This window comes from Pseudophryne corroboree, chromosome 10 (genome assembly GCF_028390025.1).
Source record: "Pseudophryne corroboree isolate aPseCor3 chromosome 10, aPseCor3.hap2, whole genome shotgun sequence".
Lineage (NCBI taxonomy): Eukaryota > Metazoa > Chordata > Amphibia > Anura > Myobatrachidae > Pseudophryne > Pseudophryne corroboree.
The window spans coordinates 243,346,569-243,418,657 of record NC_086453.1 but is presented as its reverse complement, the minus strand read 5'-3'; positions in this window follow the sequence as shown (position 1 = coordinate 243,418,657).

The window sequence follows — 72,089 nt, the reverse complement described above, 5'->3', positions numbered from 1 at the left end:
CCACTGCCAGCTTGTCTCTACTGTACCCAGAACCGGAGATATAAGCCTTCAAGCAGCTGGTCCCTGCTCCAGCTCCACACATCTGGTTTGCAGTTTTATATTTTCACTGTTGGATTGCTCTGGCTCCTGAACTCTGATCCCCAAATCTCCAGTACCTCCTGAATGGTGTCCCCAGTACCTCCTGAAAGATGGGAGTCTCTAGTTTTTTTTTTTTTATCACATTCAAAGCTAAGAAATCTATTTCGAGGAACTGGAGATATCTGAAATCAAACAAGCTTCCCTCCCACTGGAAAATTATGAATATTAAGCCCACTCCACTATCCACCCCTCCCCTGCATATTACACACACCCTACCACCCTGGAAGTCATGTATCGGGGCCCCTTCATTCATCCGAATGCCTCTTCTACAGTTTATTTTTCTCCCTCCCTCCAGGTCCTACATGCTGAGCAGAAGATAGAACACACCCTATCACCCATGGGACATCAAATCTGCTGCTGATAGCACCCCCAACCCTACCGATGGAGGATAGGTAGGGGGCCCAGTGCATTGCTGTGCCCAGGGGACTTCACTGCTGTTAAGATGGCCCTGCACCACACAGCTGCTGCTGTACATGCAGATGCCCCTTCAGGGCTTGGAGCCCAGAGGAAGGAGACCATTGCCTCTGGGATTTATGCCCCTATGTTAGACACATGCTCTCAAAAGGAGTTAGCGGTCTGCAACAGACCAATCACACTGTTCATTTTTACTTGAGTGTCTTATGACACTTTGCAGAAATCAAGCAGCATTTTCTTAAATGCATTTTAGTATCAGAATTGATCCTTTGCATACAGTATATAAAAAATTCCATCTCTGTGTACAAATGTAGGTCTGTATTCAAAACTACTGTCAGAATTCGCAATGAATTTGGTTTGAAATAGAAATGTTAACTACTGTAACTTCAATATACAGTAAGTTACTAGAAGAGTAAGAGAATAATCAGGTCATAGCCAATTCTACTAAAATATTGCCTCCTTAGACTAGCACTGTAAATTAGTGATGAGTGAATGAGTGTGAGTGAGCGAATGAGTGAGGGCTTTCACATTTGTGTAGTTTATTAAATTGTACACACTGGAGGTGCAATTCAAATTTTGAACTGATTGCCTGTTTGGGCAATATCGTTCATGCAACGCAAGCTACGCATCGGTAATGACGTCATTATGTCAAACCCCTTTTCATCCCCCTAGGGGAGGATTATTAAAATTCTAATTACGTTGTTCTCCTATTTCCAGCGTGAAGAATACCTACAGTACAGTATGTTACATTTAGCTTCATAACATATTGAGAAGTAAGAGAATTAGTGATGAGTCAGTGAGTCAGTGAGTGAGGGCTTTTGCATTTACATATATATATATATATATATATATATATATATATATATGGATGGTGGTCATTAGGTCGACTTGAGATAGGTCAACATACATTGGGTCGACCACGTTTGGTCAACATGATCACTAGGTCGACATGATCATTAGGTCGACATTCACTAGGTCGACATGGAAAAAGATCAACATGAGTTTTTCACAATTTTTTGACCTTTTTCATACTTAAGGATCCACGTGGACTAAAATTGGGAATGGTAACCTGTGCCAAGTGCAGCAGTAGCGAAGCGAGGCACCGTGCCCGAAGCATGGCGAGTGAATCGAGCCATGCGAAGGCTCACAGTGCACTAACTGGGGTTCACCGTCACTTTTCGAAGAAAATGACACAAAAAAGTAAAAAAATCCCATGTTGACCTAGTGATCATGTTGACCTAATGCGTGTCGACCAAACATTGACGACCCAATGATTGTCGACCTTACTCTTGTCGACCTAATGAACCACACATATATATATATATATATATATGTGTGTGTGAGTGTTATGCAGAGATCGGCACTCACAACTTCTTATATAAAATATAATACCTGGTGCCCTCCAAAACAATAACATATAGAACCAGCAACTGGCGGCACTCACGGACTCACAGCAGAAACAATCTACTTCAACGTTTCGATTTTACTTCAGAAAAACGTCATCAGGAATAACAAAGATTAAAACAGCTTTACCTTAAATACCTTCACCACTGTGCCACACGTGCTGAATGCTGCCGGTTCCCGGCCCCCACTTATGTCATCAGTCCCCGCCCACTGTGACTCGAATAGTCAGCGTCAGCATTTTCCAGTGTTATCATCACCAAGGCAACCTAACATAACAGAGCCCTGCTATTTGTCTCTAAGGGATACATTTACTAAGCAGTGATAAGAGCAGAGACGTGAGCCAGTGGAGAAGTTGCCCATGGCAACCAATCAGCACTGACGTAACATCTATAATTTGCATACTATAAAATGATACAGAGCTGCTGATTGGTTGATGGGGAAATATCTCCACTGGCTCACGTCTCCGCTCTTATCACTGCTTAGTAAATGTCCCCCTAAATGTCATACATTAACAACATTGTAACATATACATAACCAATAAGAATACTTGATACTTATAGAGCTAGTGTTAGCAGTAATACAATATTAATCTCATTATAAAAATACCTTATAGAAAACAACTATAGGAAAGATACTCATAGAGTCCGTGCGGCTGCATGGTATTTAGCTCACAGATCCACTTTGCCTCCTTTTGCAGTAATATTTTATTACGATCACCTCCCCTCCTTAATTCAGGCACCTGATCTATAATTTTATATCGCAATTGTGTTAAATTATGACCACACTGTTTGAAGTGCCTGGCTACAGGCTGATCTATTGTTTTACCTGCTAATGCCTGATGTATCGCACTTCTATGCTGAGCCATTCGTTCCTTAAAGGAACAAATAGACTTGCCAATATAATAACTACCGCTGGGACATCTAATATAGTAAATGGTATACTTACTGGAGCAAGTTAATACCTGCCTAATCGGGATCACTTTACCGGTGTGCGGATGAGCAAAAGAGTCACCGGTTTCCATGTACGAACACGTCGGACATCCCAGGCTTTTATATACTCCAGGTTTACGTGTTAAGAAATTTGTCACCTTTGGTTGTTGTTTTAATTTGGCAATGTCCGTACATACTAAGAGGTCCCTTAGGCTCATCCCCTTTCTATAGCAAGGTAAGAGTTTTTTATTTGCAATGGATGATAGTTGTGCATCTTGTTGTACAATTAGCCATAAACGTTTAGCCTCACGTGTTATGAGGGTACTGGATTTGGTGTAATCATTTACCCAAATAATAGAGTCAGATTTTTTGTCCACCTCCACCTTCTGTATCGGTATTTTAGGAGCTTCCAAAGCTTTCTGCATTGCTCTATCTAAATTACAGCTCCTGTAACCTCTTTGCAGAAACTTATCCCTCATAATTTTTAGATGTTTATTCTCATCAGCCATCTCACTGCAAATCCTATGGACCCTGAGGAATTGCGAATATGGCAGTCCTCTTTTTAAAGCTAAAGAATGGAAACTATTTGCTTCTAGCATGGTATTACTATCAGTGGTTTTTATATTTCTGGTCTTGTCTTACTGTTTGTATATCATCTGTCTTTTAAATCTGCAGTGGATCTCATTGGTTTCCACATATAGGGCCTAATTCAGGGTTGATCGTAAAAGCAGAATCTTTCTGTAATGGGCAAAACTATGTGCACTGCAGGTGGGGCAAATATAATGTGCAGAGAGAGTTAGATTTGGGTGGGTTATTTTGTTTCTGTGCAGGGTAAATACTGTCTGCTTTATTTTTACACTGCAATTTAAATTTCAGTTTGAACACACCCCACCCAAATCTAACTCTCTCTGCACATGTTATATCTGCCCCACCTGGAGTGTGCATGGTTTTTCCATTAGAGAAAGATTTTGCTTTTGGAATCAACCCTGAATTAGGCCCATTATTTGATTATATCTGTCTCGATGAATATACATTTTAGAAACATTCTCTGGTTATTGACAATACCTATTTTATATCAACATAGACATTACAATATTCCAAATAAACATAGAACCGACTTTCAGGTCACTTAGCACTCCAGTGACTGAGCACAGTACAAATATCCGTTAACCATTTGTTATATGTAGGTAGGGTCACCTACAAGTACGGCAGCTCGTCAACAACCCCATTTAACTTACTGACTCAATTATTTATTGATACATGAAACAGATCCAACATTTTCTCCTTAACTTTTCAGATTAACTTTCCTTTTTAGAAATATAATTGTGAAACTCCTTCTTTTGTAACCAGAGCAAAGACATACAGTACCCTGAGCTGGACTGTCCTCCTCCTTATCTCTCCCTCACAGTGTCCTCGACTTTAGATTGATTTTAAGTACATAGTGGGCATCAATAAATCTGATTTTCCACATACATCTGGCAGAGAAAATTAGATTGTCATTTACCCACGCCACTGCCCAGCTTGCAAATCCATATTTAAAAATTTTACCAAGTGAGTGTTTGTTTTGTGCTCTCTGCCAAATATTGTTTAGGAATTTTACCACTTAAATTAAAAAAAATTTGCCACAAAATCTATCAGAAATTGAATTTTTTTAAATTAATTAATGAAGTTTAAAAAGTATTTTTAATAAACTCTTGAGTGAAGGGAAACCGCTGGACGCTGTGGGAAAATACACCCAGCCCAGTCCCCGGCCTCCTCTCCTCGTGCCAGCAGTGGCCGCCAGGAGAGGAAGTGTGATGTGATCTCATTACGTCACCGTTGCGCTCCCTGTAACCCTGACAAAGTGGGAGGAGCCGTCATGCTGCAGAACACCATGGTCTTGTTGCTCGGCAGCGCATTATAATTGTGGTAATGGCAGTCACAGGTGCAAAGTGTGCAGTGGGTTGTACTGCGTACCTGCTACCAAGTTCTTAAGTCTCCGTACCCGATTGTACTCGCATACTTATCCCACTGCATATACCCCCTTAGTAGTAACAAAAAAAAAAAGATATAAATCACCCGCTCCCATTAAAGCCCATTTTCTGTAAGCCCCACCTCCCCAATACCCTGTGACCAGGGTATTTTTTATTATTATTTTACTCCACCAGCATATTTTAAATATTTGTCAATATGTGTCATATCTGATGATCATTCCCCCCTGCTGCTGCTGATCTATGCACTAACAGATCAGCTAAATTGTGCAGGAAGGGAATCATGCGCTCCAGAATGCGGGCCGCACAGCATTCTGGGGTACGATTCCGGCAGTGATTTCAGTGGTCACAGAGGAGGCAGCAGATGCTGGGGGGAAGTGGATGCCAGGGGCAGTAGACAGCAGGGGCAGAAGATCGCACGTGATGTGACCAAGCCTGGTAATGGACTCCCAGCTTCGGTCGCATTACATGGGGTTAATAAATGTCTTTTTTTTTTAACAAACACTCTTAAAACATCAGAGCTGTAACTAGACTTTTTGGTGGCCTGTGCCTGAAAGAGAATTGGTGACCTTCCCCCCACCCATTTTTCCAATAGAGACATAAGGCGCATGCCCTCGTGGGAAAGGGTCATGGCAAAATTTGGACACAAATCCTCTTTATACCACATTCATATACTTAACTTAAGAGCTTGTTGTTATTCAGTTTCAATACCCTGAATTAAATAACACATTTCAATATACTGCCACTCAAACCCATAACCTGTTGCATATGTGAAGCTACTTGTAAATAATAATCAACATTGCAATAGAGCAAATCTATGTAGCATACAGTCACACATCCTTTGCAGCCACACACCACATAGATTTGCTCAGCTGCAATACCCAGGGGTGGATTGGCCATGGGGCTCCCCAGGAAGATTCCCAGTAGGCTGACGTGTCAGTGGGGCCTTGTGGTCATGTGGCCCCACCCCCACATGACAGGCAGCCCACTGCACTCAGTACATTGCATTGTCCCTGTTCATTCTGTTACTCCATTTCCCCATTACAGTAACTCTGCCATCCAGTGATGCTGCCATGGCTACATGATATGTTATAACTCTTGTTCTGCCAATGTTGGGCCACTCCCATAAAATTTTCCAGGGCCACTTTTAGTTCTCAATCTGCCCCTGGTCTGCAGCAAAAGAAGCAAGGAAGGCCGCAACTGCATACAATCAGTCCCTATGAGGAGGCATCCCACCCCCCTCAGCAGACCCCACCCCCTTATCAGACCGCACCCCTATTAAGGCTGCTTCCATAAATTTCCCAGGCTGGTTTTCCATCCCGATCTGCCCCTGGCAATGATGATCATTTTTTCACAAAGTACAAGGTGAGCTTCACATTTTCTAGCTTAGAATTCTCTAGCTTTCTATGTAAGGACAGATAACTCAATGAATAGATTGTCTGACTGCAATGCCACAGGCAATGGTTTTGAATCCTGGGAATGTCAGCATCTTGATATGTAATAAAAGACAGTGTGACTGAACAACAAAGAGCTCTCAAGTTAAATTCATGAATGATGTATAGATATGAATAAAGGAAGGGGTGGGGAAAGGAGACGGAGGGGGGGGGGGGCAGGAGATGCTGGGATTCAAAGAGGGGGGAAGCGACAAGTGAAAGTAATTAAACCAAATAATTGACAAGTGCTGCCAACAGCGCCCCTTATCCTGCAGGTAGCATATTCTGCACATACCTAGTTACGGCCCTGTAAAAAAAATTAAAAAGAGTAGTTCATTTGTACAATAAGGTTTAGTTCCTATGACAGCTGGGTTACATGATCTGTAATCTAGTGTGGTTTATGTTTCCCCATGAGCTGTGGTGGCTCAGAATGTATATATAGATGGATGATCACAGTGTCTGCAGCCTTCCATCACTTGTACCTCTTGTAATTACTGGATCTATCTATCTATTTCTACGCTTGATATTTCTTTTAGAAAGCACAGCATGAGACTGTACACCCTCCCTTGAAAGAAAATGTGTAATAGATACTGCTTAACTCCATGGATGTCTGTGGGCATAGCAGTGTTATATTGGTTACAGAGAAGAAACTTTTCTTAAGATGTCATTGTTTAGATCCTGACAAATCAGTTGTGCTGAAAGAATTCCAGAATTCAGAACAAAATTATACATTTTAAATGTCTTCTAAAATGTTCATTTATTTAAAACTATTTTTGTACAAAGTAAAAATAACCACATGTTAAATAAATAGACACTATAAATAATTGTGTATATAGCTGATTGTCCCATGTGAGTTTTACTCACCTGTAGACATGAAAATTGTGGCAGGTGTGTGAGCAGGAGGACCAATAAGAAACTACAATTATAAACATTGCAGTTCTCATTGGTCCTTCCACTTACTACCACATTCTACAGTAGACATTTGTACAGTATGTTAGGCTTCACATGGGAAAAATCTGCCTCCCGCATGGACTGCTTAGCAGTGGCAGTAACTTCCCAAAGGTAGTGCTCACTACAAGAAGCCTCCCTGGGACTGCCAGCCCATCTGCATTAGCAGAGAGAGGACGTCCCATGGGAAGCCACTCCCCTGCTATAACATTAGCCCTATCTAGCTTCTAAGGGCGGCAGCTAATGCAGTCTTTAGAAGCCAGCATATTTAGCAGTGCTGGAGTTAAGCCCCACCCCTTCTGCCACAAACCTATGCCCCTTCTCGCAGTGACATCAGTCAACAATCATTAAGAGAGCAGGGAGGAGAGGGTTGCAGACCCCCCGACCAGACAGGTACCGGTATAACCACTGGTGCTATACCATTTCTTTTCCTCCTTTGTAAATCTGTTGTTTACACAATTTCTGCTAACAAGGGGAACAAATATCCCAGCTCCATGTCCATGACACACAAAAGCAAAGCCCAGAAGGCTAAATAGGTTAATGTAAATGGTGAAGAATACTTATAGCTGCCAGCAGTTGAATGTATTAATATTTCTACAGTGATTAGTTCATCTTTTATGTCTCTATACCAGGCTCTTTTCATTCCATCTGTGCCCACATAGGCAATCTAACCTCTTGCCTAAAGCCCTGCAGATGCTGAGAAGTCCAGATTATCTGGGAAGGGAAGTGAGTACAATCCAGTATGATTCCTAGAGCTCTATTGGGTCTTAGGGCAGGATGCATTAAGCATCATATTTTGAATGCAATGCATCCTGCCACTCATCGACGTGGCAGGATGCATTGCATTGCGACTTGGCATCGATCCTGCCACTCATATGACGTTTATTACTGCCATATGCATGAATGTTTAAGCAAAAGACAAGAGCTGTCTGATAAGAGCTGTCCTTTGCAGTGTGAGGACGTCCAAATAGATCCCTCTCAGTGCAAACTGAGAAATGAAGCACATAGGCTTCTATTGGGTATTGCACCACCAGGTTCAAGCTCCAAAATGTATCACATTCTGGCGCTTGGTGCATATACAAAATCCAGCCAAACCTCAGAAAATGGCATTAAGCTTTGATGCATCCCTGCCCTTAATCTTGCTTTGATACCACACCACTAGTAGCAGCACAGAAATAGAATTCTATTTTATGTTCTAATGTGTAATTCAATAAACGTTTGATGAGAATGTTATTGGAATGTTTTCTGAATACAAAGGCAGGAAATATTATTACATTTCTCAGTATATTTAAAAATGTACATAACCCTTACTTTTGTAAGAAAATGTCATTATGTGTGATACACGCTGGAGTAACCTTTTATTCTGAGGTCTGCATTTGAAATGAGGAACTACACATAATATAGTCTGGTATGTTTTCTTATGCTGTGTTTGATTTATATGCTTTCATTTTCTGTAGAGGGTTGGGGGTTGATGGCCGGTAAATGTTTATCATGCAGTTTGCTTAAAGGGATATTACCTGCAGAATAAGTAAGTGATATTGTTAATTATTAATTAACATGTGATAAGGATGTTGGCTATTCAGACCTTACCCTATTGATTTATCAGGCTCTCCTCACGTGTTCACTAGTACTGGTGATTGCTTATCCTGACCCTTAGTGCATTCTTGTTATTAACCAGATAACTTTTTGGATTAAAGATGCAATCATGTACAAATCTAAACCATGCCTTGTATATGATTGCCCCTTTAAAAAAAGGTCAGAGTTTTTTCCGGCATCCCACACGGTTATTCTACAACTCTGTAGTTATGTTATTTCAACATTGTTAAAAATACACTATATTACTGGTTATATTTACTATGCGGGAGCTTTTCTACCCTCCAATTGTCAACAGCTCTGCCTGTGGGTTTAAAATGTCAGTAATATTAAGTACAAAACACACTAATCATCAAAAAATGCTGTTTAGAAATGATTCCCACATGTCTCATTCTCCCCTGTATTATAGTTGTGTTCCTGTTCTCGAACATATTTTTATCATACTTCCCTACTGTGCCAAAACATCTGTGGACTCACAAGTTTTGGGGAGTTCCTTGCACTCCCGGAATATCATGTTACCCTTTCTCTCTGCCTACTTGTTGGTGAAAAAATTGTCAAGTAGGATTTTTGTCCCTCCATGATCTCTGTATGAAATTGATTCTCCATCCCAGTAACACCCCAAACATCTATAGTAATATTGTCTCACATTAAATTACCCTCACCACAATTCTATAACTCTTTCCACTACCATCCCTGTAGTAACTCATCCTTGCTCCTCATCCTCCCCTCTTTATTAATGGGTGTACTACGAATTGCCGGCTGTCGGGATCCCAACGCCCAGCATACCGGCGCCGGGATCCCGACAGCAGGAATGCCGGCATCGGGGTTAGCGCAAAAGAACCCCTTGCGGGCTCGCTGTGCTCACCATGCTGCGGGCATGGTGGCGCGTGTTATTCTCCCTCCAGGGCTGTCGTGGACACCCCAAGAGGGAGAAAAGTTGTCGGTATACCAGTGGTTGGGATCCCGGCGCCGGTATGCTGACCGTCGGGATCCCAACAGCTGGCATAACAAATGCCACCCATAGTAATACAGTCCTGATTGTCATCTCATTGATTGACGCTCCTCATTCTAAGAATACCCTTGTCTAAAATGATAATCCTAGAGTATTTAATGATGGATTATTTTCATCAATAAATTAATAAAATGTATATCCTTTTGTGAGTTTTATTATTTATTTGGTTCTCTTTATTTGTAGGATCTGAACACATTTAAAGTCACATTTAGGAAAAATTCTGAAAATTTTAAATGGTTTTCTAGCATAACAGTTGACAGGACACACGATCTGCTTTGGAAATGTGGGGCACCTCAATTTGATCAAATGTGCTAATCTTTTAAATTAAATTCTGTTTGCTTATTTGTCTGATAAACTACGAAACCACTGAACCGATTGTGATGCGCTTTTCTCAATTGTGCAGATACTTATCCAAGGCAGGTTTTAGGCTAAGGGGTGTATTCAATAACTGTCGGAAGCTGCAATCTTGTCGGAAAGACGGCAGATTCCGTCAGAAATAGGTTGGAAGGGGTTCCGACCTATTCAATAGGGGCTGATTTTTTTGCGACAAGGTGGGAATTCCCGACTTGTCAGAAAACACGTGGATCGGCGGAATAGCCGCCGATCCGCGTGCTTCTGTCGGAAATGGGGCCAAATTCGACACGTTTTGGCCCCCTTTCTGACAAAATCAACCCGACTTCAAAACGCGCTGACAGCAGCGGCAGCACAGGACCCTGTGTACGCCCAAATCCGACAGTTGGATATGGCCGTCTATTGAATAGGGGTTGTCGGATCCATTCCAACAACTGCATGTTGGAATGGATCTGACTCTTATTGAATATACCCCTAAGTATCATTACAATTGGGCACAGACTATATATATGGTGTGTTATAATGACAGAAAGCTCACTAACATAGTTGGACACATTAGATCATATGACCATGCATTTTTTTCCAATGATTTCACAACTAAACTTTTCTATTTCCAACTGTCACCAAACCCCCATTACAGAGCCACAGCTGTAAACACTAGTATCATTCACAGAGACACTACTCACAGACAAGAAGCACCTCCCTGCCTCACTGACAGCAGCACATCCCTGTCTCACTGACAGCAGCACATTACTGCACTACTGACAGCAACACATCCCAGCCTCACTGACTACAGCACATCCCTGCCTCCCTGACAGCGGCACATCCCTGCTTCCCTGACAGCGGCACATCCCTGCCTTCACAGACAGTGGCACATCCCTAGCTCACTGACAGCAGCACATCCCTGCCTCACTGACAGCAGCACATCACTGCCTCACTGTCAGCAGCACATCCCTGCCTCACTAACAGCAGCACACCTCTGCCTCATAACAGCAGCACATCCCTGCCTCACTGTAAGCGACCCAAGTGGCCGACACAAACACCTGGCCCATCTAGGAGTGGCACTGCAGTGTCAGACAGGATGGCACTTCCAAAAATAGTTCCCAAACAGCACATGATGCAAAGAAAAATGAAAGAAAAAAGAGGTGCAAGATGGAATTGTCCTTGGGCCCTCCCACCCACCCTTATGTTGTATAAACAGGACATGCACACTTTAACAAACCCATTATTTCAGCGACAGGGTCTGCCACACAACTGTGACTGAAATGACTGGTTGGTTTGGGCCCCCACCAAAAAAGAAGCAATCTCTCCTTGCACAAACTGGCTCTACAGAGGCAAGATGTCCACCACCTCCTCCTCATCGGCCGATTCCTCACCCCTTTCACTGTGTACATCCCCCTCCTCACAGATTATTAATTCGTCCCCACTAGAATCCACCATCTCAGGTCCCTGTGTACTTTCTGTAGGCAATTGCTGGTGAATGTCTCCACGGAGGAATTGATTGTAATTCATTTTGATGAACATCATCTTCTCCACATTTTCTGGAAGTAACCTCGTACGCCGATTGCTGACAAGGTGAGCGGCTGCACTAAACACTCTTTTGGAGTACACACTGGAAGGGTGGGCAATTTAGGTAAAATAAAGCCAGTTTGTGCAAGGGCCTCCAAATTGCCTCTTTTTCCTGCCAGTATACATACGGACTGTCTGACGTGCCTACTTGGATACTGTCACTCATATAATCCTCCACCATTCTTTCAATGGTGACAGAATCATATGCAGTGACAGCAGACGACATGTCAGTAATCGTTGGCAGGTCCTTCAGTCCGGACCAGATGTCAGCACTTACTCCTGACTGCCCTGCATCACCGGCAGCGGGTGGGCTCGGAATTCTTAGCCATTTCCTTGCAGCCCCAGTTGCGGGAGAATGTGAAGGAGGAGCTGTTGACGGGTCACGTTCCGCTTGACTTGACAATTTTCTCACCAGCAGGTCTTTGAACCACTGCAGACTTGTGTCTGCCGGAAAGAGAGATACAACGTAGATTTTAAATCTAGGATCGAGCACGGTGGCCAAAATGTAGTGCTCTGATTTCAACAGATTGACCACCCGTGAATCCTGGTTAAGCGAATTAAGGGCTCCATCCACAAGTCCCACATGCCTAGCGGAATCGCTCTGTGTTAGCTCCTCCTTCAATGTCTCCAGCTTCTTCTGCAAAAGCCTGATGAGGTGAATGACCTGACTCAGGCTGGCAGTGTCTGAACTGACTTCACGTGTGGCAAGTTCAAAGGGTTGCAGAACCTTGCACAACGTTGAAATCATTCTCAACTGCGCTTGAGTCAGGTGCATTCCCCCTCCTTTGCCTATATCGTAGGTAGCTGTATAGGCTTGAATGGCCTTTTGCTGCTCCTCCATCCTCTGAAGCATATAGAGGGTTGAATTCCACCTCGTTACCACTTCTTGCTTCAGATGATGGCAGGGCAGGTTCAGGAGTTTTTGCTGGTGCTCCAGTCTTCGGCACGCGGTGGCTGAATGCCGAAAGTTGCCCGCAATTCTTCGGTCCACCGACAGCATCTCTTGCACGCCCCTGTCGTTTTTTAAATAATTCTGCACCACCAAATTCAACGTATGTGCAAAACATGGGACGTGCTGGAATTTGCCCAGATGTAATGCACGCACAATATTGGTGGTGTTGTCCGATGTCACAAATCCCCAGGAGAGTCCAATTGGGGTAAGCCATTCTGCGATGATGTTCCTCAGTTTCCGTAAGAGGTTGTCAGCTGTGTGCCTTTTATGGAAAGCGGTGATACAAAGCGTAGCCTGCCTAGGAACGAGTTGGCGTTTGCGAGATGCTGCTACTGGTGCCGCCGCTGCTGTTCTTGCTGCGGGAGGCAATACATCTACCCAGTGGGCTGTAACAGTCAAATAGTCCTGAGTCTGCCCTGCTCCACTTGTCCACATGTCCGTGGTTAAGTGGACATTGGGTACAACTGCATTTTTTAGGACACTGGTGACTCTTTTTCTGACGTCTGTGTACATTTTCGGTATCGCCTGCCTAGAGAAATGGAACCTAGATGGTATTTGGTACGGGGGACACAGTACCTCAATCAATTCTCTAGTTCCCTGTGAATTAACGGTGGATACCGGAAACACGTTTCTCACCACCCAGGCTGCCAAGGCCTGAGTTATCCGCTTTGCAGCAAGATGACTGCTGTGATATTTCATCTTCCTCGCAAAGGACTGTTGGACAGTCAATTGCTTACTGGAAGTAGTACAAGTGGTCTTCCGACTTCCCCTCTGGGATGACGATGTACTCCCAGCAGCAACAACAGCAGCGCCAGCAGCAGTAGGCGTTACACTCAAGGATGTATCGGAGGAATCCCAGGCAGGAGAGGACTCATCAGACTTGACAGTGACATGGCCTGCAGGACTATTGGCTTTCCTGTCTATGGAGGAAATTGACACTGAGGGAGTTGGTGGTGTGGTTTGCAGGAGCTTGGTTACAAGAGGAAGGGATTTAGTTGGCAGTGGACTGCTTCCGCTGTCACCCAAAGTTTTTGAACTTGTCAATGACTGATGAATGCGCTCCAGGTGACGTATAAGGGAGGATGTTCCTAGGTGGTTAACATCCTTACCCCTACTTATTACAGCTTGACAAAGGCAACACACGGCTTGACACCAGTTGTCCGCATTTCTGTTGAAATAATTCCACACCGAAGAGGTGTTTTTTTTTTGTATTTTGACCAGGCATGTCAATGGCCATATTCGTCCCACGGACAACAGGTCTCTCCCCGGGTGCCTGACTTAAACAAACCACCTCACCATCAGAATCCTCCTTGTCAATTTCCTCCCCAGCGCTAGCAACACCCATATCCTCATCCTGGTGTACTTCAACAGTGACATCTTCAATTTGACTATCAGTAACTGGACTGTGGATGCTCCTTCCAGCACTTGCAGGGGGCGTGCAAATGGTGGAAGGCGCCACCTCTTCCCGTCCAGTGTTGGGAAGGTCAGGCATCGCAACCGACACAATTGGACTCTCCTTGGGGATTTGTGATTTAGAAGACCGCACAGTTCTTTGCTGTGCTTTTGCCATCTTAAGTCTTTTAAGTTTTATAGCAGGAGGATGAGTGCTTCCATCCTCATGTGAAGCTGACCCACTAGTCATGAGTAACATAGGAGAGGGCCTCAGCCGTTCCTTGCCTCTCTGTGTCGTACATGGCATATTGGCAAGTTTACGCTTCTCCTCAGACGATTTTAATTTAGATTTTTGGGTCATTTTACTGAACTTTTGTTTTTTGGATTTTACATGCTCTCTACTATGACATTGGGCATCGGCCTTGGCAGACGACGTTGATGGCATTTCATCATCTCGGCCATGAGTAGTGGCAGCAGCTTCAGCATGTGTTACGCACACCAGTGCTAACAGGAGTATACCGGTGTATGAACAGAGAGGGAAGCGAAGCAAACGAACTCACAGACAGTATAACATAACATACACAGGAGGTGATGGAATAACTAATAAACACAAAGTGAACGGAGAAGCCCAAAGGCTCAGGAATTGGGTGTCTCCCTAGTGTCAGGAATGCTCAGATGGAATAGAGCGGACAATGAAGCGAGGTGTAGTGATTTAACATGTGGAGCACCTGAAATGATGTTGCTAAGAGCAACAGAAAAAACCCCAAAGGGTTACCAACGGGTGTGGGAATAAACTCCTTGGTCAGAGATAGAAATATAGACACAAGGAGAGTATCCACAATCCTAACCCCCACTTGCAGGGCACAGGTTCAGCTTACTGCCACTAAACTGACACCTGGACGCCCTGCACAGTGAGGGAGGATTAAGCAAGCAGGTCTGAGAGTATAGCCGCAAACCTGCTGGGTTCACAGAATAGCAAAAGAACCCCAGCAGGTCAAACAACTGACTCCAGTCTTACTACTAGGTCCGGATTGGCAGAATGAAGTACCGAATCCCAAGGCCTACTCGCAGTAAGCAACAAGTAAATACAAAGTCACACAGTACTAGCTAACTCTCTGGAACTGACAAAGAAACAAAGATTCAGCAGCATTTGCCTAGCCTGAGAGGATGGTTTATATAGCAGGTGCTGTCCACGCCCCACTCATACCTCACAGACTGTGAGCACAAAACCAGCGCCGGATTCCCTGCCATGCACAGAGCCTGTAACCACTACACAGTAAAAACCCGGACCGGAGTATCAGCTGCGCTCAGGTTACTTCGCTAACACTTGCCTCCCGGTTGCCATGGCGACGTGGCACCACAGAGCAGGAGATCCTAACAGTACCCCCCCTCTGACGAGGGGTCAAAGAACCCCTACCACCGGGTTTATCGGGGAACTGCGAGAAGAAAGAGCGTATCAGTCTGGGGGCATGAAGATCACAACTGCGCACCCACGACCGCTCCTCCGGGCCATACCCCTTCCAGTGCACCAAAAATGACAGCCGACCCCGAACCATCTTGGAGTAAAGAACCCTTTCAACCACAAACTCCCTCTGACCCCGTAAAAGAAGAAGGATTACTAACCGCCAGTTATAAAAGGGAACAATGAAATGTTTTATTGATACCCAATGAACGGGGCAGATCTAACTGAAATGCCACCGGATTGATAACCCTGGTGATCTTAAAAGGGCCGATGAACCGGGGGCCTAACTTATGAGATGGCTGTCTCAACTTCAAATTCTTGGTGGACAACCAGACGAAGTCTCCTATTTTGAAGCTGCAGGGTCTTCTCCGCTTATCAAAAACCCTTTTGGTCACTAATGACACAGACACAAGGGCTTTCTTCACTTTCCTCCAAATACCCCTAAGGACCGAAACAACAGAGGAACCACCAGGCGTGGAATCCAGGGGGTCAAAAGAATTGGCCTTAGGATGATGCCCATACACACAAAGGAAGGGAGAGATCCCTGTAGCAGAGTGAGCCACGTTGTTTTAGGCAAACTCCGCCATGGACAGATGAGCAACCCAGTCAGTATGACACTTGGAGACATAACACCTGAGGAACTGCTCCAAGGACTTGTTCACCCTCTCAGTCTGCCCATTAGACTGTGGATGGTAGCCTGACGACAAGCTCACAGAAATCTGGAGATCAGAACAAAATGCCCTCCAGAATTTGGCCACAAACTGGGATCCACGGTCAGAGACCACATCAAGTGGCAACCCGTGGAGGCGCACAACATGCTGCATAAATAACTCAGACAGGCGTCTGGCCGATGGCAACCCAACCAGTGGAACGAAATGCGCCATCTTCGAAAACCTGTCAACGACAACCCAAATGGCTGTCATCCCCGAGGATTTTGGCAAATCCACCACAAAATCCATGGAAATGTGGGTCCATGGTTTAGACGGAATAGAGAGTGGATGTAATGGGCCGACAGGAACCCCTCTAGGAGTTTTATTTCGGGCACAAACGTCACATGCCCGAACCCACTGATCCACATCCCTAGCCACCGAGGGCCACCATACCGCCCTAGACAGCAACTCCCGAGTTCTGGCAATACCCGGATGCCCTGCCGACCTCTTGGCATGGAATTCCAGGAACACTCGCTGTCTTAACCTAGGAGGCACAAACAAGAGACCTACCGGAAGGTCTGGAGGAGCCTGCTCCTGTGCTCTAAGGACTAATGACAAGAGGTCCTGGGTAATGCCCACTCTAATACATGATGGGGACACAATGGGCAATGGCTCCTCGGTGATCTCTTGAACTGGAGCAAAACTCAGCGAGAGCGCATCAGCCTTGATGTTTTTTGACCCAGGGTGATATGTTATCAAAAAATTAAAGCGAGCAAAAAACAAAGCCCATCGTGCCTGCCTGGCATTGAGCCGCTTCCCTGACTCTAAATATGCCAGATTCTTATGGTCGGTGAGAATTGAGACCACAAACTTAGCCCCCTCAAGCCAGTGTCTCCACTCCCCGAGTGCATCCTTTATAGCCAACAATTCCCGGTTACCCACATCATAATTCATCTCGGCAGACGAAAATTTACGGGAAAAGTAAGCACAGGGATGAAGGCAGACACCCCCATCTGAGAGAGCACTGCCCCAATACCTATCTCAGAGGCATCCACTTCTACCACAAAAGGACGCTCTGGATCTGGGTGTCGCAGCACCTTGGCCGAGACAAATGCCCTTTTGAGACGGGCAAAGGCCGCTTTGGCCTCACAAGACCAGTGAGTAACATCCGCCCCTTTCTTAGTGAGTGCCACCAAGGGGGCCACTATAGACGAAAATCCAGCGATAAACCGTCTATAAAAATTCGCAAAGCCCAGAAAACGCTGAAGCGCCTTCAAACTAGTGGGCTGCACCCAATCCAGGACTGCCTGTACCTTAGAACCCTCCATTTGGAAACCTTCTGAGGAGATAATATACCCTAGAAATGCAATTTGCTGGACTTCAAACTCGCACTTCTCCAGCTTCGCCCCAAGCTGGTGGTCTCTGAGTTTCTGGAGGACTAAGCGTACATGCTTCCGATGTTCCTCCAGGGAATGAGAGAAGATTAGGATGTCATCTAGATAAACAACTAAGAATCTATCCAAATATTCCCTGAGCACATCGTTCATGAATTCCTGGAAGACTGCCGGGGCATTAGAGAGCCCAAAAGGCATCACCAAATATTCATAATGCCCTGAGTGGGTATTAAAGGCAGTCTTCCATTCATCCCCCTCTCTTATTCGGATTAGATTGTAAGCACCGCGTAGGTCAATCTTAGAAAAAATGGTGGCAGTACGAAGCTGGTCAAACAAAACCGAAATGAGAGGCAGTGGGTACGAGTTTTTAATCGTGATACGGTTCAATTCCCTGAAGTCGATGCAGGGTCACAACGAACCGTCCTTTTTACCCACGAAGAAGAACCCCGACCCAACTGGGGACTGTGAGGGTCTGATAAATCCCTTAGCCAAGTTCTCCTGAATGTACTCTGCCATAGCCTGAGTCTCAGGACGTGACAGGGAGTACAACCTGCTCTTGGGAAGCTTAGCATCCGGCAACAAATCAATGGCACAGTCATAGGGGTGATGGGGAGGTAGTACCTCCGCAACTTTTTTGGAGAACACATCCGCAAAATCTGCATAACATCCTGGCAAACTTAGCTGCGAGAGCCTGACTGGAAGGCTCAAGCAACTCCTGAAACAATCCCTACCCCAACTAAGAATCTCCCCAGAGACCCAGTCAAATTGAGGGTTATGGGCCCTTAACCAGGGTAACCCCAAAACCAATGGGGCAAAAGAACAGACAGTCACATAAAAAGACAATTTTTCAGAGTGTGTGGCTCCAATAAACAAAGGAATTTGGCTGGTGCAGGAGGTAATTTTACCCTGGGACAATGGTTCCCCGTTTAACCCACAGATCTCAATCTCTGATGCCAAAGGTACTGAGGGAACAGAGTGTTCCAGGGCGAATTGACGGTCCATGAAAACCCCATCGGCCCCACTGTCAACAAAGGCCTCAGTCTTGACAGTTTGACCGAGGATCTCCAAAGTCACCGGAATGAGAAAAGTCTTTTTGGGAAATTCTGACTTCTGGCCTGACAGGATATTTCCCATCACCCTCAGGCCCTGAAGTTTTCCGTTTTTTCTGGGCATGATACTACAACATGACCTTTATTCCCACAGTACAAACACAAACCCTGCTGTCTCCTCCGCGTCTTCTCACGCGAGGAGAGGCGGGTAGCCCCAATCTGCATAGGCTCCTCGGAATATTCCTCAGAGTCTGAGGTTCCCTTGGGAAAAAAGGAAACTGCGGTCTCCCTTTCAAGCCTACGCTCTCTCAGCCGTCTATCCACCCGGATGGATAACTGCATGAGCTGATCTAAGCTATCAGGCGAGGGATATTGTACCAGTTGGTCCTTTATCTGGTCAGAAAGGCCCCTTCGGTACTGGTTTCTCAGGGCTGGGTCATTCCACTGGGTATCATGAGCCAACCTCCGAAACTCCGTACTATAAACCTCAGCTGGCCGTCGCCCTTGCTTAATAACCGTAATCTGAGCCTCGGCTGAAGCCGTCTTGTCAGGGTCGTCATACAAAATGCCCAGTGCCGTAAAAAAAGCATCAACACTTTTAAGCGACGGACAGTGAGGCTGTAACCCATATGCCCAGACCTGTGGGTCTCCTTGTAGCAAGGAAATCACCATGCCCACCCGCTGAATCTCCGACCCAGAAGACTGGGGCCTAAGCCTGAAATATAGCTTACAGCTCTCCTTGAAACAAAAGAACTGCGAGCGATCTCCAGAAAAACGATCCGGGAGATTTACTTTCGGCTCCTTAACACCTGAACTTGCCGCTGCTGCTGCGGGAGCTCCGCTAGCGGCCTGCGGGGTGTTAATTTTAATGGACATCTCATTAAATTGTCGAGTCAGGACCTGCACCTGATCGACCACCTGTTGCAAAGTATTTTGAGGGGTATGCTCCATATTCCCACAAAATTTCAACAGGAGTAGGGCTGCTGAATATGTTACGCACACCAGTGCTAACAGGAGTATACCGTTGTATGAACAGAGAGGGAAGCGAAGCAAACGAACTCACAGACAGTATAACATAACATACACAAGAGGTGATGGAATAACTAATAAACACAAAGTGAATGGAGAAGCCCAAAGGCTCAGGAATTGGGTGTCTCCCTAGTGTCAGCAATGCTCAGATGGAATAGAGCGGACAATGAAGCGAGGTGTAGTGATTTAACATGTGGAGCACCTGAAATGATGTTGCTAAGAGCAACAGAAAAAACCCCAAAGGGTTACCAACGGGTGTGGGAATAAACTCCTTGGTCAGAGATAGAAATATAGACACAAGGAGAGTATCCACAATCCTAACCCCCACTTGCAGGGCACAGGTTCAGCTTACTGCCACTAAACTGACACCTGGACGCCCTGCACAGTGAGGGAGGATTAAGCAAGCAGGTCTGAGAGTACAGCCGCAAACCTGCTGGGTTCACAGAATAGCAAAAGAACCCCAGCAGGTCAAACAACTGACTCCAGTCTTACTGCTAGGTCCGGATTGGCAGAATGAAGTACCGAATCCCAAGGCCTACTCGCAGTAAGCAACAAGTAAATACAAAGTCACACAGTACTAGCTAACTCTCTGGAACTGACTGACAAACAAAGATTCAGCAGCATTTGCCTAGCCTGAGAGGATGGTTTATATAGCAGGTGCTGTCCACGCCCCACTCAGACCTCACAGACTGTGAGCACAAAACCAGCGCCGGATTCCCTGCCGTGCACAGAGCCTGTAACCACTACACAGTAAAAACCCGGACCGGAGTATCAGCTGCGCTCAGGTTACTTCGCTAACACTTGCCTCCCGGTTGCCATGGCGACGTGGCAGCACAGAGCAGGAGATCCTAACAGCATGAGGTGGAAGTGGGATTCTGTACTGGAAAAGGACTTAGGTGTTCTCATAGATAGCAAACTAAGCAGTAGTACCCGAAGTAGGACTGCAGCAAAGAAGGCTAATAAGATATTAGCATGCATAAAACAGGGTATTGATGCTAGGGACGAGAGTATTATACTCCCGCTATATAAATCACTAGTGAGGCCACACCTTGAATACTGTGTACAATTCTGGGCACCGTAATACAAAAAGGATATCCTGGAGCTAGAAAAGGTTCAGAGGAGGGCGACCAAACTAATTAAGGGCATGGAGACGATGGAATACAAGGAAAGGCTTGAAAGACTTGGCATGTTTACATTGGAAAAGCGGAGACAAAGAGGGGATATGATCAACATCTACAAATATATAAGGGGACAATACACAGAGCTTGCGTGGAACCTGTTTTTGGTTAGATCAACACAGAGGACTCGTGGACACTCGCTCAGGTTAGAGGAGAGGAGATTCTGCACAATACGGCGTAAAGGCTTTTTCACGGTAAGGACAATATGTGTTTGGAATTCCCTGCCTGAGGGAGTTGAAATGGCGGAATCTGTCAACACCTTTAAGAATGGGTTAGATAAATTCCTAATGGATAAGGATATCCAGGGGTATGGTGCATAGTCATGCATTATAGTTACTATAAATAGGGATAAAATGCAACGGCTGACAGCAGCATCAGTCAGAAATTTTAGTCAAATCATCATGCATAGGAGACCACAAATAGGTTGAACTTGATGGACAATTGTCTTTTTTCAACCTCAGATACTATGTTACTATGTTACTATGTTAAGTGGATCTTGATCTTTCCCTATTTTACCATACACATTTTTGTTCTCCATTTTATAATGTGTGGAATTATATGCCAGTAATATATTTATCAATAGCAATGGCCTACTACTATATATACTGAGCACAAAAACTGAAATGCACCACAGGTATGGATGGATAGTATACTTGACGACACAGAGGTAGGTAGAGCAGTGGCCTACTGTACCGTACTGCTATATATTATATATATACTGGTGGTCAGCAAACTGTGCAAAAACTGAAATGCACCATAGGTATGGATGGATAGTAAACTTGACGACACAGAGGTAGGTAGGGCAGTGGCCTACTGTACCGTACTGCTATATATTATATATACTGGTGGTCAGCAAACTGTGCAAAATTGAAATGCACCACAGGTATGGATGGATAGTATACTTGACGACACAGAGGTAGGTAGAGCAGTGACCTACTGTACCATACTGCTATATATTATATATACTGGTGGTCAGCAAACTGTGCAAAACTGAAATGCACCACAGGTATGGATGGATAGTATACTTGACGACACAGAGGTAGGTAGAGCAGAGGCCTACTGTACCGTACTGCTATATATTATATATACTGATGGTCAGCAAACTGTGCAAAACTGAAATGCACCACAGGTATGGATGGATAGTATACTTGACCACACAGAGGTAGGTAGAGCAGTGGCCTACTGTACCATACTGCTATATATTATATATACTAGTGGTCAGCAAACTGTGCAAAACTGAAATGCACCACAGCTATGGATGGATAGTATACTTGACGACACAGAGGTAGGTAGAGCAGAGGCCTACTGTACCGTACTGCTATATATTATATATGCTGGTGGTCAGCAAACTGTGCAAAACTGAAATGCACCACAGGTATGGATGGATAGTATACTTGACGACACAGAGGTAGGTAGAGCAGTGGCCTACTGTACTGTACTGCTATTTAGTATATATACTGGTGGTCAGCAAACTGTGCAAAACTGAAATGCACCACAGGTATGGATGGATAGTATACTTGACGACACAGAGGTAGGTAGAGCAGTGGCCTACTGTACCGTACTGCTATATATTATATATACTGGTGGTCAGCAAACTGTGCAAAACTGAAATGCACCATAGGTATGGATGGATAGTATACTTGATGACACAGAGGTAGGTAGAGCAGTGGCCTACTGTACCGCACTGCTATATATTACATATACTGGTGGTCAGCAAACTGTGCAAAACTGAAATGCACCTCAGGTATGGATGGATAGTATACTTGATGACACAGAGGTAGGTAGAGTAGTGGCCTACTGTACCGTACTGCTATATATTATATATACTGGTGGTCAGCAAACTGTGCAAAACTGAAATGCACCACAGGTATGGATGGATAGTATACTTGATGACACAGAGGTAGGTAGAGCAGTGGCCTACTGTACCGTACTGCTATTTATTATATATACTGGTGGTCAGCAAACTGTGCAAAACTGAAATGCACCACAGGTATGGATGGATAGTATACTTGACGACACAGAGGTAGGTAGAGCAGTGGCCTACTGTACCGTACTGCTATATATTATATATACTGGTGGTCAGCAAACTGTGCAAAACTGAAATGCACCACAGGTATGGATGGATAGTATACTTGATGACACAGAGGTAGGTAGAGCAGTGGCCTACTGTACCGTACTGCTATATATTATATATACTGGTGGTCAGCAAACTGTGCAAAACTGAAATGCACCTCAGGTATGGATGGATAGCATACTTGATGACACAGAGGTAGGTAGAGCAGTGGCCTTCTGTACCGTACTGCTATATATTATATATACTGGTGGTCAGCAAACTGTGCAAAACTGAAATGCACCACAGGTATGGATGGATAGTATACTTGATGACACAGAGGTAGGTAGAGCAGTGGCCTACTGTACCGTACTGCTATATATTATATATACTGGTGGTCAGCAAACTGTGCAAAACTGAAATGCACCATAGGTATGGATGGATAGTATACTTGATGACACAGAGGTAGGTAGAGCAGTGGCCTACTGTACCGTACTGCTATATATTATATATACTGGTGGTCAGCAAACTGTGCAAAACTGAAATGCACCTCAGGTATGGATGGATAGTATACTTGATGACACAGAGGTAGGTAGAGTAGTGGCCTACTGTACCGTACTGCTATATATTATATATACTGGTGGTCAGCAAACTGTGCAAAACTGAAATGCACCACAGGTATGGATGGATAGTATACTTGACGACACAGAGGTAGTTAGAGCAGTGGCCTACTGTACCGTACTGCTATATATTATATATACTGGTGGTCAGCAAACTGTGCAAAACTGAAATGCACCACAGGTATGGATGGATAGTATATTTGATGACACAGAGGTAGGTAGAGCAGTGGCCTACTGTACCGTACTGCTATATATTATATATACTGGTGGTCAGCAAACTGTGCAAAACTGAAATGCACCACAGGTATGGATGGATATTATACTTGACGACACAGAGGTAGGTGGAGCAGTGGCCTACTGTACCGTACTGCTATATATTATATATACTGGTGGTCAGCAAACTGTGCAAAACTGAAATGCACCACAGGTATGGATGGATAGTATACTTGACGACACAGAGGTAGGTAGTGCAGTGGCCTACTGTACCGTACTGCTATATATTATATATACTGGTGGTCAGCAAACTGTGCAAAACTGAAATGCACCACAGGTATGGATGGATATTATACTTGATGACACAGAGGTAGGTAGAGCAGTGGCCTACTGTACCGTACTGCTATATATTATATATACTGGTGGTCAGCAAACTGTGCAAAACTGAAATGCACCACAGGTATGGATGGATAGTATACTTGACGACACAGAGGTAGTTAGAGCAGTGATCTACTATACCGTACTGCTATATATTATTTATACTGGTGGTCAGCAAACTGTGCAAAACTGAAATGCACCACAGGTATGGATGGATAGTATACTTGATGACACAGAGGTAGGTAGAGCAGTGGCCTACTGTACCGTACTGCTATATATTATATATACTGGTGGTCAGCAAACTGTGCAAAACTGAAATGCACCACAGGTATGGATGGATATTATACTTGACGACACAGAGGTAGGTGGAGCAGTGGCCTACTGTACCGTACTGCTATATATTATATATACTGGTGGTCAGCAAACTGTGCAAAACTGAAATGCACCACAGGTATGGATGGATAGTATACTTGACGACACAGAGGTAGGTAGTGCAGTGGCCTACTGTACCGTACTGCTATATATTATATATACTGGTGGTCAGCAAACTGTGCAAAACTGAAATGCACCACAGGTATGGATGGATATTATACTTGATGACACAGAGGTAGGTAGAGCAGTGGCCTACTGTACCGTACTGCTATATTTTATATATACTGGTGGTCAGCAAACTGTGCAAAACTGAAATGCACCACAGGTATGGATGGATAGTATACTTGACGACACAGAGGTAGTTAGAGCAGTGATCTACTATACCGTACTGCTATATATTATTTATACTGGTGGTCAGCAAACTGTGCAAAACTGAAATGCACCACAGGTATGGATGGATAGTACACTTAATGACACAGAGGTAGGTAGTGCAGTGGCCTACTGTACCGTACTGCTATATATTATATATACTAGTGGTCAGCAAACTGTGCAAAACTGAAATGCACCACAGGTATGGATGGATATTATACTTGATGACACAGAGGTAGGTAGAGCAGTGGCCTACTGTACCGTACTGCTATATATTATATATACTGGTGGTCAGCAAACTGTGCAAAACTGAAATGCACCACAGGTATGGATGGATAGTATACTTGATGACACAGAGGTAGTTAGAGCAGTGATCTACTATACCGTACTGCTATATATTATTTATACTGGTGGTCAGCAAACTGTGCAAAACTGAAATGCACCACAGGTATGGATGGATAGTATACTTGATGACACAGAGGTAGGTAGAGCAGTGGCCTTCTGTACCGTACTGCTTTATATTATATACTGGTGGTCAGCAAACTGTGCAAAACTGAAATGCACCACAGGTATGGATGGATATTATACTTGATGACACAGAGGTAGGTAGAGCAGTGGCCTACTGTACCGTACTGCTATATATTATATATACTGGTGGTCAGCAAACTGTGCAAAACTTAAATGCACCACAGGTATGGATGGATATTATACTTGACGACACAGAGGTAGGTGGAGCAGTGGCCTACTGTACCGTACTGCTATATATTATATATACTGGTGGTCAGCAAACTGTGCAAAACTGAAATGCACCACAGGTATGGATGGATAGTATACTTGACGACACAGAGGTAGGTAGTGCAGTGGCCTACTGTACCGTACTGCTATATATTATATATACTGGTGGTCAGCAAACTGTGCAAAACTGAAATGCACCACAGGTATGGATGGATATTATACTTGATGACACAGAGGTAGGTAGAGCAGTGGCCTACTGTACCGTACTGCTATATATTATATATACTGGTGGTCAGCAAACTGTGCAAAACTGAAATGCACCACAGGTATGGATGGATATTATACTTGACGACACAGAGGTAGGTGGAGCAGTGGCCTACTGTACCGTACTGCTATATATTATATATACTGGTGGTCAGCAAACTGTGCAAAACTGAAATGCACCACAGGTATGGATGGATAGTATACTTGACGACACAGAGGTAGGTAGTGCAGTGGCCTACTGTACCGTACTGCTATATATTATATATACTGGTGGTCAGCAAACTGTGCAAAACTGAAATGCACCACAGGTATGGATGGATAGTATACTTGACGACACAGAGGTATTTAGAGCATTGATCTACTATACCGTACTGCTATATATTATATATACTGGTGGTCAGCAAACTGTGCAAAACTGAAATGCACCATAGGTATGGATGGATAGTATACTTGATGACACAGAGGTAGGTAGAGCAGTGGCCTACTGTACCGTACTGCTATATATTTTATATACTGGTGGTCAGCAAACTGTGCAAAACTGAAATGCACCTCAGGTATGGATGGATAGTATACTTGATGACACAGATGTAGGTAGAGTAGTAGCCTACTGTACCGTACTGCTATATATTACATATACTGGTGGTCAGCAAACTGTGCAAAACTGAAATGCACCACAGGTATGGATGGATAGTATACTTGATGACACAGAGGTAGGTAGAGCAGTGGCCTACTGTACCGTACTGCTATTTATTATCTATACTGGTGGTCAGCAAACTGTGCAAAACTGAAATGCACCACAGGTATGGATGGATAGTATACTTGACGACACAGAGGTAGGTAGAGCAGTGGCCTACTGTACCGTACTGCTATATATTATATATACTGGTGGTCAGCAAACTGTGCAAAACTGAAATGCACCACAGGTATGGATGGATAGTATACTTGATGACACAGAGGTAGGTAGAGCAGTGGCCTACTGTACTATACTGCTATATATTATATATGCTGGTGGTCAGCAAACTGTGCAAAACTGAAATGCACCTCAGGTATGGATGGATAGTATACTTGACGACACAGAGGTAGGTAGAGCAGTGGCCTACTGTACCGTACTGCTATATATTATATATACTGGTGGTCAGCAAACTGTGCAAAACTGAAATGCACCACAGGTAGGGATGGATAGTATACTTGACGACACAGAGGTAGGTAGAGCAGTGGCCTACTGTACCGTACAGCTATATATTATATATACTGGTGGTCAGCAAACTGTGCAAAACTGAAATGCACCACAGGTATGGATGGATAGTATACTTGATGACACAGAGGTAGGTAGAGCAGTGGCCTACTGTACCGTACTGCTATATATTATATATACTGGTGGTCAGCAAACTGTGCAAAACTGAAATGCACCACAGGTATGGATGGATAGTATACTTGACGACACAGAGGTAGGTAGAGCAGTGGCCTACTGTACCGTACTGCTATATATTATATATACTGGTGGTCAGCAAACTGTGCAAAACTGAAATGCACCACAGGTATGGATGGATAGTATACTTGATGACACAGAGGTAGGTAGAGCAGTGGCCTACTGTACCGTACTGCTATATATTATATATACTGGTGGTCAGCAAACTGTGCAAAACTGAAATGCACCACAGGTATGGATGGATAGTATACTTGATGACACAGAGGTAGGTAGAGCAGTGGCCTACTGTACCGTACTGCTATATATTATATATACTGGTGGTCAGCAAACTGTGCAAAACTGAAATGCACCACAGGTATGGATGGATATTATACTTGATGACACAGAGGTAGGTAGAGCAGTGGCCTACTGTACCGTACTGCTATATATTATATATACTGGTGGTCAGCAAACTGTGCAAAACTGAAATGCACCACAGGTATGGATGGATAGTATACTTGACGACACAGAGGTAGTTAGAGCAGTGATCTACTATACCGTACTGCTATATATTATTTATACTGGTGGTCAGCAAACTGTGCAAAACTGAAATGCACCACAGGTATGGATGGATAGTATACTTTATGACACAGAGGTAGGTAGAGCAGTGGCCTACTGTACCGTACTGCTTTATATTATATACTGGTGGTCAGCAAACTGTGCAAAACTGAAATGCACCACAGGTATGGATGGATATTATACTTGATGACACAGAGGTAGGTAGAGCAGTGGCCTACTGTACCGTACTGCTATATATTATATATACTGGTGGTCAGCAAACTGTGCAAAACTGAAATGCACCACAGGTATGGATGGATATTATACTTGACGACACAGAGGTAGGTGGAGCAGTGGCCTACTGTACCGTACTGCTATATATTATATATACTGGTGGTCAGCAAACTGTGCAAAACTGAAATGCACCACAGGTATGGATGGATAGTATACTTGACGACACAGAGGTAGGTAGTGCAGTGGCCTACTGTACCGTACTGCTATATATTATATATACTGGTGGTCAGCAAACTGTGCAAAACTGAAATGCACCACAGGTATGGATGGATATTATACTTGATGACAGAGGTAGGTAGAGCAGTGACCTACTGTACTGTACTGCTATATATTATATATACTGGTGGTCAGCAAACTGTGCAAAACTGAAATGCACCACAGGTATGGATGGATAGTATACTTGACGACACAGAGGTAGTTAGAGCATTGATCTACTATACCGTACTGCTATATATTATTAATACTGGTGGTCAGCAAACTGTGCAAAACTGAAATGCACCACAGGTATGGATGGATAGTATACTTGATGACACAGAGGTAGGTAGTGCAGTGGCCTACTGTACCGGTCTGCTATATATTATATATACTGGTGGTCAGCAAACTGTGCAAAACTGAAATGCACCACAGGTATGGATGGATATTATACTTGATGACACAGAGGTAGGTAGAGCAGTGGCCTACTGTACCGTACTGCTATATATTATATATACTGGTGGTCAGCAAACTGTGCAAAACTGAAATGCACCACAGGTATGGATGGATAGTATACTTGATGACACAGAGGTAGGTAGAGCAGTGGCCTACTGTACTGTACTGCTATATATTATATATACTGGTGGTCAGCAAACTGTGCAAAACTGAAATGCACCACAGGTATGGATGGATATTATACTTGACGACACAGAGGTAGGTGGAGCAGTGGCCTACTGTACCGTACTGCTATATATTATATATACTGGTGGTCAGCAAACTGTGCAAAACTGAAATGCACCGCAGGTATGGATGGATAGTATACTTGACGACACAGAGGTAGGTAGTGCAGTGGCCTACTGTACCGTACTGCTATATATTATATATACTGGTGGTCAGCAAACTGTGCAAAACTGAAATGCACCACGGGTATGGATGGATATTATACTTGATGACACAGAGGTAGGTAGAGCAGTGGCCTACTGTACCGTACTGCTATATATTATATATACTGGTGGTCAGCAAACTGTGCAAAACTGAAATGCACCACAGGTATGGATGGATAGTATACTTGACGACACAGAGGTAGTTAGAGCAGTGATCTACTATACCGTACTGCTATATATTATTTATACTGGTGGTCAGCAAACTGTGCAAAACTGAAATGCACCACAGGTATGGATGGATATTATACTTGATGACACAGAGGTAGGTAGAGCAGTGGCCTACTGTACCGTACTGCTATATATTATATATACTGGTGGTCAGCAAACTGTGCAAAACTGAAATGCACCACAGGTATGGATGGATATTATACTTGACGACACAGAGGTAGGTGGAGCAGTGGCCTACTGTACCGTACTGCTATATATTATATATACTGGTGGCCGGCAAACTGTGCAAAACTGAAATGCACCACAGGTATGGATGGATAGTATACTTGACGACACAGAGGTAGGTAGTGCAGTGGCCTACTGTACCGTACTGCTATATATTATATATACTGGTGGTCAGCAAACTGTGCAAAACTGAAATGCACCACAGGTATGGATGGATATTATACTTGATGACACAGAGGTAGGTAGAGCAGTGGCCTACTGTACCGTACTGCTATATTTTATATATACTGGTGGTCAGCAAACTGTGCAAAACTGAAATGCACCACAGGTATGGATGGATAGTATACTTGACGACACAGAGGTAGTTAGAGCAGTGATCTACTATACCGTACTGCTATATATTATTTATACTGGTGGTCAGCAAACTGTGCAAAACTGAAATGCACCACAGGTATGGATGGATAGTACACTTGATGACACAGAGGTAGGTAGTGCAGTGGCCTACTGTACCGTACTGCTATATATTATATATACTGGTGGTCAGCAAACTGTGCAAAACTGAAATGCACCACAGGTATGGATGGATATTATACTTGATGACACAGAGGTAGGTAGAGCAGTGGCCTACTGTACCGTACTGCTATATATTATATATACTGGTGGTCAGCAAACTGTGCAAAACTGAAAAGCACCACAGGTATGGATGGATAGTATACTTGATGACACAGAGGTAGTTAGAGCAGTGATCTACTATACCGTACTGCTATATATTATTTATACTGGTGGTCAGCAAACTGTGCAAAACTGAAATGCACCACAGGTATGGATGGATAGTATACTTGATGACACAGAGGTAGGTAGAGCAGTGGCCTTCTGTACCGTACTGCTTTATATTATATACTGGTGGTCAGCAAACTGTGCAAAACTTAAATGCACCACAGGTATGGATTGATATTATACTTGACGACACAGAGGTAGGTGGAGCAGTGGCCTACTGTACCGTACTGCTATATATTATATATACTGGTGGTCAGCAAACTGTGCAAAACTGAAATGCACCACAGGTATGGATGGATAGTATACTTGACGACACAGAGGTAGTTAGAGCAGTGATCTACTATACCGTACTGCTATATATTATTTATACTGGTGGTCAGCAAACTGTGCAAAACTGAAATGCACCACAGGTATGGATGGATATTATACTTGATGACACAGAGGTAGGTAGAGCAGTGGCCTACTGTACCGTACTGCTATATATTATATATACTGGTGGTCAGCAAACTGTGCAAAACTGAAATGCACCACAGGTATGGATGGATATTATACTTGACGACACAGAGGTAGGTGGAGCAGTGGCCTACTGTACCGTACTGCTATATATTATATATACTGGTGGCCGGCAAACTGTGCAAAACTGAAATGCACCACAGGTATGGATGGATAGTATACTTGACGACACAGAGGTAGGTAGTGCAGTGGCCTACTGTACCGTACTGCTATATATTATATATACTGGTGGTCAGCAAACTGTGCAAAACTGAAATGCACCACAGGTATGGATGGATATTATACTTGATGACACAGAGGTAGGTAGAGCAGTGGCCTACTGTACCGTACTGCTATATTTTATATATACTGGTGGTCAGCAAACTGTGCAAAACTGAAATGCACCACAGGTATGGATGGATAGTATACTTGACGACACAGAGGTAGTTAGAGCAGTGATCTACTATACCGTACTGCTATATATTATTTATACTGGTGGTCAGCAAACTGTGCAAAACTGAAATGCACCACAGGTATGGATGGATAGTACACTTGATGACACAGAGGTAGGTAGTGCAGTGGCCTACTGTACCGTACTGCTATATATTATATATACTGGTGGTCAGCAAACTGTGCAAAACTGAAATGCACCACAGGTATGGATGGATATTATACTTGATGACACAGAGGTAGGTAGAGCAGTGGCCTACTGTACCGTACTGCTATATATTATATATACTGGTGGTCAGCAAACTGTGCAAAACTGAAATGCACCACAGGTATGGATGGATAGTATACTTGATGACACAGAGGTAGTTAGAGCAGTGATCTACTATACCGTACTGCTATATATTATTTATACTGGTGGTCAGCAAACTGTGCAAAACTGAAATGCACCACAGGTATGGATGGATAGTATACTTGATGACACAGAGGTAGGTAGAGCAGTGGCCTTCTGTACCGTACTGCTTTATATTATATACTGGTGGTCAGCAAACTGTGCAAAACTTAAATGCACCACAGGTATGGATTGATATTATACTTGACGACACAGAGGTAGGTGGAGCAGTGGCCTACTGTACCGTACTGCTATATATTATATATACTGGTGGTCAGCAAACTGTGCAAAACTGAAATGCACCACAGGTATGGATGGATAGTATACTTGACGACACAGAGGTAGGTAGTGCAGTGGCCTACTGTACCGTACTGCTATATATTATATATACTGGTGGTCAGCAAACTGTGCAAAACTGAAATGCACCACAGGTATGGATGGATATTATACTTGATGACACAGAGGTAGGTAGAGCAGTGGCCTACTGTACCATACTGCTATATATTATATATACTGGTGGTCAGCAAACTGTGCAAAACTGAAATGCACCACAGGTATGGATGGATATTATACTTGACGACACCGAGGTAGGTGGAGCAGTGGCCTACTGTACCGTACTGCTATATATTATATATACTGGTGGTCAGCAAACTGTGCAAAACTGAAATGCACCACAGGTATGGATGGATAGTATACTTGACGACACAGAGGTAGGTAGTGCAGTGGCCTACTGTACCGTACTGCTATATATTATATATACTGGTGGTCAGCAAACTGTGCAAAACTGAAATGCACCACAGGTATGGATGGATAGTATACTTGACGACACAGAGGTATTTAGAGCATTGATCTACTATACCGTACTGCTATATATTATATATACTGGTGGTCAGCAAACTGTGCAAAACTGAAATGCACCATAGGTATGGATGGATAGTATACTTGATGACACAGAGGTAGGTAGAGCAGTGGCCTACTGTACCGTACTGCTATATATTTTATATACTGGTGGTCAGCAAACTGTGCAAAACTGAAATGCACCTCAGGTATGGATGGATAGTATACTTGATGACACAGAGGTAGGTAGAGTAGTGGCCTACTGTACCGTACTGCTATATATTACATATACTGGTGGTCAGCAAACTGTGCAAAACTGAAATGCACCACAGGTATGGATGGATAGTATACTTGATGACACAGAGGTAGGTAGAGCAGTGGCCTACTGTACCGTACTGCTATTTATTATCTATACTGGTGGTCAGCAAACTGTGCAAAACTGAAATGCACCACAGGTATGGATGGATAGTATACTTGACGACACAGAGGTAGGTAGAGCAGTGGCCTACTGTACCGTACTGCTATATATTATATATACTGGTGGTCAGCAAACTGTGCAAAACTGAAATGCACCACAGGTATGGATGGATAGTATACTTGATGACACAGAGGTAGGTAGAGCAGTGGCCTACTGTACTATACTGCTATATATTATATATGCTGGTGGTCAGCAAACTGTGCAAAACTGAAATGCACCTCAGGTATGGATGGATAGTATACTTGACGACACAGAGGTAGGTAGAGCAGTGGCCTACTGTACCGTACTGCTATATATTATATATACTGGTGGTCAGCAAACTGTGCAAAACTGAAATGCACCACAGGTAGGGATGGATATTATACTTGACGACACAGAGGTAGGTAGAGCAGTGGCCTACTGTACCGTACAGCTATATATTATATATACTGGTGGTCAGCAAACTGTGCAAAACTGAAATGCACCACAGGTATGGATGGATAGTATACTTGATGACACAGAGGTAGGTAGAGCAGTGGCCTACTGTACCGTACTGCTATATATTATATATACTGGTGGTCAGCAAACTGTGCAAAACTGAAATGCACCACAGGTATGGATGGATAGTATACTTGACGACACAGAGGTAGGTAGAGCAATGGCCTACTGTACCGTACTGCTATATATTATATATACTGGTGGTCACCAACCTGTGCAAAACTGAAATGCACCACAGGTATGGATGGATAGTATACTTGATGACACAGAGGTAGGTAGAGCAGTGGCCTACTGTACCGTACTGCTATATATTATATATACTGGTGGTCAGCAAACTGTGCAAAACTGAAATGCACCACAGGTATGGATGGATAGTATACTTGACGACACAGAGGTAGGTAGTGCAGTGGCCTACTGTACCGTACTGCTATATATTATATATACTGGTGGTCAGCAAACTGTGCAAAACTGAAATGCACCACAGGTATGGATGGATATTATACTTGATGACACAGAGGTAGGTAGAGCAGTGGCCTACTGTACCGTACTGCTATATATTATATATACTGGTGGTCAGCAAACTGTGCAAAACTGAAATGCACCACAGGTATGGATGGATATTATACTTGACGACACAGAGGTAGGTGGAGCAGTGGCCTACAGTACCGTACTGCTATATATTATATATACTGGTGGTCAGCAAACTGTGCAAAACTGAAATGCACCACAGGTATGGATGGATAGTATACTTGACGACACAGAGGTAGTTAGAGCAGTGATCTACTATACCGTACTGCTATATATTATTTATACTGGTGGTCAGCAAACTGTGCAAAACTGAAATGCACCACAGGTATGGATGGATAGTATACTTTATGACACAGAGGTAGGTAGAGCAGTGGCCTACTGTACCGTACTGCTATATATTATATATACTGGTGGTCAGCAAACTGTGCAAAACTGAAATGCACCACAGGTATGGATGGATATTATACTTGACGACACAGAGGTAGGTGGAGCAGTGGCCTACTGTACCGTACTGCTATATATTATATATACTGGTGGTCAGCAAACTGTGCAAAACTGAAATGCACCACAGGTATGGATGGATAGTATACTTGACGACACAGAGGTAGGTAGTGCAGTGGCCTACTGTACCGTACTGCTATATATTATATATACTGGTGGTCAGCAAACTGTGCAAAACTGAAATGCACCACAGGTATGGATGGATATTATACTTGATGACACAGAGGTAGGTAGAGCAGTGGCCTACTGTACCGTACTGCTATATATTATATATACTGGTGGTCAGCAAACTGTGCAAAACTGAAATGCACCACAGGTATGGATGGATAGTATACTTGACGACACAGAGGTAGTTAGAGCATTGATCTACTATACCGTACTGCTATATATTATTAATACTGGTGGTCAGCAAACTGAGCAAAACTGAAATGCACCACAGGTATGGATGGATAGTATACTTGATGACACAGAGGTAGGTAGTGCAGTGGCCTACTGTACCGTACTGCTATATATTATATATACTGGTGGTCAGCAAACTGTGCAAAACTGAAATGCACCACAGGTATGGATGGATATTATACTTGATGACACAGAGGTAGGTAGAGCAGTGGCCTACTGTACCGTACTGCTATATATTATATATACTGGTGGTCAGCAAACTGTGCAAAACTGAAATGCACCACAGGTATGGATGGATAGTATACTTTATGACACAGAGGTAGGTAGAGCAGTGGCCTTCTGTACCGTACTGCTTTATATTATATACTGGTGGTCAGCAAACTGTGCAAAACTTAAATGCACCACAGGTATGGATTGATATTATACTTGACGACACAGAGGTAGGTGGAGCAGTGGCCTACTGTACCGTACTGCTATATATTATATATACTGGTGGTCAGCAAACTGTGCAAAACTGAAATGCACCACAGGTATGGATGGATAGTATACTTGACGACACAGAGGTAGGTAGTGCAGTGGCCTACTGTACCGTACAGCTATATATTATATATACTGGTGGTCAGCAAACTGTGCAAAACTGAAATGCACCACAGGTATGGATGGATATTATACTTGACGACACCGAGGTAGGTGGAGCAGTGGCCTACTGTACCGTACTGCTATATATTATATATACTGGTGGTCAGCAAACTGTGCAAAACTGAAATGCACCACAGGTATGGATGGATAGTATACTTGACGACACAGAGGTAGGTAGTGCAGTGGCCTACTGTACCGTACTGCTATATATTATATATACTGGTGGTCAGCAAACTGTGCAAAACTGAAATGCACCACAGGTATGGATGGATAGTATACTTGACGACACAGAGGTATTTAGAGCATTGATCTACTATACCGTACTGCTATATATTATATATACTGGTGGTCAGCAAACTGTGCAAAACTGAAATGCACCATAGGTATGGATGGATAGTATACTTGATGACACAGAGGTAGGTAGAGCAGTGGCCTACTGTACCGTACTGCTATATATTTTATATACTGGTGGTCAGCAAACTGTGCAAAACTGAAATGCACCTCAGGTATGGATGGATAGTATACTTGATGACACAGAGGTAGGTAGAGTAGTGGCCTACTGTACCGTACTGCTATATATTACATATACTGGTGGTCAGCAAACTGTGCAAAACTGAAATGCACCACAGGTATGGATGGATAGTATACTTGATGACACAGAGGTAGGTAGAGCAGTGGCCTACTGTACCGTACTGCTATTTATTATCTATACTGGTGGTCAGCAAACTGTGCAAAACTGAAATGCACCACAGGTATGGATGGATAGTATACTTGACGACACAGAGGTAGGTAGAGCAGTGGCCTACTGTACCGTACTGCTATATATTATATATACTGGTGGTCAGCAAACTGTGCAAAACTGAAATGCACCACAGGTATGGATGGATAGTATACTTGATGACACAGAGGTAGGTAGAGCAGTGGCCTACTGTACTATACTGCTATATATTATATATGCTGGTGGTCAGCAAACTGTGCAAAACTGAAATGCACCTCAGGTATGGATGGATAGTATACTTGACGACACAGAGGTAGGTAGAGCAGTGGCCTACTGTACCGTACTGCTATATATTATATATACTGGTGGTCAGCAAACTGTGCAAAACTGAAATGCACCACAGGTAGGGATGGATAGTATACTTAACGACACAGAGGTAGGTAGAGCAGTGGCCTACTGTACCGTACAGCTATATATTATATATACTGGTGGTCAGCAAACTGTGCAAAACTGAAATGCACCACAGGTATGGATGGATAGTATACTTGATGACACAGAGGTAGGTAGAGCAGTGGCCTACTGTACCGTACTGCTATATATTATATATACTGGTGGTCAGCAAACTGTGCAAAACTGAAATGCACCACAGGTATGGATGGATAGTATACTTGACGACACAGAGGTAGGTAGAGCAGTGGCCTACTGTACCGTACTGCTATATATTATATATACTGGTGGTCACCAAACTGTGCAAAACTGAAATGCACCACAGGTATGGATGGATAGTATACTTGATGACACAGAGGTAGGTAGAGCAGTGGCCTACTGTACCGTACTGCTATATATTATATATACTGGTGGTCAGCAAACTGTGCAAAACTGAAATGCACCACAGGTATGGATGGATAGTATACTTGACGACACAGAGGTAGGTAGTGCAGTGGCCTACTGTACCGTACTGCTATATATTATATATACTGGTGGTCAGCAAACTGTGCAAAACTGAAATGCACCACAGGTATGGATGGATATTATACTTGATGACACAGAGGTAGGTAGAGCAGTGGCCTACTGTACCATACTGCTATATATTATATATACTGGTGGTCAGCAAACTGTGCAAAACTGAAATGAACCACAGGTATGGATGGATATTATACTTGACGACACCGAGGTAGGTGGAGCAGTGGCCTACTGTACCGTACTGCTATATATTATATATACTGGTGGTCAGCAAACTGTGCAAAACTGAAATGCACCACAGGTATGGATGGATAGTATACTTGACGACACAGAGGTAGGTAGTGCAGTGGCCTACTGTACCGTACTGCTATATATTATATATACTGGTGGTCAGCAAACTGTGCAAAACTGAAATGCACCACAGGTATGGATGGATATTATACTTGACGACACAGAGGTAGGTGGAGCAGTGGCCTACTGTACCGTACTGCTATATATTATATATACTGGTGGTCAGCAAACTGTGCAAAACTGAAATGCACCACAGGTATGGATGGATAGTATACTTGACGACACAGAGGTAGGTAGTGCAGTGGCCTACTGTACCGTACTGCTATATATTATATATACTGGTGGTCAGCAAACTGTGCAAAACTGAAATGCACCACAGGTATGGATGGATATTATACTTGATGACACAGAGGTAGGTAGAGTAGTGGCCTACTGTACCGTACTGCTATATATTATATATACTGGTGGTCAGCAAACTGTGCAAAACTGAAATGCACCACAGGTATGGATGGATAGTATACTTGACGACACAGAGGTAGTTAGAGCATTGATCTACTATACCGTACTGCTATATATTATTAATACTGGTGGTCAGCAAACTGAGCAAAACTGAAATGCACCACAGGTATGGATGGATAGTATACTTGATGACACAGAGGTAGGTAGTGCAGTGGCCTACTGTACCGTACTGCTATATATTATATATACTGGTGGTCAGCAAACTGTGCAAAACTGAAATGCACCACAGGTATGGATGGATATTATACTTGATGACACAGAGGTAGGTAGAGCAGTGGCCTACTGTACCGTACTGCTATATATTATATATACTGGTGGTCAGCAAACTGTGCAAAACTGAAATGCACCACAGGTATGGATGGATAGTATACTTGACGACACAGAGGTAGTTAGAGCAGTGATCTACTATACCGTACTGCTATATATTATTTATACTGGTGGTCAGCAAACTGTGCAAAACTGAAATGCACCACAGGTATGGATGGATAGTATACTTTATGACACAGAGGTAGGTAGAGCAGTGGCCTTCTGTACCGTACTGCTTTATATTATATACTGGTGGTCAGCAAACTGTGCAAAACTTAAATGCACCACAGGTATGGATTGATATTATACTTGACGACACAGAGGTAGGTGGAGCAGTGGCCTACTGTACCGTACTGCTATATATTATATATACTGGTGGTCAGCAAACTGTGCAAAACTGAAATGCACCACAGGTATGGATGGATAGTATACTTGACGACACAGAGGTAGGTAGTGCAGTGGCCTACTGTACCGTACTGCTATATATTATATATACTGGTGGTCAGCAAACTGTGCAAAACTGAAATGCACCACAGGTATGGATGGATATTATACTTGACGACACCGAGGTAGGTGGAGCAGTGGCCTACTGTACCGTACTGCTATATATTATATATACTGGTGGTCAGCAAACTGTGCAAAACTGAAATGCACCACAGGTATGGATGGATAGTATACTTGACGACACAGAGGTAGGTAGTGCAGTGGCCTACTGTACCGTACTGCTATATATTATATATACTGGTGGTCAGCAAACTGTGCAAAACTGAAATGCACCACAGGTATGGATGGATAGTATACTTGACGACACAGAGGCATTTAGAGCATTGATCTACTATACCGTACTGCTATATATTATATATACTGGTGGTCAGCAAACTGTGCAAAACTGAAATGCACCATAGGTATGGATGGATAGTATACTTGATGACACAGAGGTAGGTAGAGCAGTGGCCTACTGTACCGTACTGCTATATATTTTATATACTGGTGGTCAGCAAACTGTGCAAAACTGAAATGCACCTCAGGTATGGATGGATAGTATACTTGATGACACAGAGGTAGGTAGAGTAGTGGCCTACTGTACCGTACTGCTATATATTACATATACTGGTGGTCAGCAAACTGTGCAAAACTGAAATGCACCACAGGTATGGATGGATAGTATACTTGATGACACAGAGGTAGGTAGAGCAGTGGCCTACTGTACCGTACTGCTATTTATTATCTATACTGGTGGTCAGCAAACTGTGCAAAACTGAAATGCACCACAGGTATGGATGGATAGTATACTTGACGACACAGAGGTAGGTAGAGCAGTGGCCTACTGTACCGTACTGCTATATATTATATATACTGGTGGTCAGCAAACTGTGCAAAACTGAAATGCACCACAGGTATGGATGGATAGTATACTTGATGACACAGAGGTAGGTAGAGCAGTGGCCTACTGTACTATACTGCTATATATTATATATGCTGGTGGTCAGCAAACTGTGCAAAACTGAAATGCACCTCAGGTATGGATGGATAGTATACTTGACGACACAGAGGTAGGTAGAGCAGTGGCCTACTGTACCGTACTGCTATATATTATATATACTGGTGGTCAGCAAACTGTGCAAAACTGAAATGCACCACAGGTAGGGATGGATAGTATACTTAACGACACAGAGGTAGGTAGAGCAGTGGCCTACTGTACCGTACAGCTATATATTATATATACTGGTGGTCAGCAAACTGTGCAAAACTGAAATGCACCACAGGTATGGATGGATAGTATACTTGATGACACAGAGGTAGGTAGAGCAGTGGCCTACTGTACCGTACTGCTATATATTATATATACTGGTGGTCAGCAAACTGTGCAAAACTGAAATGCACCACAGGTATGGATGGATAGTATACTTGACGACACAGAGGTAGGTAGAGCAATGGCCTACTGTACCGTACTGCTATATATTATATATACTGGTGGTCACCAACCTGTGCAAAACTGAAATGCACCACAGGTATGGATGGATAGTATACTTGATGACACAGAGGTAGGTAGAGCAGTGGCCTACTGTACCGTACTGCTATATATTATATATACTGGTGGTCAGCAAACTGTGCAAAACTGAAATGCACCACAGGTATGGATGGATAGTATACTTGACGACACAGAGGTAGGTAGTGCAGTGGCCTACTGTACCGTACTGCTATATATTATATATACTGGTGGTCAGCAAACTGTGCAAAACTGAAATGCACCACAGGTATGGATGGATATTATACTTGATGACACAGAGGTAGGTAGAGCAGTGGCCTACTGTACCGTACTGCTATATATTATATATACTGGTGGTCAGCAAACTGTGCAAAACTGAAATGCACCACAGGTATGGATGGATATTATACGTGACGACACAGAGGTAGGTGGAGCAGTGGCCTACAGTACCGTACTGCTATATATTATATATACTGGTGGTCAGCAAACTGTGCAAAACTGAAATGCACCACAGGTATGGATGGATAGTATACTTGACGACACAGAGGTAGTTAGAGCAGTGATCTACTATACCGTACTGCTATATATTATTTATACTGGTGGTCAGCAAACTGTGCAAAACTGAAATGCACCACAGGTATGGATGGATAGTATACTTTATGACACAGAGGTAGGTAGAGCAGTGGCCTACTGTACCGTACTGCTTTATATTATATACTGGTGGTCAGCAAACTGTGCAAAACTGAAATGCACCACAGGTATAGATGGATATTATACTTGATGACACAGAGGTAGGTAGAGCAGTGGCCTACTGTACCGTACTGCTATATATTATATATACTGGTGGTCAGCAAACTGTGCAAAACTGAAATGCACCACAGGTATGGATGGATATTATACTTGACGACACAGAGGTAGGTGGAGCAGTGGCCTACTGTACCGTACTGCTATATATTATATATACTGGTGGTCAGCAAACTGTGCAAAACTGAAATGCACCACAGGTATGGATGGATAGTATACTTGACGACACAGAGGTAGGTAGTGCAGTGGCCTACTGTACCGTACTGCTATATATTATATATACTGGTGGTCAGCAAACTGTGCAAAACTGAAATGCACCACAGGTATGGATGGATATTATACTTGATGACACAGAGGTAGGTAGAGCAGTGGCCTACTGTACCGTACTGCTATATATTATATATACTGGTGGTCAGCAAACTGTGCAAAACTGAAATGCACCACAGGTATGGATGGATAGTATACTTGACGACACAGAGGTAGTTAGAGCATTGATCTACTATACCGTACTGCTATATATTATTAATACTGGTGGTCAGCAAACTGAGCAAAACTGAAATGCACCACAGGTATGGATGGATAGTATACTTGATGACACAGAGGTAGGTAGTGCAGTGGCCTACTGTACCGTACTGCTATATATTATATATACTGGTGGTCAGCAAACTGTGCAAAACTGAAATGCACCACAGGTATGGATGGATATTATACTTGATGACACAGAGGTAGGTAGAGCAGTGGCCTACTGTACCGTACTGCTATATATTATATATACTGGTGGTCAGCAAACTGTGCAAAACTGAAATGCACCACAGGTATGGATGGATAGTATACTTGACGACACAGAGGTAGTTAGAGCAGTGATCTACTATACCGTACTGCTATATATTATTTATACTGGTGGTCAGCAAACTGTGCAAAACTGAAATGCACCACAGGTATGGATGGATAGTATACTTTATGACACAGAGGTAGGTAGAGCAGTGGCCTTCTGTACCGTACTGCTTTATATTATATACTGGTGGTCAGCAAACTGTGCAAAACTTAAATGCACCACAGGTATGGATTGATATTATACTTGACGACACAGAGGTAGGTGGAGCAGTGGCCTACTGTACCGTACTGCTATATATTATATATACTGGTGGTCAGCAAACTGTGCAAAACTGAAATGCACCACAGGTATGGATGGATAGTATACTTGACGACACAGAGGTAGGTAGTGCAGTGGCCTACTGTACCGTACTGCTATATATTATATATACTGGTGGTCAGCAAACTGTGCAAAACTGAAATGCACCACAGGTATGGATGGATATTATACTTGACGACACCGAGGTAGGTGGAGCAGTGGCCTACTGTACCGTACTGCTATATATTATATATACTGGTGGTCAGCAAACTGTGCAAAACTGAAATGCACCACAGGTATGGATGGATAGTATACTTGACGACACAGAGGTAGGTAGTGCAGTGGCCTACTGTACCGTACTGCTATATATTATATATACTGGTGGTCAGCAAACTGTGCAAAACTGAAATGCACCACAGGTATGGATGGATAGTATACTTGACGACACAGAGGTATTTAGAGCATTGATCTACTATACCGTACTGCTATATATTATATATACTGGTGGTCAGCAAACTGTGCAAAACTGAAATGCACCATAGGTATGGATGGATAGTATACTTGATGACACAGAGGTAGGTAGAGCAGTGGCCTACTGTACCGTACTGCTATATATTTTATATACTGGTGGTCAGCAAACTGTGCAAAACTGAAATGCACCTCAGGTATGGATGGATAGTATACTTGATGACACAGAGGTAGGTAGAGTAGTGGCCTACTGTACCGTACTGCTATATATTACATATACTGGTGGTCAGCAAACTGTGCAAAACTGAAATGCACCACAGGTATGGATGGATAGTATACTTGATGACACAGAGGTAGGTAGAGCAGTGGCCTACTGTACCGTACTGCTATTTATTATCTATACTGGTGGTCAGCAAACTGTGCAAAACTGAAATGCACCACAGGTATGGATGGATAGTATACTTGACGACACAGAGGTAGGTAGAGCAGTGGCCTACTGTACCGTACTGCTATATATTATATATACTGGTGGTCAGCAAACTGTGCAAAACTGAAATGCACCACAGGTATGGATGGATAGTATACTTGATGACACAGAGGTAGGTAGAGCAGTGGCCTACTGTACTATACTGCTATATATTATATATGCTGGTGGTCAGCAAACTGTGCAAAACTGAAATGCACCTCAGGTATGGATGGATAGTATACTTGACGACACAGAGGTAGGTAGAGCAGTGGCCTACTGTACCGTACTGCTATATATTATATATACTGGTGGTCAGCAAACTGTGCAAAACTGAAATGCACCACAGGTAGGGATGGATAGTATACTTAACGACACAGAGGTAGGTAGAGCAGTGGCCTACTGTACCGTACAGCTATATATTATATATACTGGTGGTCAGCAAACTGTGCAAAACTGAAATGCACCACAGGTATGGATGGATAGTATACTTGATGACACAGAGGTAGGTAGAGCAGTGGCCTACTGTACCGTACTGCTATATATTATATATACTGGTGGTCAGCAAACTGTGCAAAACTGAAATGCACCACAGGTATGGATGGATAGTATACTTGACGACACAGAGGTAGGTAGAGCAGTGGCCTACTGTACCGTACTGCTATATATTATATATACTGGTGGTCACCAAACTGTGCAAAACTGAAATGCACCACAGGTATGGATGGATAGTATACTTGATGACACAGAGGTAGGTAGAGCAGTGGCCTACTGTACCGTACTGCTATATATTATATATACTGGTGGTCAGCAAACTGTGCAAAACTGAAATGCACCACAGGTATGGATGGATAGTATACTTGACGACACAGAGGTAGGTAGTGCAGTGGCCTACTGTACCGTACTGCTATATATTATATATACTGGTGGTCAGCAAACTGTGCAAAACTGAAATGCACCACAGGTATGGATGGATATTATACTTGATGACACAGAGGTAGGTAGAGCAGTGGCCTACTGTACCATACTGCTATATATTATATATACTGGTGGTCAGCAAACTGTGCAAAACTGAAATGCACCACAGGTATGGATGGATATTATACTTGACGACACCGAGGTAGGTGGAGCAGTGGCCTACTGTACCGTACTGCTATATATTATATATACTGGTGGTCAGCAAACTGTGCAAAACTGAAATGCACCACAGGTATGGATGGATAGTATACTTGACGACACAGAGGTAGGTAGTGCAGTGGCCTACTGTACCGTACTGCTATATATTATATATACTGGTGGTCAGCAAACTGTGCAAAACTGAAATGCACCACAGGTATGGATGGATATTATACTTGACGACACAGAGGTAGGTGGAGCAGTGGCCTACTGTACCGTACTGCTATATATTATATATACTGGTGGTCAGCAAACTGTGCAAAACTGAAATGCACCACAGGTATGGATGGATAGTATACTTGACGACACAGAGGTAGGTAGTGCAGTGGCCTACTGTACCGTACTGCTATATATTATATATACTGGTGGTCAGCAAACTGTGCAAAACTGAAATGCACCACAGGTATGGATGGATATTATACTTGATGACACAGAGGTAGGTAGAGCAGTGGCCTACTGTACCGTACTGCTATATATTATATATACTGGTGGTCAGCAAACTGTGCAAAACTGAAATGCACCACAGGTATGGATGGATAGTATACTTGACGACACAGAGGTAGTTAGAGCATTGATCTACTATACCGTACTGCTATATATTATTAATACTGGTGGTCAGCAAACTGAGCAAAACTGAAATGCACCACAGGTATGGATGGATAGTATACTTGATGACACAGAGGTAGGTAGTGCAGTGGCCTACTGTACCGTACTGCTATATATTATATATACTGGTGGTCAGCAAACTGTGCAAAACTGAAATGCACCACAGGTATGGATGGATATTATACTTGATGACACAGAGGTAGGTAGAGCAGTGGCCTACTGTACCGTACTGCTATATATTATATATACTGGTGGTCAGCAAACTGTGCAAAACTGAAATGCACCACAGGTATGGATGGATAGTATACTTGACGACACAGAGGTAGTTAGAGCAGTGATCTACTATACCGTACTGCTATATATTATTTATACTGGTGGTCAGCAAACTGTGCAAAACTGAAATGCACCACAGGTATGGATGGATAGTATACTTTATGACACAGAGGTAGGTAGAGCAGTGGCCTTCTGTACCGTACTGCTTTATATTATATACTGGTGGTCAGCAAACTGTGCAAAACTTAAATGCACCACAGGTATGGATTGATATTATACTTGACGACACAGAGGTAGGTGGAGCAGTGGCCTACTGTACCGTACTGCTATATATTATATATACTGGTGGTCAGCAAACTGTGCAAAACTGAAATGCACCACAGGTATGGATGGATAGTATACTTGACGACACAGAGGTAGGTAGTGCAGTGGCCTACTGTACCGTACTGCTATATATTATATATACTGGTGGTCAGCAAACTGTGCAAAACTGAAATGCACCACAGGTATGGATGGATATTATACTTGACGACACCGAGGTAGGTGGAGCAGTGGCCTACTGTACCGTACTGCTATATATTATATATACTGGTGGTCAGCAAACTGTGCAAAACTGAAATGCACCACAGGTATGGATGGATAGTATACTTGACGACACAGAGGTAGGTAGTGCAGTGGCCTACTGTACCGTACTGCTATATATTATATATACTGGTGGTCAGCAAACTGTGCAAAACTGAAATGCACCACAGGTATGGATGGATAGTATACTTGACGACACAGAGGCATTTAGAGCATTGATCTACTATACCGTACTGCTATATATTATATATACTGGTGGTCAGCAAACTGTGCAAAACTGAAATGCACCATAGGTATGGATGGATAGTATACTTGATGACACAGAGGTAGGTAGAGCAGTGGCCTACTGTACCGTACTGCTATATATTTTATATACTGGTGGTCAGCAAACTGTGCAAAACTGAAATGCACCTCAGGTATGGATGGATAGTATACTTGATGACACAGAGGTAGGTAGAGTAGTGGCCTACTGTACCGTACTGCTATATATTACATATACTGGTGGTCAGCAAACTGTGCAAAACTGAAATGCACCACAGGTATGGATGGATAGTATACTTGATGACACAGAGGTAGGTAGAGCAGTGGCCTACTGTACCGTACTGCTATTTATTATCTATACTGGTGGTCAGCAAACTGTGCAAAACTGAAATGCACCACAGGTATGGATGGATAGTATACTTGACGACACAGAGGTAGGTAGAGCAGTGGCCTACTGTACCGTACTGCTATATATTATATATACTGGTGGTCAGCAAACTGTGCAAAACTGAAATGCACCACAGGTATGGATGGATAGTATACTTGATGACACAGAGGTAGGTAGAGCAGTGGCCTACTGTACTATACTGCTATATATTATATATGCTGGTGGTCAGCAAACTGTGCAAAACTGAAATGCACCTCAGGTATGGATGGATAGTATACTTGACGACACAGAGGTAGGTAGAGCAGTGGCCTACTGTACCGTACTGCTATATATTATATATACTGGTGGTCAGCAAACTGTGCAAAACTGAAATGCACCACAGGTAGGGATGGATAGTATACTTAACGACACAGAGGTAGGTAGAGCAGTGGCCTACTGTACCGTACAGCTATATATTATATATACTGGTGGTCAGCAAACTGTGCAAAACTGAAATGCACCACAGGTATGGATGGATAGTATACTTGATGACACAGAGGTAGGTAGAGCAGTGGCCTACTGTACCGTACTGCTATATATTATATATACTGGTGGTCAGCAAACTGTGCAAAACTGAAATGCACCACAGGTATGGATGGATAGTATACTTGACGACACAGAGGTAGGTAGAGCAGTGGCCTACTGTACCGTACTGCTATATATTATATATACTGGTGGTCACCAAACTGTGCAAAACTGAAATGCACCACAGGTATGGATGGATAGTATACTTGATGACACTGAGGTAGGTAGAGCAGTGGCCTACTGTACCGTACTGCTATATATTATATATACTGGTGGTCAGCAAACTGTGCAAAACTGAAATGCACCACAGGTATGGATGGATAGTATACTTGACGACACAGAGGTAGGTAGTGCAGTGGCCTACTGTACCGTACTGCTATATATTATATATACTGGTGGTCAGCAAACTGTGCAAAACTGAAATGCACCACAGGTATGGATGGATATTATACTTGATGACACAGAGGTAGGTAGAGCAGTGGCCTACTGTACCATACTGCTATATATTATATATACTGGTGGTCAGCAAACTGTGCAAAACTGAAATGCACCACAGGTATGGATGGATATTATACTTGACGACACCGAGGTAGGTGGAGCAGTGGCCTACTGTACCGTACTGCTATATATTATATATACTGGTGGTCAGCAAACTGTGCAAAACTGAAATGCACCACAGGTATGGATGGATAGTATACTTGACGACACAGAGGTAGGTAGTGCAGTGGCCTACTGTACCGTACTGCTATATATTATATATACTGGTGGTCAGCAAACTGTGCAAAACTGAAATGCACCACAGGTATGGATGGATAGTATACTTGACGACACAGAGGTATTTAGAGCATTGATCTACTATACCGTACTGCTATATATTATATATACTGGTGGTCAGCAAACTGTGCAAAACTGAAATGCACCATAGGTATGGATGGATAGTATACTTGATGACACAGAGGTAGGTAGAGCAGTGGCCTACTGTACCGTACTGCTATATATTTTATATACTGGTGGTCAGCAAACTGTGCAAAACTGAAATGCACCTCAGGTATGGATGGATAGTATACTTGATGACACAGAGGTAGGTAGAGTAGTGGCCTACTGTACCGTACTGCTATATATTACATATACTGGTGGTCAGCAAACTGTGCAAAACTGAAATGCACCACAGGTATGGATGGATAGTATACTTGATGACACAGAGGTAGGTAGAGCAGTGGCCTACTGTACCGTACTGCTATTTATTATCTATACTGGTGGTCAGCAAACTGTGCAAAACTGAAATGCACCACAGGTATGGATGGATAGTATACTTGACGACACAGAGGTAGGTAGAGCAGTGGCCTACTGTACCGTACTGCTATATATTATATATACTGGTGGTCAGCAAACTGTGCAAAACTGAAATGCACCACAGGTATGGATGGATAGTATACTTTATGACACAGAGGTAGGTAGAGCAGTGGCCTACTGTACTATACTGCTATATATTATATATGCTGGTGGTCAGCAAACTGTGCAAAACTGAAATGCACCTCAGGTATGGATGGATAGTATACTTGACGACACAGAGGTAGGTAGAGCAGTGGCCTACTGTACCGTACTGCTATATATTATATATACTGGTGGTCAGCAAACTGTGCAAAACTGAAATGCACCACAGGTAGGGATGGATAGTATACTTGACGACACAGAGGTAGGTAGAGCAGTGGCCTACTGTACCGTACAGCTATATATTATATATACTGGTGGTCAGCAAACTGTGCAAAACTGAAATGCACCACAGGTATGGATGGATAGTATACTTGATGACACAGAGGTAGGTAGAGCAGTGGCCTACTGTACCGTACTGCTATATATTATATATACTGGTGGTCAGCAAACTGTGCAAAACTGAAATGCACCACAGGTATGGATGGATAGTATACTTGACGACACAGAGGTAGGTAGAGCAATGGCCTACTGTACCGTACTGCTATATATTATATATACTGGTGGTCACCAACCTGTGCAAAACTGAAATGCACCACAGGTATGGATGGATAGTATACTTGATGACACAGAGGTAGGTAGAGCAGTGGCCTACTGTACCGTACTGCTATATATTATATATACTGGTGGTCAGCAAACTGTGCAAAACTGAAATGCACCACAGGTATGGATGGATAGTATACTTGACGACACAGAGGTAGGTAGTGCAGTGGCCTACTGTACCGTACTGCTATATATTATATATACTGGTGGTCAGCAAACTGTGCAAAACTGAAATGCACCACAGGTATGGATGGATATTATACTTGATGACACAGAGGTAGGTAGAGCAGTGGCCTACTGTACCGTACTGCTATATATTATATATACTGGTGGTCAGCAAACTGTGCAAAACTGAAATGCACCACAGGTATGGATGGATATTATACTTGACGACACAGAGGTAGGTGGAGCAGTGGCCTACAGTACCGTACTGCTATATATTATATATACTGGTGGTCAGCAAACTGTGCAAAACTGAAATGCACCACAGGTATGGATGGATAGTATACTTGACGACACAGAGGTAGTTAGAGCAGTGATCTACTATACCGTACTGCTATATATTATTTATACTGGTGGTCAGCAAACTGTGCAAAACTGAAATGCACCACAGGTATGGATGGATAGTATACTTTATGACACAGAGGTAGGTAGAGCAGTGGCCTACTGTACCGTACTGCTTTATATTATATACTGGTGGTCAGCAAACTGTGCAAAACTGAAATGCACCACAGGTATAGATGGATATTATACTTGATGACACAGAGGTAGGTAGAGCAGTGGCCTACTGTACCGTACTGCTATATATTATATATACTGGTGGTCAGCAAACTGTGCAAAACTGAAATGCACCACAGGTATGGATGGATAGTATACTTGACGACACAGAGGTAGGTAGTGCAGTGGCCTACTGTACCGTACTGCTATATATTATATATACTGGTGGTCAGCAAACTGTGCAAAACTGAAATGCACCACAGGTATGGATGGATATTATACTTGATGACACAGAGGTAGGTAGAGCAGTGGCCTACTGTACCATACTGCTATATATTATATATACTGGTGGTCAGCAAACTGTGCAAAACTGAAATGCACCACAGGTATGGATGGATATTATACTTGACGACACCGAGGTAGGTGGAGCAGTGGCCTACTGTACCGTACTGCTATATATTATATATACTGGTGGTCAGCAAACTGTGCAAAACTGAAATGCACCACAGGTATGGATGGATAGTATACTTGACGACACAGAGGTAGGTAGTGCAGTGGCCTACTGTACCGTACTGCTATATATTATATATACTGGTGGTCAGCAAACTGTGCAAAACTGAAATGCACCACAGGTATGGATGGATAGTATACTTGACGACACAGAGGTATTTAGAGCATTGATCTACTATACCGTACTGCTATATATTATATATACTGGTGGTCAGCAAACTGTGCAAAACTGAAATGCACCATAGGTATGGATGGATAGTATACTTGATGACACAGAGGTAGGTAGAGCAGTGGCCTACTGTACCGTACTGCTATATATTTTATATACTGGTGGTCAGCAAACTGTGCAAAACTGAAATGCACCTCAGGTATGGATGGATAGTATACTTGATGACACAGAGGTAGGTAGAGTAGTGGCCTACTGTACCGTACTGCTATATATTACATATACTGGTGGTCAGCAAACTGTGCAAAACTGAAATGCACCACAGGTATGGATGGATAGTATACTTGATGACACAGAGGTAGGTAGAGCAGTGGCCTACTGTACCGTACTGCTATTTATTATCTATACTGGTGGTCAGCAAACTGTGCAAAACTGAAATGCACCACAGGTATGGATGGATAGTATACTTGACGACACAGAGGTAGGTAGAGCAGTGGCCTACTGTACCGTACTGCTATATATTATATATACTGGTGGTCAGCAAACTGTGCAAAACTGAAATGCACCACAGGTATGGATGGATAGTATACTTGATGACACAGAGGTAGGTAGAGCAGTGGCCTACTGTACTATACTGCTATATATTATATATGCTGGTGGTCAGCAAACTGTGCAAAACTGAAATGCACCTCAGGTATGGATGGATAGTATACTTGACGACACAGAGGTAGGTAGAGCAGTGGCCTACTGTACCGTACTGCTATATATTATATATACTGGTGGTCAGCAAACTGTGCAAAACTGAAATGCACCACAGGTAGGGATGGATAGTATACTTGACGACACAGAGGTAGGTAGAGCAGTGGCCTACTGTACCGTACAGCTATATATTATATATACTGGTGGTCAGCAAACTGTGCAAAACTGAAATGCACCACAGGTATGGATGGATAGTATACTTGATGACACAGAGGTAGGTAGAGCAGTGGCCTACTGTACCGTACTGCTATATATTATATATACTGGTGGTCAGCAAACTGTGCAAAACTGAAATGCACCACAGGTATGGATGGATAGTATACTTGACGACACAGAGGTAGGTAGAGCAATGGCCTACTGTACCGTACTGCTATATATTATATATACTGGTGGTCACCAACCTGTGCAAAACTGAAATGCACCACAGGTATGGATGGATAGTATACTTGATGACACAGAGGTAGGTAGAGCAGTGGCCTACTGTACCAAACTGCTATATATTATATATACTGGTGGTCAGCAAACTGTGCAAAACTGAAATGCACCACAGGTATGGATGGATAGTATACTTGACGACACAGAGGTAGGTAGTGCAGTGGCCTACTGTACCGTACTGCTATATATTATATATACTGGTGGTCAGTAAACTGTGCAAAACTGAAATGCACCACAGGTATGGATGGATATTATACTTGATGACACAGAGGTAGGTAGAGCAGTGGCCTACTGTACCGTACTGCTATATATTATATATACTGGTGGTCAGCAAACTGTGCAAAACTGAAATGCACCACAGGTATGGATGGATATTATACTTGACGACACAGAGGTAGGTGGAGCAGTGGCCTACAGTACCGTACTGCTATATATTATATATACTGGTGGTCAGCAAACTGTGCAAAACTGAAATGCACCACAGGTATGGATGGATAGTATACTTGACGACACAGAGGTAGTTAGAGCAGTGATCTACTATACCGTACTGCTATATATTATTTATACTGGTGGTCAGCAAACTGTGCAAAACTGAAATGCACCACAGGTATGGATGGATAGTATACTTTATGACACAGAGGTAGGTAGAGCAGTGGCCTACTGTACCGTACTGCTTTATATTATATACTGGTGGTCAGCAAACTGTGCAAAACTGAAATGCACCACAGGTATAGATGGATATTATACTTGATGACACAGAGGTAGGTAGAGCAGTGGCCTACTGTACCGTACTGCTATATATTATATATACTGGTGGTCAGCAAACTGTGCAAAACTGAAATGCACCACAGGTATGGATGGATATTATACTTGACGACACAGAGGTAGGTGGAGCAGTGGCCTACTGTACCGTACTGCTATATATTATATATACTGGTGGTCAGCAAACTGTGCAAAACTGAAATGCACCACAGGTATGGATGGATAGTATACTTGACGACACAGAGGTAGTTAGAGCAGTGATCTACTATACCGTACTGCTATATATTATTAATACTGGTGGTCAGCAAACTGAGCAAAACTGAAATGCACCACAGGTATGGATGGATAGTATACTTGATGACACAGAGGTAGGTAGTGCAGTGGCCTACTGTACCGTACTGCTATATATTATATATACTGGTGGTCAGCAAACTGTGCAAAACTGAAATGCACCACAGGTATGGATGGATAGTATACTTGACGACACAGAGGTAGTTAGAGCAGTGATCTACTATACCGTACTGCTATATATTATTTATACTGGTGGTCAGCAAACTGTGCAAAACTGAAATGCACCACAGGTATGGATGGATAGTATACTTTATGACACAGAGGTAGGTAGAGCAGTGGCCTTCTGTACCGTACTGCTTTATATTATATACTGGTGGTCAGCAAACTGTGCAAAACTTAAATGCACCACAGGTATGGATTGATATTATACTTGACGACACAGAGGTAGGTGGAGCAGTGGCCTACTGTACCGTACTGCTATATATTATATATACTGGTGGTCAGCAAACTGTGCAAAACTGAAATGCACCACAGGTATGGATGGATAGTATACTTGACGACACAGAGGTAGGTAGTGCAGTGGCCTACTGTACCGTACTGCTATATATTATATATACTGGTGGTCAGCAAACTGTGCAAAACTGAAATGCACCACAGGTATGGATGGATATTATACTTGATGACACAGAGGTAGGTAGAGCAGTGGCCTACTGTACCATACTGCTATATATTATATATACTGGTGGTCAGCAAACTGTGCAAAACTGAAATGCACCACAGGTATGGATGGATATTATACTTGACGACACCGAGGTAGGTGGAGCAGTGGCCTACTGTACCGTACTGCTATATATTATATATACTGGTGGTCAGCAAACTGTGCAAAACTGAAATGCACCACAGGTATGGATGGATAGTATACTTGACGACACAGAGGTAGGTAGTGCAGTGGCCTACTGTACCGTACTGCTATATATTTTATATACTGGTGGTCAGCAAACTGTGCAAAACTGAAATGCACCTCAGGTATGGATGGATAGTATACTTGATGACACAGAGGTAGGTAGAGTAGTGGCCTACTGTACCGTACTGCTATATATTACATATACTGGTGGTCAGCAAACTGTGCAAAACTGAAATGCACCACAGGTATGGATGGATAGTATACTTGATGACACAGAGGTAGGTAGAGCAGTGGCCTACTGTACCGTACTGCTATTTATTATCTATACTGGTGGTCAGCAAACTGTGCAAAACTGAAATGCACCACAGGTATGGATGGATAGTATACTTGACGACACAGAGGTAGGTAGAGCAGTGGCCTACTGTACCGTACTGCTATATATTATATATACTGGTGGTCAGCAAACTGTGCAAAACTGAAATGCACCACAGGTATGGATGGATAGTATACTTGATGACACAGAGGTAGGTAGAGCAGTGGCCTACTGTACTATACTGCTATATATTATATATGCTGGTGGTCAGCAAACTGTGCAAAACTGAAATGCACCTCAGGTATGGATGGATAGTATACTTGACGACACAGAGGTAGGTAGAGCAGTGGCCTACTGTACCGTACTGCTATATATTATATATACTGGTGGTCAGCAAACTGTGCAAAACTGAAATGCACCACAGGTAGGGATGGATAGTATACTTGACAACACAGAGGTAGGTAGAGCAGTGGCCTACTGTACCGTACAGCTATATATTATATATACTGGTGGTCAGCAAACTGTGCAAAACTGAAATGCACCACAGGTATGGATGGATAGTATACTTGATGACACAGAGGTAGGTAGAGCAGTGGCCTACTGTACCGTACTGCTATATATTATATATACTGGTGGTCAGCAAACTGTGCAAAACTGAAATGCACCACAGGTATGGATGGATAGTATACTTGACGACACAGAGGTAGGTAGAGCAGTGGCCTACTGTACCGTACTGCTATATATTATATATACTGGTGGTCACCAAACTGTGCAAAACTGAAATGCACCACAGGTATGGATGGATAGTATACTTGATGACACAGAGGTAGGTAGAGCAGTGGCCTACTGTACCGTACTGCTATATATTATATATACTGGTGGTCAGCAAACTGTGCAAAACTGAAATGCACCACAGGTATGGATGGATAGTATACTTGACGACACAGAGGTAGGTAGTGCAGTGGCCTACTGTACCGTACTGCTATATATTATATATACTGGTGGTCAGCAAACTGTGCAAAACTGAAATGCACCACAGGTATGGATGGATATTATACTTGATGACACAGAGGTAGGTAGAGCAGTGGCCTACTGTACCGTACTGCTATATATTATATATACTGGTGGTCAGCAAACTGTGCAAAACTGAAATGCACCACAGGTATGGATGGATATTATACTTGACGACACAGAGGTAGGTGGAGCAGTGGCCTACAGTACCGTACTGCTATATATTATATATACTGGTGGTCAGCAAACTGTGCAAAACTGAAATGCACCACAGGTATGGATGGATAGTATACTTGACGACACAGAGGTAGTTAGAGCAGTGATCTACTATACCGTACTGCTATATATTATTTATACTGGTGGTCAGCAAACTGTGCAAAACTGAAATGCACCACAGGTATGGATGGATAGTATACTTTATGACACAGAGGTAGGTAGAGCAGTGGCCTACTGTACCGTACTGCTTTATATTATATACTGGTGGTCAGCAAACTGTGCAAAACTGAAATGCACCACAGGTATGGATGGATATTATACTTGATGACACAGAGGTAGGTAGAGCAGTGGCCTACTGTACCGTACTGCTATATATTATATATACTGGTGGTCAGCAAACTGTGCAAAACTGAAATGCACCACAGGTATGGATGGATATTATACTTGACGACACAGAGGTAGGTGGAGCAGTGGCCTACTGTACCGTACTGCTATATATTATATATACTGGTGGTCAGCAAACTGTGCAAAACTGAAATGCACCACAGGTATGGATGGATAGTATACTTGACGACACAGAGGTAGGTAGTGCAGTGGCCTACTGTACCGTACTGCTATATATTATATATACTGGTGGTCAGCAAACTGTGCAAAACTGAAATGCACCACAGGTATGGATGGATATTATACTTGATGACACAGAGGTAGGTAGAGCAGTGGCCTACTGTACCGTACTGCTATATATTATATATACTGGTGGTCAGCAAACTGTGCAAAACTGAAATGCACCACAGGTATGGATGGATAGTATACTTGACGACACAGAGGTAGTTAGAGCATTGATCTACTATACCGTACTGCTATATATTATTAATACTGGTGGTCAGCAAACTGAGCAAAACTGAAATGCACCACAGGTATGGATGGATAGTATACTTGATGACACAGAGGTAGGTAGTGCAGTGGCCTACTGTACCGTACTGCTATATATTATATATACTGGTGGTCAGCAAACTGTGCAAAACTGAAATGCACCACAGGTATGGATGGATATTATACTTGATGACACAGAGGTAGGTAGAGCAGTGGCCTACTGTACCGTACTGCTATATATTATATATACTGGTGGTCAGCAAACTGTGCAAAACTGAAATGCACCACAGGTATGGATGGATAGTATACTTGACGACACAGAGGTAGTTAGAGCAGTGATCTACTATACCGTACTGCTATATATTATTTATACTGGTGGTCAGCAAACTGTGCAAAACTGAAATGCACCACAGGTATGGATGGATAGTATACTTTATGACACAGAGGTAGGTAGAGCAGTGGCCTTCTGTACCGTACTGCTTTATATTATATACTGGTGGTCAGCAAACTGTGCAAAACTGAAATGCACCACAGGTATGGATGGATATTATACTTGATGACACAGAGGTAGGTAGAGCAGTGGCCTACTGTACCGTACTGCTATATATTATATATACTGGTGGTCAGCAAACTGTGCAAAACTGAAATGCACCACAGGTATGGATGGATATTATACTTGACGACACAGAGGTAGGTGGAGCAGTGGCCTACTGTACCGTACTGCTATATATTATATATACTGGTGGTCAGCAAACTGTGCAAAACTGAAATGCACCACAGGTATGGATGGATAGTATACTTGACGACACAGAGGTAGGTAGTGCAGTGGCCTACTGTACCGTACTGCTATATATTATATATACTGGTGGTCAGCAAACTGTGCAAAACTGAAATGCACCACAGGTATGGATGGATATTATACTTGATGACACAGAGGTAGGTAGAGCAGTGGCCTACTGTACCGTACTGCTATATATTATATATACTGGTGGTCAGCAAACTGTGCAAAACTGAAATGCACCACAGGTATGGATGGATAGTATACTTGACGACACAGAGGTAGTTAGAGCAGTGATCTACTATACCGTACTGCTATATATTATTTATACTGGTGGTCAGCAAACTGTGCAAAACTGAAATGCACCACAGGTATGGATGGATAGTATACTTGATGACACAGAGGTAGGTAGAGCAGTGGCCTTCTGTACCGTACTGCTTTATATTATATACTGGTGGTCAGCAAACTGTGCAAAACTGAAATGCACCTCAGGTATGGATAGATAGTATACTTGACGACACAGAGGTAGGTAGAGCAGAGGCCTTCTGTACTGTACTGCTATATATTATATATACTGGTGGTCAGCAAACTGTGCAAAACTGAAATGCACCACAGGTATGGATGGATAGTATACTTGACGACACAGAGGTAGGTAGTGCAGTGGCCTACTGTACCGTACTGCTATATATTATATATACTGGTGGTCAGCAAACTGTGCAAAACTGAAATGCACCACAGGTATGGATGGATATTATACTTGATGACACAGAGGTAGGTAGAGCAGTGGCCTACTGTACCGTACTGCTATATATTATATATACTGGTGGTCAGCAAACTGTGCAAAACTGAAATGCACCACAGGTATGGATGGATAGTATACTTGACGACACAGAGGTAGTTAGAGCAGTGATCAACTATACCGTACTGCTATATATTATTTATACTGGTGGTCAGCAAACTGTGCAAAACTGAAATGCACCACAGGTATGGATGGATAGTATACTTGATGACACAGAGGTAGGTAGAGCAGTGGCCTTCTGTACCGTACTGCTTTATATTATATACTGGTGGTCAGCAAACTGTGCAAAACTGAAATGCACCTCAGGTATGGATAGATATTATACTTGACGACACAGAGGTAGGTAGAGCAGAGGCCTTCTGTACTGTACTGCTATATATTATATATACTGGTGGTCAGCAAACTGTGCAAAACTGAAATGCACCACAGGTATGGATGGGATAGTATACTTGACGACACAGAGGTAGAGCAGTGGACTACTGTACCATACTGCTATATATATAGTTATACTGGTGGTCAGCAAAATTCTGCACTGTCCTCCTACTATATACTACAATGCAGCACAGATATGGAGCGTTTTTCAGGCAGAGAACGTATAATACTGGTGGTCACTGGTCAGCAAAACTCTGCACTGTCCCTCTACTATATAATACTGCTGGTACCCAGTCCCCACAATAAAGCAATTAGCACACTGAGCACAGATATTTGCAGCACACTGAGCACAGATATGGAGCGTTTTTCAGGCAGAGAACGTAGATATTTGCACTTGCAGCACACTGAGCACAGATATTTGCAGCACACTGAGCACAGATATTTGCAGCACACTGAGCACAGATATTTGCAGCCCACTGAACATAGAAACTGAGAGGACGCCACGTCCTCTCACGATCATCTCCAATGCACGAGTGAAAAATGGCAGCGACGCGCGGCTCCTTATATAAAATATGAATCTAGCGAGAATCCGACCGCGGGATGATGACGTTCGGGCGCGCTCGGGTTAACCGAGCAGGGCGGGAGGATACGAGTTTGCTCGGACCCGTGCAAAAAATGGAGAAGTTCGGGGGGGTTCGGATCCCAAGGATCTGAACCCGCTCTTCACTATTATAGAGCAGACAACATTCCACGCTTTAGGGACCTTGCTAGTCCCAGTATAACCATAAGAGCTGGATAAATAATCATGCATATCGTGAGAGATCTTTTTCCCAGGTGCAAAAACAGGAAAAGTTCTCAACGCGTTTCACCTAAAAAGGCTTCCTCAGGAGTGTCTAAGCCTTTTTAGGTGAAACGCGTTGAGGACTTTTCCTGTTTACCTCTTGACGAAGGCATTCACTGTGGACATATCCTGTACTGCCCTATTTATTTCCTGATTTGTTCAGATAAGCTTTTTAATTTTTATTTCTTAGTTTTTCTTGTATGTTCTTTTTCTATACGAAATATTAAACCACCTTTCCCATAAAGTCAATACGGTTCTTGCTTACATTGAGAGAACTACGAATATTCGTGAAATACATCATTGCACTTGGGAAAAAGATCTCTCACAATATGCATGATTATTTTCCCTTGTGTGGTACGCATAGCCTCAATTGAAGTACAAAAAATCCATTATATTGTACTAGTTGATACCGCACTATGAGGAGTGTGTTTTGTGCTTGTTGATTTTAGATTCTGCTGCAGTGTCAATTATAAATTGGAGGATAAAGACTCATTGTGATTTGCTGATCTTTTTCAACCTTCTGGTACGCATATTACCCACAGAGGTGCTGAAAATCCTTCAATTCGATACAACAATACTGCACCATGAGAGGTGTTTTTTATGTTTTTTGTTTATAGCCCCCCTTTGTTGCGAGCGACAGACTGAAGACCAGAGCAATAGTGGTTGATGTGCATGATACAAAATTCCTATCTGGTACGCAGATTACCTTTATGAGTGTTGTCGCATCACTAAACCAAGTGTGAAAATTACTGCACCATCAGGCGCTTGTCCTCTTCCCCTCTCTTTCCAGATTTTCCAGCCACAGGACCTAGTGGCCATTTTGAGGACTGAGCAGCCGCCCACAGTTTCGCTTGTGGAACTTTGCGTGCACTTATCGACAGATTGAAGAAAGTACTACTTATCCTACTGAAGGTGGAGGGACGTAGCGCATTGACCATTCTTGTTTTACATATATATATATATATATATATATATTAGAGATGAGCGGGTTCGGTTCTCCGAGATCCGAACCCCCCCGAATTTCACCTATTTTACACGGTTCCGAGACAGCCTCGGATCTTCCCGACTTGCTCGGTTAACCCGAACGCGCCCGAACGTCATCATCCCGCTGTCGGATTCTCGCGAGATTCGTATTCTATATAAAGAGCCGTGCGTCGCCACCATTTTCACTCGTGCATTGGAGATTGAACGGAGAGGACGTGGCTGCGTTCTCTCCCTGAAAAGCTCCGTAATCTGTGCTCAGTATGCTGCAAATATCTGTGCTCAGTGTGCTGCAAATATCTGTGCTCAGTGTGCTTTATTGTGGGGACTGGGGATCACCAGTATAATAGTAGTACAGTACAGTAGGCCATTGCTGTATCTTGCAGATCTGTGTCACTGCAAGTATCCATTCCATATCTGTGCTGCATTTTTGTGAGCAGTATATATAGTATTACAGTGCAGCATTTTGGTGACCAACAGTATATAGTTGTACAGTAGGCCATTGCTGTATCTTGCAGCTCTGTGTCACTGCAAGTATCCATTCCATATCTGTGCTGCATTTTTGTGAGCAGTATATATAGTATTACAGTGCAGCATTTTGGTAACCAACAGTATATAGTTGTACAGTAGGCCATTGCTGTATCTTGCAGCTCTGTGTCACTGCAAGTATCCATTCCATATCTGTGTTGCATTTTTGTGAGCAGTATATATAGTATTACAGTGCAGCATTTTGGTGACCAACAGTATATAGTTGTACAGTAGGCCATTGCTGTATCTTGCAGCTCTGTGTCACTGCAAGTATCCATTCCATATCTGTTCTGCATTTTTGTGAGCAGTATATATAGTATTACAGTGCAGCATTTTGGTGACAAACAGTATATACTTGTACAGTAGGCCATTGCTGTATCTTGCAGCTCTGTGTCACTGCAAGTATCCATTCCATATCTGTGCTGCATTATTGTGAGCAGTATATAGTAGGACAGTGCAGCATTTTGGTGACCAGCAGTATACATATATAGTACAGTACAGTAGGCTATTTCTGTATCTTGCAGCTCTGTGTGACTTCTAGTATCCTGATCAGTGCTCAATATCTGCTGCATTGTTGTGACCAGTATGTATACTGTACTGTGCGACATGTGTTATACACCTGGTGATTATACATCCTGTAATCTGTACTGAGAGATGTGTGAGATACACCTGGGGATTATACACCCTGTATACTGTAATGTGTGATGTGTGAGATACACCTGGGAATTATACACCTTATATTATTATTATTATTATTATACTTTATTTATATGGCGCCTCAAGGGTTCTGCAGCGCCCAATTACAGAGTACATAAATAATCAAATAGGAAAACAGCAACTTACAGTTGATGACAGTATAAGACAAGTACAGGGTAAATACACATAGTTACATCAGCAGATGACACTGGAATAAGTATCAGGTGGCAGAAGACTGCTGGATGTGGTACAGTTGAAGATTATTAAAGTAAACAAAGGATAAGCACATGAGGGAAGAGGGCCCTGCTTGTGAGAGCTTACAATCTAAAGGGGAGGGGTAGACAGACATGGGTGACACAGATGGGGTACATAGAGAATGTGGAACAGAGGGTTAGGATGAGATTTGGCTGGGTTTAGTGAAGAAGTGGACCTCCAGAAGGCACAAGTCAATACTTAACATTGCAACAATTTAGTGGGCTATGCAGGAGAAAATTAAAAATAGGGAAAAAAAAAAAGAATCGATAACTTCTACCGCTTTCAAAAGGGTCAATGGAAGCTGAAATAATGGACAACTACCTCATGGAAGCCAGATACAGTATACCAAACAGTACTTAGCAGAGTTAGGAATGAGTGTTTATGAAATACAGTAACATTTTGTCATAATATGTCAGAAACTGCATGGCTGGTCTCTTGCACTCTTTTGCTCTAATACACCACCTGCTTTAGGATTTATATTCAAAAACATTATGTCTCCATAATCCCAAAAACGTCAGTCTTCTTGGAAAGTGGTTTGTTCCTTTGTAAGGGAAAGAGAACAAACGTTCTCAAACAACGGTTTCTCAATTTCTTTTTCCTCTGGGATGGGATTATGGATTCGCAGGAATATCTGAGCATTTCTGTAATCAGAAAGCAGCGACTTTCTACAAATGTTTACGAATAATTCCAGTGATTTTGTCATTTTCTTCTAGTGATTTGGACCAATAATACCATTGATTAGAATGAATAATTCCAGTGATTTTGTCATTTTCTTCCAGTGATTTGGACCAATAATACCATTGATTAGAACGAATAATTCCAGTGATTTTGTCATTTTCTTCCAGTGATTTGGACCAATAATACCATTGGTTAGAACAAATAATTCCTGTGATATTGAGATGTTTGTGTCGCTTAGCTTAGCCATCCAGCGACCACAGTGCACCTCTTTTTCTCTTTTCTTTGCATCATGTGCTGTTTGGGGCCAATTTTTTGAAGTGCCATCCTGTCTGACACTGCAGTGCCACTCCTAGATGGGCCAGGAGTTTGTGCCGCCCTCTTGGGTCGCTTTGCTTAGTCATCCAGCGACCTCAGTGCAAATTTTAGGACTAAAAATAGTATTGTAAGGTGTGAGGTGTTCAGAATAGACTGGAAATGAGTGGAAATTGTGGTTATTGAGGTTAATAATACTATAGGATCTAAATTACCCCCAAATTCTATGATTTAAGCTGTTTTTGAGGGGTTTTTGAAAAAAAAACACCCGAATCTGCCGAAAATTTTTCAGGGAGGTTATGCCAAAACGCGTCCGAATCCAAAACATGGCCGCGGAACCGAATCCAAAGCCAAAACGCCAAACCTGAAAAAATTTCTGGTGCACATCTCTAATATATATATATATATATATATATATATATAACTAATGTATACAAACAGAAAACTTTATCACGCGCTTATTAGTGCCAAAGCAGCAACTCACAGTGGAACCCCTGTTAGTGGGAACCGGACAGACAGATATGTATGAGAGGGAAGGAACCAGAGGGCGCTGAGGTATTATTTGCTATTGTCCATACAAAAGTCTGTAAGCTACTTATGTTGGAGTTTGAATGGAAGGCGAGAGAGATAAGCAACTGAGTGTTTGCTGGACAGTGATTAAATGTGTATGCACTTATTGGAAGTGGATGAATAGATTGACGAATGAATAAAAAAATATATAAATAAATATAAACATAGGGGTCTATTTATTAGGCATTAGCTGGAGATAAAGTGGATGGAGATAAAGTACCAGCCAATCAGCTACTAATTGTCATTTTTCGAACACAGACTGTAACATGGCAGTTAGGAGCTTATTGGCTGGTACTTTTTCTCTGTACACTTTATCTCCATCCAAGGCTTAGTAAATAAACCCCACAGTGTCTAAAATATAGAGTTTTTATCATAATAAAACTTAAATTTAAAACCTGTATATGCAAATTTATGTGAATGGCATCTACAGTACATAGTAGTTTTACTGTATAAGGCATTCAGCAGATATACAGTGGCATGAAAAATGTTTTTGCTCCCTTTCTGATTTCCTCATATTTTTCAAACATATTAGTTTCAGATCTTCTAAACTGAACATAAGACAAAGATAATCTGAGTAAATACATAATACTTTTTAAATGGTCATTTCATTGATTGAAGAAAAAAGGTTATCAAACACCAACTGGCCCTATATGAATTAGTCATTGCCCCCATAATTATTTTTTCAAACAATGAACTAAATTTAATTGATTATTGAGTTCAATTAGACTAGACACAATCAGGCTTGATTACTGCCAGCACTGTTAAATGTATATATAACTTAAACAGAACCTTTCCAGCAAAGTGACACCAGATAAAAGGTCTCAACAAACAAAACAGTATGCTGCAATCAAAAGAAATTCCAGGAGCGATGAGAAAGAAAGTTACTTATATTTTGAAAGGGTTACAAAGCCATTTCTAAGCTTCCGGGACTTGAGCGAACCATTGTAAGTGCCATTATCTCTAACTGAAGAAAACTTGGAATAGTAGTGAATCTTCCCAGGAGTGACTGGTCTCTGGAACGTATTGATTACTCTTCCAAGAAGTCACAAAAGATCTCAAACAAACATCTAAGAAATTGCAGGCCTGGCTTTGCCCCAGATAATGTCAGCATTCATGATTCCACCATAATAAAGAGACTGGGCAAATATAGTATCCATAGAAGAGTTACAAGGCACAAACCACTGCTAACCATGTGGAACATAAAGGCTTCTCTTACATTTGCCAAATATCACATTGCTATCCCCTGAAAGCCTTTTGGACCAATGTTTTGTGGACTGACAAGTCATAAATTGAAATTATTGGAAGACATGGGAAAACTGTGGAAGACTTGTTAAATTGGATGTAAAGCTAACATATCACAAAAAGAATATCATACCAACAGTCAGATATGGTGGTGGTGGTTGAGTAATGGTGTGGGGATGCTTTTCTGCCTCAGCATCTGTCTGACTTGCCATAAATAATAGAACCATGAATTCTGCTATCTACCCAAAAATTCTGGTGGAAACTCTATGGTCATAAGTCCATGATCTGAAACTCAAGTGCAATTGGGTTAAGAAGCAAAACAACAGTCCAAAACACATGAGGAAGTCCACCTCTGAATGGCTAAAAAAAAATAAGGTTTTGGGGTGACCTGACTTGAATCCATTCGAGATGCAGTGGCAGAACCTTAAACAGGCTGTTCATGCTCAAAAAACATCAAATGTAGCTAAATTAAAGCAACTCTACAAAAACGAGTGGGCCAAAGTTCCTCCACAGCAATGTGAAATACTGACCTCCAGTTATTGGAAGTCATTTGTTGCAGTTGTTGATACTAAACTTTTCAAAACCTGTTGTTAAATTTAGGGGGGGACGGGGATACATTTTTCACAATAGTGACAGCGTGTTGGATAAGTTTTTTCTTTCAAAATTATCATATAAAAACTGTATTTTGTGTTTACCAAGGTTGTGTTGGTCTTATATTCAATTGCTGATTTGGCACAAATGTTACAAATATGGGGCAGTACCGATGGTGTAATAGTTAGCATTACTGCCTCACAGCACTGAAGTCATGGGTTCAATTCCCACCATGGCTCTAACTGTGCGGAGTTTGTATATTCTCCCCGTACTTGCGTGGATTTCCTACGGGTACTCCGGTTTCCTCCCACAATCCAAAAATGTACTGGTAGGTTTATTGGCTTCCAACAAAATTTACCCTAGTGTGAATGTGTCTGTGTGTACGTGTGATAGGAAATATAGATTGTAAGCTCCACTGGGGCAGAGACTGATACGAATGGGAAAATATTCTCTGTAAAGCGCTTGCGGAATATGTGTGCACTATATAAATAACTGGTAATAAATAAATAAAAATAGAGCAAATCAGAAAGAGGGCAAAAATATGTTCATGCCACTGTGATGCAAGAATTAAACTAGGCAATTCAATTAGGCACATAATGTGGATTATTTTTAGAGATGTGCGCCAGACCATTTTTTATGGCTCTAATTCATTGTCTGGGTTTAGGTTTTGCCAAAATGCCATGACTAGTTTTGGTTATGTATTTTTTTTAAAAATTGACAAAATAAGCTAAATTTGCATATTTAGGCCTTTGTTTTTACAGTGTTATTAACCTCAATATCATTAATTTCCAGTTATTTCCAGTCAATTTTGACCACCTCACAGCACAAAATATTGTTTTCCTCCAGTTTAGGCCAAAGGCTGCAGCAAGCTGTCTGGTTACTAAGCGACAGAGCAGCGAGTTCACACATGGCAGTTTATAGCAAATCTAAGAAACATTACCACACAGCAGTGACAGAAATGAAAAGTGATGCAAGATAAAATTGTATTAGAGCCCTTCCACCCACCCTTATGTTGGATATTAAAAAGGACATGCTCATTTTAACAAACCAAGCACTTCAGCGACAGGGGCTGCCACTTTTGTGGCTAAAGAGCTTGGATTGTTTGGGCCCCCATAAAACAACCTACAATGGGATTTAGACAGTTAAGGTAACAGCTCTGCAGTGTTATCGTCAGTACCATCCTCATCCTCACCCTCATCAGTGGGTACCATTATCCTCACACAATATTAGTTCATCCCTGGAATCCACCATTACAAAAGTGTTGGTACTTTAATGTAATTGATGGTAAAGTATTCCTCATGGAATTTGTAGTTCATTTTGATGAACATCATATTTTCCACATTTTGTGGGAAGTAGCCTCCTACACTGATCGCTGACAAGGTTTCCGGCTGTGCTGACAACTCTTTCTGAGTACACACTGGAGGGTGGGCAGCTTAAGTAATGGAAAGGCAGTTTGTACAAGGGCCTCCAAACTGATTTTATTTTTAAATTCCAGTAGTCAAAGGGACTCTGTGACATACCTGTTTGTACGCTGTCATTAAAATAACACTCCACCATTCTTTGGATGGTGACCATATTATATGTAGTTTTGGTAGAGGTGCTCTGTCAAATCCTCTGCATCATCACTGGGTCCTTCAGGAAATCTGTTCTTCTCTAAACTGATTGTTATCAATTTTTTTATCTTGCAGCTCAACTCACACTGCAGCAAGTTAGACTGCTTTTATATGTACTTGAAGTGAACAAAGTGCACTGGGGTATAGCATACTGGGGTGCAGTGCACAGAACAGTACAAACAAATTATACAACAATATTTATTTTTATTCTTTTTTTAACTGGCAGCTTGGCTCACACTGTGTGGAGTCAGATAACTTTTATATGTACGTGAAGTGAACAAAGCACACTGGGGTATGGAACATACTGGGGTAGAATGCACAGAACAGTACAAATATATTATACAACAATATATTTTTAATTCTTATTTTAACTGGCAGCACGGATCATACTGCATATAACCAGGGTTATATATGTATGTGAACAAATGAACTGGTGTACAGCACAAACATGTTGTACAAACTTAAAAAAAACAAAACAATTTTTTTTAACTTTATTAAACTTTTTAACTTTTTTTTAACTTTTTTGGCAACAGTCAATATGGAGTCACAATGCTTATATGTGACCACAGTGGGTGGGGTATGGACTGCAGAGTCAGTGCAGCACTACTGTGTGACAGAATTAGAATAATGGGACTGGACATAGCACAGCCACTTCTAGATGGACACAGCACAGCCACTTGTAGATGGACACAACACAGCCACTTGTAGTTGGACAAAGCACAGCCAGTTAATGGACACAGCACAACCATTAGTAGATGGACACATGCACAGCCACTTAGTGGACACAATATGGCCACTTGTTGATGGACACAGCCTAGCCACTTCATGAACACAGAACAGCCATTTGAAAATGAACACAGCTACTTGTAGATGGACACAGCACAGTACAGTACAGTACAGCACACAGCAGCGTGACTGGAGTGAAATGACACTGAGTCACCACCACCAGGTCCTTATATAGAATTCAAAAACTTGCAAGAATCTGACGCCTTGAATACGAGCGTGTGGGGTGAACCTTAGCCAAGGTATGGATTTACTTGAAATCTGAAAGTTTGGGGGGAGCTTGGATTCAAGGTAATCTGAACTGCTCATCTCTAGTTATTATGTAAGGGAAAAGTATGCTTGTTTTTGTTTGCAACGCTACAGAGTATGAGCAAAGATCAAATGAGGTTATCCTGCCTTGGTGAACTTTATGTAGCATTCCAGGTTCCAACGGAACCTCAACTCTTCATGAATGTACCCCTAAATGGACTGCACCACATACACAAACTGTCCTTCAAAGTTTTACAGACTGTACTTCAATAAATTAATATATAATAGCACAATTCCTACTCCCACTATTAGGCACCATTGTCCAATATAATGACTCTAGGTTCCATACATACTAAACTTTGTGTCATTCCTTATCTCCATCACTGACCGACAGAAATCATTTAACTCTACTAGTGACCCACAGAGATCATTCAGCCCTACAAATGTCCCACAGAGAGCATTCAGCCCTCCCACTAACCCATAGAGAACATTCTGCCCTACTTCTGCCCCACAGAGATCATTAGGCCTACCACTGTCCCACAGAGATCATTCAGCCCTACCACTGTCCCACAGAGATCATTCAGCCAAGCACTGAGCCACAGAGATTACTCATCTCTCCCACTGTCCTACTGCCCTACCAGTATCATTCTGCCCTACCACTGTCATACAGAGATCATTCAGCCATACTAGTGTCCCACAAATATCAGTCAGCTCTACCACTGTCCCACAGAGATCATTCTGGCCTACAGTTGTCCCACAGAGATCATTCATCTCTACCACTGTCCCATAGAGATCATTAAGCATACCACTGTCCCACAAATATCATTCAGCTTTAACACTGTCACACAAAGATCATTCTGCCTACCACTGTCCCACAGAGATCATTCTGCCTACCACTGTTCCACAGAGATCATTCGGCCTGCCACTGACCCACACAGATTCTTCAGCCTACAACTGACCCACAGAGATTATTCATCTCTACCACTGTTCCACATGGGTGTGGTATTGAAAGTCGACAGTAACTAGGTCGTCAATGTCTAGGTCGACCACTATTGGTCGACAGTAACAAGGTCGACAGGGTGTCTAGGTTGACAGGTCAAAAGGTCGACATGAGTTTTTAATGTTATTTTGGTGTCGTTTTCTTCGTAGAGTGACCGGGAACCTCAATTAGTGCACCGCGTCCCCTTGCATGGCTCGCTTCGCTCGCCATGCTTCGGGCATGGTGCCTTCACTCCGCTACTGCTTCGCTCGGCACAGATTACCGTTCCAATCGTAGTCCACGTGGATCGTTAAGTATGAAAAGGTTCAAAAAAAGAAAAAAAATTGTGAAAAACTCATGTCGACCTTTTGACCCGTCGACCTAGAACATGTCGACCTAAAGACCCTGTCGACATAGACACCCTGTCGACCTAGTTACCGTCGACCAATAGTGGTCGACCTAGACATTGTTGACCTAGTTACTGTCGACTTTCAATCCGGATCCCGTTCCACATAGAGCATTCAGCCTACCACTGTCTCACAGATATCAATTAGCTCTACCACTGTCCCACAGAGATCATTCAGCCCCAGTTTTGGGCTAGGGCAAGTAGGGCCCACCGATGGAATGCAGTGGTAGGGGGCCATGCTTAGGAGGTGTGACCCAAAGGGAACATTCAGCTCTACCACTGTCCCACAAAGATCATTCAGCCTAAAACTGACCCACAGAGAATATTCAGCCTACCACTGTCCCACAGAGATCACTCAGCTATACCACTGTCCCTCAGAGATCATTCAGCCTACCACTGTCCCACAGAGATCACTCAGCTCTACCACTGTCACAGAGATCATTTAGCCATACCACTGTCCCTCAGAGATCACTCAGCTTTCCCCTGTCCCACAGAGATCACTCAGCTCTACCACTGTCCCTCAGAGATCATTCAGCCTACCACTGTCCCTCAGATCACTCAGCTCTACCACTGTCCCTCAGAGATCATTCAGCCTACCACTGTCCCACAGCGATCACTCAGCCTACCACTGTCCCACAGAGATCACTCAGCTCTACCACTGTCCCTCAGAGGTCACTCAGCCATACCACAGTTCCTCAGAGATCATTCAGCTATACCATTGTCCCACAGAGATCACTCAGCTCTACCACTGTTCCACAGATATCATTCAGCCTACCACTGACCCACAGAGATCATTCAGCCATACCACTGTCCCTCAGAGATCATTCAGCCTACCACTGTCCCACAGAGATCACTCAGCTCTACCACTGTCCCTCAGAGATCATTCAGCCTACCACTGTACCACAGAAATCATTCAGCTTACCACTGTCCCACAGAGATCATTCAGCCCCAGTTTTGGGCTAGGGCAAGTAGGGCCCACCGATGGAATGCAGTGGCAGGGGGCCATGCTTAGGAGGTGTGACCCAAAGTGAACATTCAGCTCTACCACTGTCCCACAAAGATCATTCAGCCTAAAACTGACCCACAGAGAATATTCAGCCTACCACTGTCCCACAGAGATCACTCAGCTCTACCACTGTCACAGAGATCATTTAGCCATACCACTGTCCCTCAGAGATCACTCAGCTTTCCCCTGTCCCACAGAGATCACTCAGCTCTACCACTGTCCCTCAGAGATCATTCAGCCTACCACTGTCCCTCAGATCACTCAGCTCTACCACTGTCCCTCAGAGATCATTCAGCCTACCACTGTCCCACAGCGATCACTCAGCCTACCACTGTCCCACAGAGATCACTCAGCTCTACCACTGTCCCTCAGAGGTCACTCAGCCATACCACAGTTCCTCAGAGATCATTCAGCTATACCACTGTCCCACAGAGATCACTCAGCTCTACCACTGTTCCACAGATATCATTCAGCCTACCACTGACCCACAGAGATCATTCAGCCATACCACTGTCCCTCAGAGATCATTCAGCCTACCACTATCCCACAGAGATCACTCAGCTCTACCACTGTCCCTCAGAGATCATTCAGCCTACCACTGTACCACAGAAATCATTCAGCTTACCACTGTCCCACAGAGATCGTTCAGCCCTACCACTATCCCACAGGTACCATTCAACCTACCAATGTCCCACAGAGATCACCTTAGCCTTCACACTTTTCCTCGCCTCAACATATTCCCATAGGAATTCTTGACTTCCATTCTGCCACAGAAAACAAATCAGCCCAAACATTCTTCCTTATCTCTATTACTTTCCAGAGAGAGTTGTCATTTCTCCACTCTAACACAGAGGTAATATGAACCCAGACATCCTTCTTTATCCCTCCTACTTCCAAAAGAAATGAATCAGCTCTACAAATTTCCCATAGACGTTATTTTAACTTTGACATAATGTCTCACCTTTACACACACCTGACGCATCTTGTGTCCTCATAATAAAATACACAAATACCACTTCCACATAGATTACACTATCTCCTTTCCCATTATTGCTGCTTAGTGAGTAATTGGGGCTGATGCTCTGTCCATAGAACTGACCCAACACCTATTAGCTCTCCCTCCTCTGTACTCTGAATGGTGTCTTTACTGTACTGTAGGTTATAAACCTGCACCTGTGTGACTGTGATACAGACACTGTGCATGACTGTCTTTTATTCCAGTGTAAATTGGCCAGAGTGAGCACAAATATGCCAGTGTATGTGTGAATGAAGTGTATAAATGTATATATGACTATGTTTGTGCCATTGTACCAGATGAGGTTTATGGCATTATGCTTGAATATGTTAAACTTAGAAAACTCTCACACTGGCCACCAGTCTATAATTGCCAACCTTACAATTAGATACTAAACACAGTTTATAACTACTGCACTCCCTATCCATTTACAACAGGGATGGGGAACCTTCGGCCCTCTAGCTGTTGTTGAACTACACATACCAGCATGCCTTACTACAGTTTGCTGGGATATGTAGTTCAAAACAGCTGGAAGGCCTCCCCTTTCCTGATTTACAATCTGCTTAATATGCCACACATTAAACCCCAATAGTGCTCTGTTCTTACACAAGGTCAAAGCAGGAGGTATGGCTCAATTGATAGGACTCAAAGTAAACTATATTTGTATACAAGCAATAATAATCCCGGTCAAAATTCAAAATTTATTGGGGGGAGGGGGCCTGAACTGCACACCCTAGCTTCTTATAATGGGATGTGCTACCTTGCTGGGACTTGCTTAATACTGATTTCTCACTTCTATCCCTTATCTGTGTGATGCCCTGGGGTTGTTTGGCTGGGGTGGTTTGGGGGTGCCCTGTGGCCCAGATGCGAACCCCTATAATGTTAGGGACCTGTTCGACAAGGTCATCGTGAAGTAGGTGGGCAGGCTCATATACTGACAAATATATGCCAAGAAACTTGGATATGATGGTTGTTATAATTTTAATGGTGTATGGTGCACCTGCACCCTTGTTCCTGTATTGTAGTACTAAGTCCCAGCAAGGTAGCACATCCCATTATAAGAAGCTAGGATGTGCAGTCCAGGCCCACTCCCCCCAATATATGCTATATTATGTGTGTGTAGACACACCAGAGGGCTTGCGACGCCCTTATTCTGGATTAGCACACCACCCACTGCCTTTCAGGTATTTAAACAGGGAACTAGCACATGCTGACTGCACAAAAGATATAGGGGTATATGCAATTGCGGTCGAATTCCCGAAATTGTTGAATTTCGG